The 72,089-nt window shown below is 32.5% G+C and overlaps 2 protein-coding genes across 2 annotated transcripts; both read left to right on the forward strand.

Annotated features, from left to right (window-relative positions):
• Positions 1–10,707: 10,707 nt before the first annotated feature.
• LOC131169145 (probable LRR receptor-like serine/threonine-protein kinase At1g56130) lies at positions 10,708–24,271 on the forward strand. The gene is made up of 20 exons (XM_058129317.1): positions 10,708–10,960; positions 13,676–13,859; positions 14,132–14,203; positions 14,619–14,690; positions 17,204–17,275; positions 17,450–17,521; positions 17,964–18,035; positions 18,126–18,197; positions 19,203–19,274; positions 19,390–19,461; positions 19,780–19,851; positions 20,371–20,442; positions 20,600–20,665; positions 20,939–21,001; positions 21,137–21,181; positions 21,347–21,408; positions 21,627–22,009; positions 22,646–22,841; positions 22,940–23,101; positions 24,225–24,271. The coding sequence occupies exons 1-20, from the start codon at positions 10,837–10,839 to the stop codon at positions 24,269–24,271; spliced, it is 2,052 nt and encodes a 683-aa protein (XP_057985300.1). The 5' UTR covers positions 10,708–10,836.
• An 11-nt stretch (positions 24,272–24,282) lies between these two features.
• On the forward strand, positions 24,283–42,832 carry LOC110644738 (probable LRR receptor-like serine/threonine-protein kinase At1g56140; the record flags this gene model as incomplete). Its single annotated transcript, XM_058129318.1, has 5 exons — positions 24,283–24,345; positions 24,434–24,644; positions 25,177–25,295; positions 42,064–42,170; positions 42,268–42,832. Coding segments are annotated over 4 exons (432 nt in total), but the record flags the coding sequence as incomplete, so codon positions are not given.
• Between the last annotated feature and the right edge of the window lie 29,257 nt (positions 42,833–72,089).

Genomic DNA, 72,089 nt, shown 5'->3' on the forward strand with positions numbered 1-72,089 from the left:
GAACTTCTGTAAGCATAGCCTTCAGCTTCTCAAAACTAGTTTGACATTTATCATTCCAATCAAACTTTGCATTCTTATATAGTAACTTAGTCAGTGGGGCTACTATAAGGGAGAATCCCTTCACAAATCTCCTATAGTATCCTGCTAACCCCAAAAAGCTTTTGACCTCTGTTACATTTCTAGGAGGCTTCCATTCAACTATTGCTTCAATCTTCCTTAGATCTACCCTGATCCCATCTGCTGATATAATGTGTCCAAGGAAGGATATCTCATCCAACCAGAAGTCACACTTGGATAACTTGGCATACAACTGCTTTTCTCACAGTGTTTGTAGTACTATTCTCAGGTGTTCATCATGCTCCTCCCGATTCTTAGAATACACCAAGATATCATCTATAAAGACCACAACAAACTGATCGAAGTAGAGATGAAAAATGCAGTTCATTAGGTCCATAAAAGCTGCTGGTGCATTTGTCAGCCCAAATGGCATCGCTAAAAACTCATAGTATCCATACTAGGTCCTGAAAGCAATCTTAGGAACATCTGTCTCCTTCACTCTCAACTGGTGATAGCCAGATCTGAGATCTATCTTGGAGAATACTCCAGCTCCCCTCAACTGATCAAACAGGCCATCTACCCTAGGTAAAGGGTATTTGTTTTTCACAATCACCTTATTCAGTTGCTGGTAGTCTATACATAGCCGAAGGGTACCGTCCTTCTTCTTCTCAAATAGCACTGGTACTCCCCAGGGTGACACACTAAGGCATACGAAACCCTTGTCTAGTAACTCCTGAACTTTCAACTCTCTCAATTCAGTAGGTGCCATCCTATATGGAGCAATGGAGATTGGTGCAGTACCCAGCATAACCTCTATAGCAAACTCCATTTTTCTATCAGGTGGCAAACCCGGCAACTCTTCCAGAAACACATCCGAAAATCCACATACTGTGGGGATCTCCTGTATGCTTGGGCTAGTCTTTCTGGTGTCGACCACATGTGCTAAGAAAGCCTCACAGCCCTTTCTTATCATTCTTCTGGCTGCTGTAACTGATATAATAGTGGAAAGACAACCCGTTTCTTCACCCACAACTGTAATCTCATCTCCTTTTGCTGTTTATAGTGACATCCTCTTTAGCCGACAATCTACCATCGCTTGATAATGCGATAACCAATCCATTCCCAATATCACATCAAACTCATGAAATGGTAGCTTAATCAAGTCAACTGGAAACTCATAGCCCTGTATCCTTAGAGGACAATCCTTGTAAACCTTTTTCACCATAACACTATGGCCTAAAGGGTTTGTGACTTGTATGTCCTCCTTTAACTCCTCTATCTGTACCCCTCTATCAACTAACAGTGTGATACACACATATGAATGTGTGGAACCCAGATCAATTAATGCACATACTAACAGATCATAGAGAGAAAATGCACCTCTAATGACATCAGCTGGCTTTGGCTCATCTCAAGCTCTCATAGCATAAGCACGAGGTGCTACCCTAGTCTCTTACCTTTGAACTGTCTCTGCAGTCGGCCTCTGTGATGTACCAGCTGTATCAGGCCTTACAGGTCTTCTACCCCTCTGTGCTGCTGGGGTAGACCTCTCCATCTGAGGTGGAGTAGTGGGAACACTAGTATTCCTTTGTGGACAATCCTTCAGGAAGTGATCCATAGACCCACATCTAAAATACCCACCAGTCAATAATATGTACTCTCCTCTGTGGGGTCTACCACAATGTGTGCAAGCTGGTGGTGGGGCTGATCCTTGTGTAGCTGAACCCGGAGAACTACCCACTGATGCACTTGACTGTCCTCCTCCTCTCCTTGGGGAAAATTGGGATATCTGCTTCTTACCTCGACCCTGAGTCTGACCCTGAGACTCCTTGGGCCTCTTACTACCCGAGTCTGCTGAACTGAACTGACTAGAACAACCCTCTTGCATTGCCTATCCTTTCTGGACTGCTCTTCATTTCTGACTCTCTCCACATCAAGGGCTGATGCTACCAACAGAGAGAAATCGGTGAAGTGGTGAGATGTCACTATTAGCCTGATGGTGTCATTCAGTCTGCCCTAAAACCTTTTGCATTTATCAATTTATGTGGGCATCAACTCCAATGTATATCTTCTAAGTCTCACGAATTCCAGCTCATATTCGGAGACTGCAAGCTGCCTCTGTCTCAGTGCTAAGAATTCTCTCCTTCTGGCCTCTAAGTACACATGACTAATGTATTTCTTTCTTAATTCAGCCAGAAAGAACTCCCAGGTGATTTGTGCAGGCTGTACCACTCTAGATACTGTCGCCCACCATCTATAAGCATCCTCCTGTATCAGTGACAGAGCACACTCTAACTGTTGCTCTGGGTTGTAATGCAACTGCTTCAATAGCCTCTCTGTCCTCTCCAGCCAATACTCTACTGCGGCTAGATCATCCTCCTTCTTACCCTTGAAGTCAACTGCCCCATACTTCTGCAGTTTCTCTAGTGGGGATCTGTGTACAGGTTATGGCTGTGGGGACGGTGGTGGCTGTACAGGTGGTAGTGGTGTTGGTGGTGGCTGTGGCTGTGGAGGTAGAGGGTGTTGTGGCTATGGGATGGCTCCGGTGACCTGACGGAGCAGTTGAGCCATCTGTTCCAGGAAGGCCTACTATGCTCTCCCTGCAATACCATGGGATTACTCGGCTCTGCTGCTTCGCTCCCTACTAGGAGCAGGTGCGGGTGCGTGACTCTCTACCTCCTCCTCTATCGGTCCTGGAGGTCTGTGCTCTGAAGGATCAGATGCCATTGATCCTATAAAATAGACAAAGAACAGATCTGCATTAGTGCCACCTCGACTCTATTTGAAGGCCCACGCATGTAATGCAAACTATTTCTTTCTATCTATCTAAGTCTAGGACTGCCTAAACCTCTGCTCTGATACCACTAAATGTGACACCCCTTACCCGTCTACTATATAGCCAAGCAAGGAGTGCCACATTCGGTGCTAGAGCATCCTATCTTGTCTTATCATGTCCATTGTAACTTTTAATATCATTTAAAAACATGTAATCTATGTGTAAATTTTTTTTTTTTTATGTATAACTTATTTCTGTGGAGACCCGGACAGAGCCTCCTCTGTTTTATTAGCATCTGGCGGGTTCTATTAATCACCTATTAACATGTTCATATTCATTTCACACATTTCCAAATCATATTCTATTGTATCATATCATTTACAATATTTATGAGATTTCCGAAAGGTATCATCTATTGCATTCATATAGAAATTCAAAGATAATAAATAACATGTTTTCATTACAATCTCAAAGTTTAATTACAATCCAAAATGAAATACATCATATTTTTATGTACAATGAACAAAAGAACAAAATCCAAACATACATGGGCCCTACCAACAAAATACATAAGACTAAGGTGACTCTGGACGGTGGCAGATCTGGTCAGAGCTCTATCAGGGCACTACTGGTGCTGCTGCTGCGGCTGCTCAGACTAGTCTCCAATACCTTCACGATGGAAAATCAATGCACTAAGCATACGCTTAGTGGTGCATAATTTATAATAACAATAACTAATAATTGAAATAATAATGGCAATTCATAATTTTCCGAGTCTTTTACATTTTCATTGCACTTTGAAAACAATTAAAATTATTGGGATCTTTTCTGTTTACTTATAATATTTTAAGTCTTAATTAATAATTATCAATGCCCAAGAAACCTATAACAGATTATAAAAGGTGGATACACGGGAGTATACTAGTTAGACAGCCATATGTCTATCCAGTATACATCAGTCATGTCAGGCATAAAGCCTGCGAGCAAGCATTTAAGCCAGATATAATATTAGGCACATTGGCCAATGGGCAGGCATAAAGCCTGTAGAACAATCATGCCAGACATATTTTATCTGTTAATGATTATTCCTATGGGCAATACTGCTATCTGTAGTCCCTAATTGGCATACCAATTGATCTAAATTAAATAAATAAGTCTAGGTATACTATGGGCAATTAAACATTATCACTTATTTACTTGAAATGTTCATGTCACTTTACAATGGGAAAATAGGTTCCACATACCCCTTTCATGTGATTTAGTGTTTAATGGCTTGTTAGGGTTGATTTCCTGCCATAAAATAATTTATCTTATTGAATCTTTGTTTAGGTTAAGTTTTTGTGTCATACATTTACCTATCCATTTGATCAGCTTGTAGCCACTGTTTGGCCATACTTCCTTCATAGAAGTTGTTCTCCTATGTCTTATCTTTATTTTCCTTTTTGAATCATGTCAATTTGATTTTTAGAACTCAAGTTATGGTCGGATAACCATAATTGACTCATTTCCAGATTCTGGTTCCTTAACTAAGCAGCTTTTAGACTTAAATTTTACCTAATTAATGGAACATGTTACTGTCATTTTTAGGCAGGGTGATCTTCATAGAAATTGTTGTCCTATGTCTTATGATCATTGAAAAAATTTAAATCACAAATTTTCAAGGTTTTTGGAATTATTTATGGCCAATTAACTGACCTGGGCTCATATACCTTGTGCCAACAGGTGTTCAATTCAGGTCAGTGACTGCAGATCACTTTTTGGGGTTCTTTCATTCATAATTTGAGGTATGTTTCTAAACCGAAGTTGTAGCCCTATTTCTCAGGTTTCTGGAAAGGTATGGCTCATCTCAATTGGATTTTTCTAGTGGGACTTATGACTAAAAGACTGTTTTGAGGTCAAGTGAAGTTTGGTTAGATTCCAGGTTTTGCTGTAGTGATATTTTCTAACTATTTAACCTAGTTCTCTTGATTTCTGAGTTTTGGTCAAAATACCAATTTTTTAGGTCTGTGTCTTGTGGACATTCTGCCACAGGTTTCATTACATTTGAGTTCTTATAGACTAAGTTATGCCCATTTTTCCAAAACTGGTCGGGTGAGTTTATGTCCAGCAGCTTCTGGGTAACTTAATTCTGGGCAGTTTTGTGACCCAACTTGGGCCAGCAATTTGGTTTGATTTTTGGCATTTCTGGGTTCAGTGGTCTTCATGAAAATTGTAGCCCTATCTAATCTTTCCAATGGTATCAAATTCAGGTCATTTGGACCAGTATAGAGGGAGTTATGATTAAATGAATATGTACTATTCATTTAGTCATTTTCTGGGTTTTGTGCAAGGTCATCCGGATTTGGGCAGTGTTTAGGTCAAGTTTTTGACAAAATTTGAGCATGGTGTCTACATAAACAATGAGCTTTTTTTAGTCTAATTTCACCTCCAATTAGCCTCATACCAATTGGAGTCACACATTTTTAGTTGTGGTTCAATAAACACACTAGACTCATTAAGTCCCAACTTGTAGAAAAATGACACTCCCAAAATTCAATCTCCTCCATCTTCCTTACTTCAATTTGCAAACATAACACTTCAATTTGGCAACAAATAGTCTCAACCAAGTCAATCTCAACAATTGCACAACAATCCTAAAATCATGTACACAAACCCTAGTTTCAAAGTTTCAATTACATATATGTCTATGCAAATCAATTCCAACATATAATACCTTGTTAATTCACTTCCCTAACTAAGTTAAAACTATCAAAATCATCAATTTCATGCTTCATTTAGGGCTGTCGAAATTCAAGGGATTCTTTCCTCAAGATTTTCTTTTTAATTTGATGAAATTTATACTTGGCTAAACATGCATTTCATGTTTAATGAAGAGAAAGAGATGGATTAGTGCACTAACCTTACTTGAGTTTTCCAAACTTTAACTTTCTTGCTTCTTAATACTATCAATAGCTTCCTTTATGGAGTGGGCTAAATTTTTAATGAAGAGGATTATGGGTTTTGGGTGAAAGAAGCTTGGGAAATCAAGCTTGAAGCTTGAATAACAATGGTGGGAGAGAGGAGCATGTAGCCGGCCAAAAGAAGGGAGAGAGAAGAAGTGGAGAAGAAGATAGCTTAGGTTGGTGGGGTTTTGTATATATATATATATATATATATTTATTTATTTATTTATTTATTTATTTATTGTACTTTATTTTTTTGTAATGCCATAAGCTTATTTCATTTTCCTTTCTTTCTCTTTTCTCTTCTTCTTCTTTCTAATTCATTTCATAAGTTTTAATTCATATTAATTATTTTAATTCTCTCAACTTTTAAATTTTTGACATTTAGGTCAAAATTCACCTCTGAGGGTGAAATGACCAAAATGCCCATCATGGTACATATCTAGTTATTTTTATTAATTTTGTACCAATTAATAAATTCTCTTAATTTTATTTTATTTTCTCTAAATTTTTTCTATATTTTCTTAATATTTATTTCATCAATAAGCCTCCTCACTATAGTTTAAGTATAGTTCTAGATATTCTGACCGTCCGAACAGGCATTTGTCATCGAAACAGTAGAATGTATGGACTACCTACAGTGAAGGCATTACAAAAAGGCTATGTGTAAGCAATAGTAATTAAGAGAATTGAGATAAATTAATCAAATCATTTGAGAAAATTTTTTTTATAATAAAATTTTACATTGTATCTAATTCATGGTGCAGCTTCTTGGATATATCAATCACTCAGTCAATTACTAATGACATTAAGACGCCCTTTATGAATGTGTGGAAAACTTGGGCAGAAGTGCCCGAAAAAGATGAAGAATGAGTTATTTGGAATTTTTTGGGTAAGATATAAATTATCTAAAATTCCTTGAAATTAATTGTATGATGAATGTATTTAATTTGATTAATTTATATGGTCAAAAGATTGTGAATGATTATTATAAAAGTGTCTTTTCAATAGGTTGTGTTTTTTTGCTGTTAAATGTTTGAAATACAATAGAAATGCCATCAAATCTTAATTGAAAATACCTTAGTTATCTTCTTTTACTCACAGTAATAATGTTTTTGTTGAATTTTTTCCTTCCCATTTTGAAATCAAGGATATTGGCACAAAAAGGATCCTCCACAAAGGCAAAATTAAGATGGTCTATGCAACATTTCTCTCAGTCTTGCTATCACCTTTTGCTTATGCTACTGAGATTTCTACTTCGCATGCTCAGTTCGCCCATGCCAATTATAGATTATTTTCATATGTTTTGTCCTCTAATAATACAACTTTTCATAATAGGAAAATAGATGCTAATTCTAGCAATTCTTATAATATTATCAAAATTCATAAACACTTTTTTATTTATTCTTATTCAAAAGTTTCACAACCATTAGAATTAATCTGTTTTGATGTTTGGGGACTATCACCCATTAAATCTGTTGACGACTTTCATTATTATATTTGATTTTCTTTTTATCATTTCAGTAAGCAATACTGGATTTATTTTTTGAAGAAGAAATCAAATGTTCTCAATATTTTTTCTAAATTTCTTCATATTTTTGAAAAGTATTGTAGTTTCCCAACTAGTTTTCAAGTGGAATGGAAGAAGCCACTGCATTACAATTACCAACCAAAAACTGTGTGTGTATATGCATAGAGTTGACCAAGGGTCGGTTCCTAGCCCTTGGTGGGTTGAATAGGAACCAGCTCTTGAGTAGATAATTCAAATTGGTTCCAGATTGTTTACGGTTCTGAGCCAATTTCGATTTTAGTGTCTGATAGTTATGGTTCCGATTGGGTCCCGGTTCGATTTGGTTTCAGTTTCGATGTGAATTTTAAAATCAACATTAATTGAAAATTTTAAATTCCACAAAATTAAAATAAGAAATGAAATTTCATATTTATTGATAAATAAATTATTTACAAATTTATAATAAATTGAAAAAAATATAACTATAAATTTAATTTATACAAATATTTTAATTGATGAAATAAAATATAAGTAACTTGTTTACATATTAATGGACAATAAAAATTAATTTAATTGTTCAAGTTGAAGAAGTGAAAAAAAAAATGGTCCCACTAATTTTGACTAATGCTGGATGTTCCCCGTGCTTGTGAATTCCTCATCTGTGGTATTCATAACTTGATCTTATTGAAGATTATCAGCTCTTGTCTAATTGTCTAAACAAGTTTGTGCCTTTGACGATTCAAAAACCATACTAGAAAGTTTTTCCATCTAGAATGTCACCACCTGCACCAAATGCTTGTTATACTACTACCATTGAAATTGGAATTGCTAATAATTCTTTTGTCATTTTGGATAAAACTAAAAAATGCAATTAATACTGTTTTCACCTTTTAAGTATGAAAAAGGATAAATCATCGCTATCCCAAATTCAAAGTTAGATGATAAATATAAATTCATTTTAGTTAGATCACTTGTACCTTGCATTCATTTTTGTTTTTGCATCAAATATTGTGAACCACTTTTAAAATGTATTAAGCCCCCTTTATGTGTTGTGATTATTGTTGATGAAGATCTTCCAGCTATAATAGCTAATTGAGTTGTCATTTGAGACTGATACATATCTAAAATATTTTGCTTTACCTTGATGGTTAATTTAGTGCATCTATTTCCTTTTTGATAGCTCCATAAAAATCAATTAATAAATTATAAACTCCACCTAATTTTAACCTTGGGTTGAAAAATGCAGCAACAAGAAATCCTTTAGGTCATTATCTTTAAGATGCTCTTTCAAAACAGAAATAACATTAACACACTCAACTAAAAATACATGGGATGTGGTTTGATAAACATGGGAAAGAGATTATGTTGCATCATTAAAAACTTATAAAACTTCACATATTTTTTGACAAATAACCAAATTATTTGGATCACATGGAAAAGAGGCAAATCTATCTTCAAAAATGAAATTAAAAAATTTATATATGAAAGTGTTTATTTAAATTTATGGGTGGAATTCCACCTTTTGATAAAACACTTCGCAAATTTTCTTGGTTTCATTCCATTTGTTGAACAAAAACGTTCCTATTCTTTGATAACAGTTGCATGTAAGTACAAGTAATCTGACATATATTTTTTAAATCTGACATATATTTTTGGTTTAATATATATGTCAGATTACTTATACTTATATATAAGTGTTATGAATATATATATAGCCCTAAGTTCATTTTGAACACACAATTTGAGAACATGACAAGTACATTTAACATTAAAAAAATCTACTATCAAAAAGAGGTTGACAATTTTTGCTAATGTACTAATTGACGTAATATTAACAATAACATTATCAAAACCAATAAAAAAAAACTAAAAGTTATAGAATGTTCATCTAAATATTTTTTATTAGCCATGCAATATTTTATGCAGTGTGTTAAAAGCTGTAAAATAAAATAATATTTTTTCTACCACAAAATCATCATCAATCCAATGGCACATAATTCCCATATTGGAATTTACTTGCCAATGATCACTCCAAATATCTTAGCATACTCAAACCTGTGTTTCAGTTGTCCCAATATTTTAATTATTTCACTTTTCTATGTACTAAAATGACCAAGTAAGGATCGTTTTCAAAGTATTCCCATGAATTCTTTTATATTGAGGATTCAAAGAATTTTGAATAAATTGTTCAACTTGTAATTTGTCACCAAAAGAAAAATATAGGTGTTCGACACTTACTAATTTTACCATTTATTCTTTGACTTTATAGTTGAAAAATTTGAAAATACCTGATTATCTAGAGCCTATAAATCTTGATATTTGACTCTGCCTCATGTCTCCGGTTACTTCTCCAGGATGTTTATTTTGCAGATGTCGTTGAAAATGTTCCATACCCACCATCAACTTGAAATTTAAAACAAATGATTGCAATAATTGCATTTAACCTTAATTTCATTATCTACTTGAATTTTGGTTAAATGGACCTTAAAAACATTTGATTAAAGCTCGGTTAGACTACATTGGCTATGTGGGAGTTGGTGCTTCATCTTCGTCCTCATCTAAATTAATGTGCTCAGATCCAATACTTCTTAGGTTGGTGAATGATAGTAAGCTATCAAGTAATTAATCTAGCGTGTATGTCTCCATTAGCCTAAACTTGGAGTCAAATGTATCTTAATTACCATATTCTTAAAGTAACCCCGTGCTTTTATTTATCCTCAACTTTCTTGAAGATTGCCTAGAGTTTAACATTTTTTTGAGGTAATATACTGAAATATGACTAATAAAATACAAAATAGGCTAGAATTAAATGGACAAAATGGAATGACAAGGATGTTATGTAAATAGAAAAAATAAATATATATTTGGACAATAAGAAAAACAATTATGGATGTTGAGTATTGGTAAATTGGAATGGGTTATGGATGTTGAATATTGGTAAATTGGAATGGGGAGAATTACATAATTGAGATTGGGAGAATTTGTATAATTGAATAGATGTTAATTTTGAAAGAGATTTTTGCGGTACACACAGGGAAAAACAATTTTTTACATTACTCAAAATGCTCTAAAATATAGAGATTTATGAGCCTTTTTAGTGTGCGCCATGTGGCACCTTATGATTGTTGTATATATACCATCTCCTGATATTTTTCTTGGAAAGAGACTTTTCGACATAGAAAAACAGTATTGATGATTTCTATTTTTCATAACAAATATAGAAAATATAATTGTCATTTTTAGTGTGAATAAACTTATTTAATAAAGCGCCATTTTAATTAATATTTTCTTAAATGACATTATTTTCATCAATTATTTTGATTTGATATTATTTTAATAAATACTTTTTTTTAATATTTTTTTGACAATAAATCCTCTAATCCATAATGAACCCAAAAAAAAATCCCCACCACACAAACGTATACAGCTTCTCTTTTAAACATAAAAACCAAATCCTCCCCTTGTGTATATAAATATCAAATAGAATAGTTCAAAGGGAGTATCCAATATCCAGATCACTGAAAGTTAAAAAGAGGTAGCTAGCAAAGCAGATGGGTTTGAGGGTGAGGCATCATTTATCTTCATCATCTGCTCACTTTTGCCTCTTTGTCATCTTCATTTTCCTTTGCTTTCCTTTCTACGATGCTCAAAATGCTACTACTGATCCATCTGAAGGTACAACTCTCTCTCTCTCTCTCACTCTTTCATTTTCTTCTTATCATGATAGATTCCCATCCAGTAAGAAATGATTTATAAACGAGTGGTCCTGGCTGGTAAGTTCAAGAGAGAGAGAGGTCTCCCTGGTTGTGGTCACATAAGATGAGAATAACTGAATACTCTTTTCGTAATCTTCACATGTTTTTTCATCAGCAGATTGTATAAGTTCACTTATCTCTATATATTATTGAGTATATCTCTTTAATACAACTTTAATTTATGCTAGAATTAGTAGGATTTTTTTTTTCTGTGCGTGTGATTGCTTTTAATGGCTTCAACCCTAATATTAAAAAAGAGGGGAGCAAATTCGCTTCTGTTACTTCATTTGTCTTTATAAATTAAGTTAATATTAAATTTTATTACATTCACAAAAACTCAAGTACTTTTTTTTTGTCAATTTTACATCTTGCTGATATTAAAAATCCTAGTAATTAATATCCTTTATGAGCAAATCCGAATAATAATGATAATAATTATTATTATTATTTAGAATGTCAAAAATTATTTCCTATTGATTTAACATTAAACCATTTAGAGTGTTGGTAAAAAAAAATTTGGAGTGGGACAGAACTGAAATAATTTAGTACTGTTGAAGGCGATAGAGAGTGGAATGTTCAATTATTCTATGTGGGTCCCCTTGGCATCTATTATTTGGTGGGATTAAACTCCGGTCAATAGAAGGATAAGAAAAATCTTAGTTTTGAACGATTGATATTTGACTTTTTTCATCAATTATAATAAATACAGAAGCTTGCAAGTCAATACAATGACAAATATTTGTCTTTAATAATTTTCTTAACAATGAGAAAAATTAAGAGTATAAATCCATTTTAATCTATTTATTGTAGATATTTTTATTTCATGTAATTTTTTTAATATTTTAATCTCTTATTTGAAAATTTAAATTTTAAAAGATTTAAATTTAATTAATTTTTTATTAATTTTCATATTTTAAATGAAAAAAATTACATTTTTTTATTTTCAAAAATTTATTTTAAAATAAATAAAAATAAAAAATAAGTATTTGATAATTTAATTAAATTCTTTTCCTTAAGTGAAAAGAAGCCTACAAGTTTTTAGAAGGACTGGCGATAGAATATAATTATATTCTTGAGCTCTTACATTATATAGCAAATATTTGATCTTATCAAGAAAATAAATTTGCACTCCGCTTGGCATGCTAGAATTCAAAATTTTCATGCATTTGAATTGAATTTCACAAAATAATATTTAGAATAAATACAAAATTGATGATTCATTCATATTTATTTCATTATTATGAAATAAATAATAAATTCATAATTATATTTATTTTACTTAATATAATAATCTTGTATCTGTTTTTTTTTATTAAGATACATAATATACTCATATTTTATATATAATTATCTTTAAAATAATATTTATCACTATACAAATTAAATAGTTTAAAATGGCAAAAGAATATTTATGAATGACGCATCTTTTTCTTATGGCTTATTTTTTAAGGTTAAAAAATGCATCAATGCCCCCATAATTGTTTAAAAAAAAAGTCAGAACATACACAGATAAATAGAGGTGGCCAATGATATCCCTATAACAAAATCCTTTCTATACAATTGCCATATACAATAACCATTATCTTAATAACCATTATCATGTATCTCAAGAAGGAAAGATGAAGAGAGAGTTTATGGTGATTTGGAAATGAGGGCCAAAAAAATGGATTTTGTGATATGGGTAGTTTTGATTGAGTAGTCAGAGTCAACTTTCTAGATATTTTAACTTTCAATTAGATTAAAGTATTTAATAGATAAAACTTTTGATTTTTTTAAATCAATTAATAATAATAATAATAATAATAATAATAATAATAATAATAATAATATACTCCTAGTACATATAAAAGTAGTGTTTTTCCCTCACAAATAAGTGAACCCTCTTTATAATATGGAAATTAGACCTCACATGATTGTGACAGATAATATATATGCATTAGATATATTTAATAATAATAATAATAATAATATACTTTTATTGCACATAAAAATAATGTTCCCTATTAAAAACATAGATCCACTTTATAATATTAAAAAAAGAATTTCACATAATTGTGATAAATGGTGCATGTGCACTAAGTATACTTAATAATCTCTCTACTATTAATATAAAATTACAATTTTTTTTTTTACTTTTTACTGAAAAGTGTGATGATGTTTTAAATTTTTATTTTGATTTATTGATCACCTCAAATATTATGCGTATGTTTATTAAACACATATTTATATAGTAAAAGAGTACTTGTGTGAATTCAAATAACTAAGAACAAATGAAGTTGCAATAATATACTGAAATGACATTTTAATAAGGTTGTTATAAATAAGGACCATTAATTTAAGAGAGGAAAATAACGAAAATTAATAAAAATGAATGAAAAAAATTTAAAAAAATTGTAAGTGACATTAATATTTTTTACTATCTTAATATTTTATGATAAATGTATTAATAATTTAATTTATTCCGTTAAAAATTTACTAATTATAAAAATAAAACTATAAAAATCAAATAAATCATAATAAAAATTGAAAGTACCTTTCAAAGTAAAGTTTAGATATTATTTATGTATTCAATATAATAATAATAATAATAATAATAATAATAATAATAATAATGTTGTTAAATTGTGGTGGACAGTGAGGGCATTGAACTTGCTATTAGGGGGATGGGATGCACAAGCTGTGGCACTGTGGAACATAAGTGGAGAACCTTGCAGTGGATCTGCCATTAATGCTACAGATTTTAAGGACGGAGACAACAATCCAGCGATCAAGTGTGATTGTTCCTACAACAACAATAATACATGCCATATCACCCAATTGTATCCCTTTTATCTTCCTCCTTTCCTTCTCATTCTAAACTAAACTAATTAACTATAATTATATTTATCATACCCATTTGTTTTAATTGATCTATAAGTGTTTAATTACTTGACTAATATTTAATATTGGAAGAACAAGTTATTTAAGTTAAAATATTTAGTATTGGGTATGTAAGTTTTATCATCATCATATTAATTATTCCTCTAGTTTATTATTTATTTGATTGAAGAAAATAACTATTTGTTTGAAACTAACTTTTAATTTTTTTCAGGAGAGTTTATGCTTTGCAAAAAAGGGGAACAATCCCAGAAGTAATTGTGGCTTTGAAATATTTGACTTTGCTGTAAGGAATTTCTCTTACTCCCATTATCATATCAGTACTGAGAGTTTATGTGTTGAGAGTTTATTTCTCTCACAGGGCAATAGCTCTCACTATGTGGGAGCCACTTGCTCTTCAGTCCACGATATAATTTCACTTTGTAAATGTTTTAAAAAGATATCTGTTCTTTTGTTCTAAAGCAAAGTTTATTATCTGATATTACTTTTTCTTTCATTAATTAAGTCAAAGTTTTTACATATGAGTCCCATTATAAACATTGTGTTTTGAGTTCACAATTAATCCGATCTAGCAAGTATTTTCCGATCAATATTACCATATTCTCTTTAAAACATGACTTTATTAGAAATATGACATTCTTTTTTAAGCATGATGAGAATGAACTATTCTTTTTTAATTTTTTTTTTATCAAACTTTGCAGGAATATTGATCAAAATTACTTCACAGGTCCCTTGCCTGCATATATTGGAAATTTATCATCATTGAAGACTTTGTAAGTAAAAAAGCTCTTTTTAGAACGTTTTAAAGTTTGATGTATTGGTCCTTATAAAACGTGAATAACATGTTCATACATCATCTATCTGAAATAACTACACAAATAATTTAAGAACTTTATTTTCAAGATTTCATCACATTTAAATTTTAGTGACATAAGATTGAGAAAGTTCAAGTGGCAGAAAAGAATACCGATTTGAATATTTGTAATAGCATAGGCACAAAACAGGAGTCAAAGGTACCATGGCCTAGTTTTATTTTAGCTAAAAACCTTCACCTTAAAATATGGAAATAAGATCTCTTGTGAACAGTGCTTATTAGAGAGGACTGAGATGGTAACTTTACTCCATGATCAGCTTAGGAATCTTAGAATTATTATTTTTATGAAGAGAATTGGTTATAATTAATCAAAATATGAATTAAAATTAATCAAAGTTTCTAAGTCTCTAGAACAAAAATCACAGTAACGTAAAGTCAAGAAGAACACTGAGAAAACTAAGAGGATGCCTTTTACGTGAATATATTGATAGTTTGTGTACTTGAGGTTTGAGGTATTTATAGGAATTGTGTGTCCTTATTAAGGACTCCTAAATTTGAAGAAATTAAGCCCAATCCTTAATTATTAAAATAGGAATAAAATTGATTCTCTAAGAAATTAAAGTCACACAACTAATGGGGGAATCAAAAATCAAGAAGGCAGTGAGCAAGGAGATGGGGGTTGGAAGGAGACTTTGATCAAGGCATACCAAAATTGACTGCGAATATCTTATACATTTTTACCTCAATTTTGCACGAGCCACCTATGGTTAGAAAGCTTGAGATGTACTTCGGTTCCAAATGCACTTGACCTCACTAAAAAATTCTTAGCGAATCAAAAGTTATCATAGAAACAAGCAAGGTTACTGATACGAAAATATCAACAAAATAAAGCAAAAGCACAAGCACACAAAGCATTATCTTTGCACGGCTTTTTCACCTGACAAATGAAGTTTAAATTTTATGAATTGTAGATGCATCTCAATTTATGGCTTTTGCAATAGCAAAAAGCATCAATGTGAATAGATAATCCATTTTTGCACTTGTTTTAAGCACAAGGTATAATTTCAAGACTCTCTTTTTTTCTCAAAAGCCATGCGGATGATGAAGGAATAAAAAAGGATTTTAACTTTCCCCCTTATTAGGCATTAGAAAATGTTTTGAAAAAAGGGATTTTCAATTTCCCACTATAGAATTGGGAAACTTTTTTTAAAAAAATGTGTTGGAGCACTTAGGGCATAAAGTGTTGGAGCACTCAAGGCATATGAAAGGATGGAGTAGTTAGGACATAGAAAAGGATGGAGCACTCAGGAATGGAGTACTCAACATGTAAAAAGGGATGAAGCACATATAACCCAAAGGGAATGGAGCTCTCAGGGTACTAAAGGAATGGAATTTTGAAAAGTCATTTTCATTTAGATAATGAGAATACAAATGAATGTGAATGATTTTGGTGGTATGAATAATTCTTTTTAAGATGAGAATTCTTCTTTTAAGAAATTTTTTTTTTGGTTTATAAATAATTTAATTGGAAAAGTTTTTGACTTCTTTAAAAGAGTAGGATTTAAACTTTGAGAATGCTTTGGCTCTTGGGCATGCTAATGATGCAATATCTTGTAGGAGATTTTTGAAATTATTGAATGTGTCTTGAAGATCTTTGTCTTGTCTTTGGCTATTCATGCCCCTAATTTTATTTTGATGTCTGCCATGAAATCAGAACAGCAACTGGATTTAAGGAGAATCCTCCATTTTGGTTAGATGCATCAGCAGCAGTAGGTGAAGTAATTCCAGCAGCAAGTGCTGCTGGCTGGTCTGATTGCGTTGATAGCAACTCCAATAGCCTCATCAATAGTGTTGTAAGGGCTACCCAAGAGCTTTAGCTAAGAGATATTAAAGCCATTTTCAAGGCTGTGAAGTCTTGAGTTCAAGTCTCCGTTGAAGTCATTTGTATAAAAAACAGTGTTATAGGACATTAACGTTAAGATTCTTAGTTAATAAAAACAAAAACAGCAACAACTTTTTGAGGTCTGGTTTGATACTGGCCTTAAGGATATCCTACCCCTCAAGGTTCAAAGTACTATCCTGTTGGATTCAATAGACCTTTTGATTGATGTGCACTCAATACAACAAGGACACAGGAACAACAAAACAATTATTTGAATATTCATCAAAACACTTTTTTTGCCTATTGTGGCTGTATATGCATATCATATGAGTTGTGTCAATGCCTCTAATATAGATACTCTCATCTTTTTAAAGAGATAAGAGAGTGAATTATCTTTAAGAAAAGCTATTGCATATTTGAAATTGTCACATAAACAAGGTAAATTGAAATTGACATATATATATATATATATGTTAAAATTACTTTTGAATTTCTGGTTTTTAGAGCCACTCTTAGCTTCAAATATAATTGCTGTTAATAATTATATTCTTTATTAATATTTGATTGTTTTTTTTTTTTTAAATGATAAGGTCCATCGCTCATAATGCATTTTCTGGGGGCATTCCAAAGGAAATTGGAAATCTTAAGGAGCTAACCTCATTGTAAGAATGACAATTTTTTTCGCAATTAAAACTCAATCACTTGAAGAAGAAATCATCTTCAATATTTCTTTTTTACAAGCCAAATTAGTAGATATTTCATATTGCTTATCTTATTTTATGGTACACAAATGAAATTAGCTTACGATTATGAAATAAAATGCAAACTAAAAACAGGTCAATAGGAGAAAATAACTTCAGTGGAACACTCCCTCCAGAAATAGGCAATCTTGTCAAACTCGAGGAACTGTAAGTTATAATTCCCTATTCTTAGGTAGATTCAGTCTACCACATTTTTTCATAAATTAAGTCATCAATTAAATCATTTAATGATAACAATAATCATATATAAATATGTGATTTAATTTTCATTTATTCTTTCCGTTTATATTATTATGGATAATGTAAAGTGATTTGAATGGTTTAGTGTATAGAATGTGGTGGGCTAAATCTATCTAAGAATCTCTTTTCTTTTTAATTAACTGATATATCTTGTGGATCCACAAATAATTAAAATCCTCTTTCTATATTTTATTTATTTAGGTCTGATAAGAACTTCAGCACATAGTGCACTTCTTTTTTATGCACTTGATGCATTTAAGTAAGAATTTCTCTTTAATATGATCTTATGTCAGATGTGCATATTAAAAACTTATATAATATGAGGTTGAGAACTTGGATAATTTTGCAGTTATATTAACAGCTGTGGAGTGGGTGGTGAAATTCCCTCAACATTTGCCAATCTTAAAAGCATGAGAGTCTTGTAAGGCGAAGTGGAATATTCTATATTTGTTTGTTTGTTCCTCTTGCAATTGAAGGTTACATTACTATGATTTGGGCCATATATTTTCAGGTGGGCATCAGACTCTGCGTTCTCAGGCAAGATACCTGAATTCATAGGGAATTGGACAAAGCTTCAACAATTGTAAGCTATTTAAATGACTTATGATTTTCATGTTCAAATCATATAGGCTTTGATTAGTCAAGATCAAATTGTTTTATTATTTCTTTGTCATAATTAAAGCTTAATAATGAAAAAAAGTGTAAATTACATATAATATTTAGCGATATTTAATTAGCTTAACATAAAATTTCCTAAATTTTAATTTAATGAATGAAGAACTCCTCATGATCCATTAATTCAATTTCTTGGTTGCTTTACCATACGAGGCATCATTTATAAACGAAATAAAAAAATTAAGATGGCTTCTATACCCCTAAATCAAAACTTACACATACCCCTCTCTCACCTCTTTGCCTCTCACCTCTCTTTCCCTTTGTTTTTCTCCTCACGACTTAATCTCGTCTTTCAGTTCCCCACCTCCCTCGTCGGCTGTAACTCCTTTCTCGTTCAACTCACTGGCTCATCCTCCTCTCTTTGTTTCTTTCCCATCTCATCTCATTTTATTCAACTACACAACAAAGGAAGATGCAGCGATTGTGAAACTTTTGCCATAGACTATGGCAACGGTTTACGGTCGCTGCCATAACCTTTTATGTGGTAATGCGTATAATTATTTGATTTGAAATTGATCCCTTTACATTGATTCAATCAATTTAAACATTTAAATGAAAATTAAATTAATAAAATTTCTATATAGTGATCTGATGTATAATTGGAATAAACCATCAACTCTAAAATTACTTGACATAAATTTGTCTGACCTAATCCATTCAATAAGATAAAATTATAATAAACTTTTTTCTTATAAGCAATAAAATTTATTAAAGGAGGACCTAGAAAACCTAAAAATTATAACCACATTGGCATGTAAAATTATAACTGACATTTGAAAGTAGAAAAAATTGTTAAAATTAAAAGGATTAAATATAATAGCAAAAAACACATAAAAGCTTGGTTTTTTTTTTACCCATTAAGCCTAAACAAAGACAATATTATGCATAATGATTTACCAACAATTTCCTGCAGGAGATTTCAGGGGAATTCTTTTAAAGGTCCCATACCATCCAGCTTTTCTAATTTGACATCTTTGGATTCCTTGTGAGTAGCAACTCTTGATTTTAGAAAATCTCTCTCTCAAACTCATACCATTACATATTCCATTAGTTACAAAAATAGAAGTTGTTAAGGGTTATGTGTTCATGCCACTATGCAAGCGAATTAGTGATATGCACAATGTGAGTTCAACTCTTGATTTTATCAAGAATTTGAAGAGTTTGTCTGAATTGTAAGTTAATGCATACTCCTCTATTTGTCTTCTTTTTTTTTTTTTTTTTTTTAACTTAATGGGGAGGTTATGGATTCAAGTTATGGAAAGAGCTCCTTTGCAAAGTAGGATAAGATTGCATACATCAACTCTCTCTAGAACCCACAAGTATGGGATAGTTAGTGCACTGAAATTCTTGCAATTAACTCTTAACTCAATATGTCATGTAGTTTTAAAAACGACTCCAGCACCAATGAATTAAAGTCCATTGGTGCATTTAAATACTATATTATTACCATAATAACATTTTTCTTAGTAACTACATTTTTTTTCCCACAGGTATCTAAGGAATGCATTGATCAGTGACACTATTCCATCTGACATTGGAGAATATACAAGATTACAAAGGCTGTAAGTTATAGCCATAATAAAGAACCTTAACTTGCAAAATCTTTACTGAAATTTAGTTATATATCTAAGATTTATTTTGATGATTGATATTTCAAATCAAGGTAGAGTAAATGTTTTTTCAAAGAAAAATTATAAACTACTAACAATTCAAATATATATCTCATCATTTCAAAGACTTGTTTCAATTTTTTTTATAAGCATAATTTTTATTAATATATAATGAGAAAAAACTTAACATGGGATCATCTAGCTAGACCTAGATCAATCGAATTACCCATACAAATCTCACTTAAGACGAATCATGTTAAGTGAAAAAACATGGTAGGAAATACATCAAAACATGGCCAAAGGAAAAGGAAGATAAGCCAAGTAGACAAGCATCTAGTGAAAAGATAAGGACAGCAAGTTACAAGCCAAAAAGCAACCAGCCTGATGCAGAACCTGTTATAAATATGCAATGAAATCAAGTTATAAATCTCATTTCATTTGTTTGACTTCTTTTTGTCTAAATGCTTGCAGGGATTTAAGTTTCAACAACTTAACGGGCCCAATTCCAAGTTCTTTGTTCAATATGAGTTCTCTTGAATCCTTGTAAATACTGTGTGCTATTTTCCTGTCTAACGCTCTTGTATACACTTGGCTTTGTTTTGATTTTTCTTATATTTTGTTCCATTAATTGCATAAACTTGGCTTTTTTTTTTTTTTTTCTTATATTTTTTTTCCATTAATTGCATAAATTAATGGTCAGGTTTCTTGGAAACAATAGCCTATCTGGAAACCTTCCTAATCAGAAAAGTAATACTCTTCAGACTATGTAAGTCCTCATACTAAGCTTAGGAAGTTTTTATATCTTTAACATACTCCTATATGAAATTCATTAATAAATATATATTCATTTTATCGTGTATTTAAATTTATTTAGCAATAATGCACTCAGAATTCAAACTCTATGATTGTGTTTATAAATGCTCTGCTAATATGTCAAAGAACCACTCAAGTTAAGCTTGAACCTACAATGGAGGCCAATGATAGATTTAATAATTTATTACAAGCCTTCTCACCATTGCTAATAAATTTTTTCATGCAGAGATTTATCTTACAATTATCTTTCAGGAAGTTTTCCTTTATGGGTATCCTCCAATCTACAATTGTATGTGTCCCTAATCATGCAATCATCTCAATTTTTTTGGGATTATCTATATAATTGCTTGAAGCCTTATCACTGATCACCAAATTGTCATGTTTCGTCATCTTTGCATCTTAACCATTGCATGAAACTATGAAGGAATTTAGTGGCCAACAATTTCACATTTGACAGCTCAAACATAAGGTGGATTCCCCTTCATTAGATAATTAGTTAATTATTCAATCTATAATTAATATTGTAAATTAAGAAAAAGCAAAGCTATTACAGTGTTACGTTTAGAATTGAATATATTTACTTTTACATTTTCCAATTTTAATAAATAATAGTATTAAATTTCTTATAATGCAGTGTTTTACCACAACTGAACTGTCTGCAGAGAAATTTTCCTTGCAATAGAGATCTTCCACGCTGTAAGTTATTTCATAAAAGACCTAATGATTAAAAAAAAAAATCTAACATTTTTGCATGCATTTTTAATTGTGACCAAAACTTTTAATTTTTATCTATTTTTTCCATTTTTTTATATTAGTTTATAATGTTATCATTTTGATGCTCAAACTTTAGCAATGGTTTCAACTATATAAAAATGGAACTAGTAAAAAGATCATATCACTATTAACTGTTACAGATGCAAATTTCGCAATCAAGTGTGGTGGTCCAGAGAGGAAAACTAGTGACGGAATAGTGTTTGAAGCTGAAAAGTCATCTCTAGGTGCAGCATCCTTCAATGTGACTAGCAGTGAAAAATGGGCAGTCAGTAACGTGGGTTTGTTTGCTGATAGAAATAGTCCAGCTTACGTTGAAAATACATTGGCACAAGTGACTAGCACCAATGCTCCAGAGCTTTATCAAACTTCAAGGATATCTCCAAGTTCACTTAGGTACTATGGCCTTGGTCTTGAGAATGGAAATTACACCATTAGCTTGTTCTTTGCAGAAACTGCATTCGACGATCGAAGCTCACAAACTTGGGAGAGTCGGGGAAGACGCATTTTCGACATCTATATCCAAGTAAAACTTGTTCTCAATTAAAAGAATCCAAACATTTTTTAAATTATATTACTCGAGAAAATTTTTGTTGCAAGTTAGGACTTGTGATTGTGGTTTTGCACGTTAGCACTTAAGTGATAAAATGCCTAACTGCCTCTAAAAATGCTGACATGGTGTTAATTTCCTTTTTTTTTTTTTTTTGTCTAAATTGGCAGTGTTCAATAGCTCCATGTCAGCATTTTTTTAGACATCGTTAAACATTTTATCATTGAAATGCTAGTGATCCAATATTATAAGTTCTGACTTGTAACACAAAAAATTCTTCAAGCCCTCAATAACAAAAGCTCTAAACCACAATATAGCTAAATGTACTTTACCCTTAAAGGTTTTAGGAATTTTATTTTAATTTCAAAGAGCACATAGTAGTAGAAAATATTATTTTCGGCTAGTTGCCACATAAATTCCATCAATTTAAATTTTGATAATTTGATCAAATTACTAATTTACCTTTAAATTTGCTAAAATTAGAAGTATAGAACATAATTATAAAAACGCAAAAAAAAAAAAAATATATTTTTACCTTTATGCCTAAGTAAATTAGAAAGTTTGCAAATTTATAAATGCAGAATCTCATTCATTGTGCTTCTTGGTTTCAAGGGAAGTCTCCGATTGAAGGACTTTGACATATCAAAGGAAGCAGGGGGGGTTAGGAAGGCATTTGTAAGCAAATTTAATGCTACTGTATCAGAAAACTATCTTGAAATTCACCTATTTTGGGCTGGAAAGGGAACTTGCTGCACCCCTGTACAAGGGTATTATGGACCAATCATTTCAGCACTCAGTGTTGTTCCAGGTAAAGCATGATTTGATCATATATGTTTATTTTTTGAACCAAGATTTTTGTAGATGTTTAATGTGTTTTCTTTTTTCCTATGTAAAATTTCTATGCAGATTTTATGCCTACTGTTAGTGGGATACCGCCACATACTCGTAAAGAGAAGGAAAAAACAGGGTTGATTGTTGGTGTTACTCTCTCTGCTGCAATTGTAGGCTTTATTTTGTTGTTTGCGTTTCTTTACTTCAACGGAAAAACGAGGAAAGATGACGAGGATGGTAAGTTTTTATTTTATATTCTAAGTGCAAATAACTTACGAATTGCTTGGCTATTTACATCCTAATTTAAATAGAAAAATTGATTGGATTTTTTTTTGTCTATACTTGATTTACCATAAATCTAAAAGATAAGATGTATGGTGAAACTCATTTATTAAATATATGAATCTCACATATTTTATGTTTTAAATCATAATAAAATGAATTTAGATAAAAATTTCTCACAATCATTATGCAAGATGGCCATGAGTCTAGCTTCTTAGCTCTTATTTAGTGATCGCTTAGTAAGAAGTTAAAAAAGCTTATAATTTTTTTTTTTCATTGCTTCACATTTAGTAATATTTTTATTGTGATTCACTCTTTTTTTATTTTTTTTTTATTTTTTTTTAATTACAAAGGAGGGCAAAGTTAAAAGGAAACAATACAACTATATATTCTACAAGGCAAATTAATTATACTATAAGTATCATATCTTTTCTGTGTGAATTTCAATTTTTAAATGATTAAAGTAGTGATTAGGGTATTTACTTTTTAATTTTTGAAAAAGCATAAATAAAAACAACTTATTCAAGCATTTAAAATTATTTTTTTAGAAAAATTAAAAAGCAAAAAATAACTTTTAAAAAAAATATTTTTTTAAGGAAGCAATAATTCAAATGACTCAACCTATCACTGTTACCATTACTATTACACTATCACAATGAATAGATTAATGTAGTAAATTTTTTTAAAATATTACATATTTATTGTCAAACATTTTTTCAAATTACTGTTTTTATTTTATAGGAAAAATAAAAAGCAAATGAAAAATTATTTTTTAAGGAGAAAATCAAAAAGAAAAAGTTGAACCAAAAGTGATGAATTTTACTTGAAAATAGTTTAAGTTAAAAAGGGGATTTTTTTATTCAAGTACTAAGTAGGAAAAATACAAAATTCAAGAGGTATTTTACTGTTTTATTAAAAAAGTCTTTAATGTGAATTTAAATAAAAGTTTCGAGGACCCAATGAACAAAGCATGCAAACTTTAAGTCTCAAATGGTTTATTCCTTAGAGTAATATTATTCATATTTATGAATAATGATTGATAAGTAATTAAGTTATCATAATGCTCATAAATGTGCAGTGTTTGTTGGGATTGATTATAAACCCAACACATTTAGCTATCTTTGAATTGAGAAACGACCACAGAAGACTTTAGCCCTTCAAATAAGTTAGGAGAGGGAGGATTTGGACCTGTGTATAAGGTAATCTTGCATTGTCATCTTTACAAAATTTTCCTAACTGGTGATCTCATAATCCTAATTTATGTTACTAAATTGTGGTTTTTTATAGGGTACACTTTTTGATGGAAGAGAAGTGGCGGTGAAGCAACTTTCAGTAGAATCAAGCCAAGGAAATAGTCAATTTATAACTGAGATAGCTACCATATCTGCTGTTCGACATCGCAATCTTGTCAAATTATATGGATGTTGCATTGAAGGAAATAGACGCCTGTTGGTCTATGAATATCTTCAGAACAAAAGCCTTGACAAGGCACTCTTTGGTATTAAGTCTATTATTTTCAACTTCTGCATTGATTTTTATTATGGTTATAAAACTTCAATTTATCTCAATTTGCTCATTGGATTTTAATTTTATTGCAAATAAGGTACTTTTAACTCATTCATATGAGAAATTCATTAGAAATTTTACATGTCGTTCAATTTATAGTTGGCCAATAAGATTATTGTTGAAATCATATTAAATTTAAGTATGAATATCTTAAGAAAAAAACAAAGAAAGTTATCAAAGCATAAAGTTACCCATACTTGTGGGTTTGGAGAGAGTTGATGTATGTACTCTTACCCCTATTTTGGAGAGTCTTTTTTCATGACTCACACTTATGACCTTTAGATTCTAAAAGGAGTATTAATAAAATTAAGGTATGAATACCTTAATTACAACAAAATTAAAATTTAGTAACCATATTATAGATGATAAGCTGAAGTTTTGCAATCATGATGAAAATCATTCGAATTTTTTTTTTTTTAACATTTACTAACAACAAAAGCTATCTTTTACATATATTTGTGCAGCAAAAAATAGCTTTCAGCTTGATTGGCCAACCCGCTTCAATATATGCATTGGAACTGCAAAAGGATTAGCTTATCTTCATGAAGAGTCAAGGCCAAGGATTGTACATAGAGATGTGAAGGCAAGTAATATTTTGATTGATGCAGAACTTTGCCCCAAAATATCTGATTTTGGACTGGCAAAGCTATATGATGATAAGAAAACCCATATCAGCACTCGGCACCATGTAACCTCTTTCACCCTTTCTCTCTAAGTGTTTTTATTTAGTTGCCTATTTTCAAATATTTATGTTATGATTTCTATATGCATGTAGAGTTGTGTTTCAAAAGTTTAGTTTTACTTGTGGAAAATAGTTGTTGGATTCATTATAATTTTTTAATAAGTTTGGGATGAGTAAATATTTGGAGCATTTTGGATTCAAATTTAGAATGCATATCTCTGGATTGCTAAAACCAAGAATAATAATAAATAAGTTTTAATTTCAAACTAGTTGGAGTCAGCTATATAAATAATTTTTGTTATTTAATCTTATTTGAAATCAATTCCACATTGATATCCAGGAATTATAAATCTTGTCTTACTACTTCCTTTTACATCATTTTTGGTCTCCCAATTTCCCTTCTCGCTTCTTCTACTACTTTCTCATAGCTTTGAACTTTGACATCGATGCTCTATATTGGACATGGCTAAACCATCTTAATCAATTTTTTCTTATTTTATCCCTAATTTGTGTTTTATGGACCATCTGGTAGATGTGGTCATTCCTAATCTTATCCATTCGTGTTACTAGATATCTATTTGAACATTTGCATTTCTAGCACACTCATCTTGTAGGTACATTGTAACTTAGATAAACAACATTCACTTCTATACAACATAGCTAGCCTAATCATGATTCTATAGGACTTACCTTCCACTTTGTTAAGGATCCTGGGGTTGTGTAGCATATATACCCTTCAAAATCCTCCATTTCATCCATATTTTTTTGATCTTATGTGTTACATTATCATCTATTACTCCGTTCACCAATCAAACCTCCCTTCCATTTCATTTATGAGAGTTTAACTTGTAATGCATATATTCTGTCTTACTTATACATAGCCTAAAGCTTGTATTCTCAAAGAGTCTTTCACCATAACTCCAACATTTAATAACTTATATAAATAACATACACCATGGGACATCATCTTAAATACGACTAAGTAGCTCATCCATAACTAAGGTAAACAACTATAGACTGATGCATGCCAAATGCACCAATTAAATAAAGTATTCTACTAGACTAACTAGTAGCAAAAGTCAATCCCACAGAGAATGATTGACTAATTAGCAAATTGAACTCAAGTATTCGTACACACTAACAATAAAAAAAACAAGGAGTTTTGAATTTTATTAATTCTAAAGAAACAAAACTAATCAAATTAAACTAAAAGCTAAAAGTATCAAGAATGCAACTAACACAATATGATAATGGCTCAGTAGAAAGATATGTATCCACCATGAAAATTAAGTATCAATCATTGACACTACTGCAATAATTAATTCACTTAAACAAATTGGTTGTAGAAACCAAACAAGCGTTAATTTCCCTATTTCTCCTTACTTATTAGATTAATCAAAGCAAACGTTTAATTAACTCCTAACCATTGAACAACCTTAGTCAAGCGCAAGATTTAGCTCAATGGCAGCTTTAGCATACTAGAGAAACATCACCAATTCTAGATTACAATTATACAACAAGTGGCATAAACATTTACCCTAGACTATGAATCTCTAAGCAATATGATGAATTCACACAATATCACTTTTGGTACTGATGTAAAGTTAATTAAGCAATTATAGACTTAATCAACTATATTAGCATTAGACATACATGAATAATTAAGTAGTAGGCCTCCGAAATAATTAAACATGCCATCTTTTCATGAATCACAAGAGAAGCATAGATATTCAAGTGAAAAAAAAACTAATTTAATTAATAGCTCAAAATAGTCTCATGACAATTATTCCATGGTTTCAACAATCCTTTTACTGAACAAAAAACTACTCACTCATGGTAACAAAAGAAAACACAATAAAAAATATCAAAGAAGAACATGCTGACCTTTTTGATTGGAATTCAAATAACTTGAATCTGATGTTGATGATGATACCACACACTCCAAAGGGATGTAGAAGTGCTCCACAGGCCAAAGAAGAAGAAGAATAAATCACACCAGTAACTAGATCAAGCAATTGACACTTTGGAATGCATAAAGAGGATAGTTTGCCACTCTTGAGTATAAGAGAATTTAAAAGCATCAAATATTTATTTTGGACCATTTTTATAGAGGAAAATAGTTAACAAAGACTCCAGATCTGATTTGGAAGTCCTTGTTGCATTCTAACTTAAAACTCTCTCAAGAACCTAGTTAAAGTAGGAAAACAATTTAAAAATAACTTTCCTTGTATAGATCTACCACTTGCATGACCTTGGGAACCTACACAACTTTATTTTATTTATTTTGGACTTTCAATAAAGCAATTAAAACCTCTAATTAATTCTCTAACTCTTGGTCTTACATAACTCAACATAAAGAGCCCAAACACACTTAACATAAAGAGCCCAAACACACTTAACATGTAACCCTTAATGTAATCTGACCTGATTGATCTCATTTTTCATATATGACTTCAAATTATCTCAATTAAGGTCCTTCTAAGCCCATAAGGTCATATTCATACTCTAAATAGTGAATCACATACAAGCTCCATTAAGGCTAAACATGACTAGATGTTCGAATCTGTTCGTTTTCACCATTAGCCTCCAAATACCATGAATAAGACACTCTTAAGCTAATTTTGTCATTGGCTAAGTCCTCATCAAAATCACAGCTCCTGTTGCCTTAAAATGCTTGATGTGTGTTTTGCTCTGTTTGCGCTCAATTCATCTCTTTATGCTTTATAACCTCTTACATGCTCTTGTAAACACCTAATAATATAAAAATAAGCAATAAAAGCTAATTAAACAAGAAATAAACTCAAAACACTAAGTATTCAATGATAAAGATATAAGATTTTAGGCAACTATCAAATTCTCCTACACTTAGCTTTTGGTCATCCTAGATCAAAACTAACTAAAATATAAAACAATGACTCAATCTATACTTTCCAAGATTATCAAAGATAAGCATATCATAAGCATGAACATAACCAAGCTCTCTAAGAATCATAGATATCATGAAAAAAAATCTCTTCACATACATTAGAACTTTACTTAAGATAGCAATCTCATTAAAAAGCTAAACATACCAACATGGAGGATCCTTAAATAGGCATAAGAATCACTCCATCTCTTATGTTTTTGGGGTGAAGTGTTTTCTCTCAAAATTCAATCCATGAACATAACTTACCATAAGCTTGCTTGTTCATCTCATCTCCATTAATTAGATCATATGCATAAAATAAATCAGAAGGTCTTTATCAGGGTTGTAGTGGGGCTAGGGTAAAGTGTGGAATAAAGGATAAACAATTTTAAAAATCGAAGAAATTAGTGGAGCATTCAAAACTCATGAATTCACAATATAAAACATGTACCAACCAGAATTCATCACATTACAAAACAGGCTCTTTTCTAGCTTCAACTCTCTTGTTCACACCTTTTCAACAGCAATAATTATAATAATTGATGCCCTCTCATTATAGGAATGTCAGTATAGGAATGAATGCAAATTCACCCTTTCTTCTTTTTTATTTTTTTGAATTTTTTGCTTTTCATTCCTTACTTTTCACTTTACTTTTTCAGTCACAAGAACATCCAAATGTATACTTTCATACTCATATCCCCAATTCACTACCATTTTTACATACATTCTAACCAAAACCTATTAAAAAAGTTTTAAATGCTCTACTAATCCTATGGTAGGGTAGAAACACTTATTTTACAGGCTAAGGCTTATAATGTGGCTTAATTACAAAGAATAGGAATAATGTAGGCTCAAAATTAGCTCACTAGAGGGACAACTTTCAGTTGTCGATAGGTTGACTGTTTAAGCTTAAGTGGTTACACCTAATTTGCCTTCAACACTTAAATACATACATATATCCATATAATGTCAAAAAGATTTAAAGTAAGTTCTAGAGATATATAATCAAGGAATGAATATGCACACAACAAAAGAAATAGATTGATATTGAAGTTTCAATTATAAGCTTAAAAGCTCACAAAAGGTATTGATCTTCCATATTAGCATATTCAACATTTCAATTAAATTACCACATAAAGAAAGCTTAAGTTGTAATTCAACTCATTCAATTTACCTATGCTCTCATCAAGCTAAATCAATGCATACTCATAATATACCTAATCTCATTAATCTTGGAAAGCACCTAAACACACATAAAAGGCATAACATGTAGACAAAAAAAAAAAAAAAAAAAAAAGCGAAAAGACACTAACATACATATAAACCCATGGAAAAGACACTAATCCCTCCCCCACACTTAAAACTTGCATTGTCCTCTATGTAAGGGTAAGGAAATAGAAACAAAAATAAAAGTAGAAAGGATAAAAGCAAATATGATTATTAAAGATCCTTGGGTTGCCTCCCAAGTAGCGCATTTGTTTAAAGTCATTTGCTTAACTTCATACCTTTCTTCATTCTCCATACTTGGGGCCCTCTAAGTCCATCTTTTCAACATTATGCTCTTAAAAGCGCTCATAGTATGGCTTCAACCTATGCCCCTTCACCTTGAACACTTCGTTTGTTGCTACACTTTGAATTTCAACTCCACCATGATAAGAAAAACATTAGTAACAACAAAAGGATCAACCCACCTATAATGCAACTTAGAAAAAGTTTAAGTTTCGAGTGGAATAAGAGTACTTTCTAACCAACCACAAACTTCTTCTTTCTAACTATGTTGTCATAGAATGCTTTAGTCTTCTCTTTGTAGATTCTAGATTCTCATATGCATTATTCTTAATTTTTTTCCAACTATTGCAATTGCAACTTCCTATGTATTCCATCATTATCAATGTTCATGTTGCATTACTTAATAGCCCAAAATGCCTTGTGCTCAATTTCCACAGGGAGATGATAGGGCTTATCATACACCAATCGATAAGAAGACATACCAATTGGAGTCTTGTATACGGTCCTATATGCCCACAGTGCATCATCCAACCTCAAACTCTAATCTTTCCTTGAAGGATTAACTGTCTTCTCTAGAATGGGCCTAATCTCTCGATTTGAAACTTTAGATTGTCCACTTGTTTGCGGACGGTAGGCAGTAGAAACTTTTATGGGTCACATGATATTTTTTTAAAAGAGCCTCAATAATTCTATTGCAAAAGTGTGTTCCTCTGTCACTTATGAGAGCTCTTGGAATTCTATGTCTACTTTACAAAATCTATAACAACTTTAGCATCATCAGTTTGAGTGGCTTTAGCTTCCACCAATTTAGAAACATAATCCACAGCTAAAATAATATGAACATCACTAAAAGAAGAAGAGAATAGTCCCATGAAATCAATGCCCCACACAATAAAAATTTCACAAGCAAGTATAAGTGACAAGGGCATTTGATCATTATGAGAAAGATTACCTATTCTTTGGCATTATGCACAAGTCTTACAAAAAAGGCATGCATTTCTAAAAATGGATGGCCAACATTCAAGTACCTTATGTGCAGTTCTCTTAGGTCCAAACTATCCTCCAACCTCATAAGAATGGCAAAAGGAAAGAATGGAATGAAATTCAATTTAGGGAACACACCCGCTTACTACTTGATCTGCATAATGCCTCCATAGGTATGGCTCATCCCATACGTAATACTTAGCATCACTCTTTATCTTATCCCTTTGAGCTTTAGTCAATTCTTATAGCAGAGTCTTGGTCACAAAATAGTTTACCAAATTAGCATACTAAGGTGCGTCACCACTAAGTGAAAATAATTGTTTATCAGGGAAGAACTCATGTAAGGGTAAGGCATATTTCTCTTGTGGCAAATGACTAAGATGGATGGCCACTAAGTTTTCAACCCTTCTTTTATCTTTGGTCTCCAAGTTAAACTCTTGTAGCAATAGTTTCCATCTAATCAACCTTAGCTTTGCTTTCTTTTTCTTCAATGGGTACCTAAGAGTTGCATTGTTAGAATACACAATCACTTTAGTACCTAGTAAGTAAGAATGAAATTTTTCTAAAGCAAAGATAATAGCAAACAGTTCTTTTTCCATTGTGGAGTAGTTGCATTGGGCATCATCCAAGGTCTTCAAAGCATAGTATATTACATGAGGTGCATTACCCACTCTTTGTCCCAAAATAGCCCCCTTAGCATGATTCCTAGATCTCACATAATTTCAAAGGGCAAGTACTTCCTAGATCATAGGAGCCGAAGTTAAGAGTTCCTTCAATTTGTTGAATGCAACCTTGCACGCCTCATGAAAGCTAAATTCCACATCTTTTGTGAGCGAGTTGCATAAAGGTAAATCAATCTTGTAGAAGTACTTGATAAGTTTTCGATAAAAACCTACATGACCAAGAAAAGAATGCACTTCAATAGTGGGGGTAAGGTAAAGATGCAATGGTATAAATCTTAGCTTTATCAACTTCTATACCCCTAGATGAAACAACATGCCCTAACACAATATCTTGATCTACCATTAAATGACACTTTTCAAAGTTCAAGACAAGGTTAGCATCAACACATCTCTTAAGCACAAGTTTAAGGTTGTGCAAGCATGCATCGAATGAGTCACCATAAATAGTAAAATCATCCATAAATACTTCAATGATGCACTTAACAAAATTAGAAAAGATACACCTTTGAAAGGTTGCTAGAGCATTACAAAGACCAAAAGGCATACGGCGATTAGCAAAAGTACTATAAGGACAAGTAAAAGTCATTGTCTCTTGGTCTTCAAGTGCTATGACAATTTGATTATAACCAGAATAACCATCAGGAAAGCAATAAAAAGTATGACCATCTAACCTTTCACACATTTGGTCCATGAATTACAGTGGAAAGTGATCCTTCCTAGTAGCAACATTAAGCTTGCGATAGTCAATGCACACTTTCCACACATTTTGAAGTCTAGTGGGGACAAACTCATTATCTTTATTCTTCACAACTGTGATGCCAGTCTTCTTAGGCACAGCATGGATTGGACTCACCCACTTAGAATAAAAAATTAGGTAAATCACTTTGGCATCAAGTAGTTTCAAAATCTCCTTCTTCACAACCATGATCATGGGCAGATTTAGCCTACTTTGGCCCTCTCTAAATGGTTTTGCACTTTCTTCGAGTAGGATATAGTGCATGCATGTGGAGGAGTATTGACAGGTGTTAAAAATTCTTTTAACTGAAGTGAAACAAAATAACACATTTGAAGTATTAACAATTTCTGTAAAAATTTTGACAGAGTGCCATCTATATTTTGAATAAAACAGTTCTTTAAAAACCTATAAAAAGCACTTCAAATATATAATTCCTCAATCCCAAACTCCAATAACAATTCAACACAATAATTTTCTCAACATTATCAACTCAGTTCAACAATCAATTTTCCATTGTTCCCAAAAGATGAGATAAAAGAAATATGTCACAATATTTTTACAAGCTAAAATAATTTACAATTTTAGTTTACAACTGCTCAAGACCAAGTACAATATATACATACAGTGCACATATATTACAACAAAAACTAAACAATATGGTATATTCATTATACCCGGCAAAATCTCAAAATGTGGTATAAGCAGCCTACTCCGCTGCTCTGTTCGTCTGTCTACCTGCGACAGCAATGAAAAAGCTATCGCTGAGTAAAATTTACTCAGTGGTGCACAATAACAATTTAAAATGCGGTATGTAAAACTTTTATTGACAATTTACAATCTAAATAATTCACAATTTTTCAAAAGCTCATATAACACAAATTTAATTAAACAATTTAATAACACAGTGTTACCAATCAATAATACAACTTAGGTCATGACACAAATTTTTCGAACATGCCGTGTTGTACACCACGACAAGGCACACTCACCCCACTAATCAAAATCAATGAGGGAGGTGGCTAGCTAGCTAATGAGAACTCATCCATACTCACCTCAGACTGGCAAGTCAAAGAGGAAGGAATATAGTTATACTCACCCCATAAATGGAGGAGGAACATAGTAATTGTCATGCCAAGTGTGAATCAAAATAATTCCAAATCACAATATTTAAATATTTTATACAAACTACAAATCATATTTTATCTCAAAATTTTCATTTGCAAAGTAGGCAACACAATAATTTCCGAATAAAATTCACAAAGCCAAAACAATAAAAAATTATTCATAACTCAATTCTCCAAATAAATTTTCTAGTAAAAGCAGTGAATATAAAAAGTATTGTGCACAGACCTCTGATAAATGCCTCTTGGCTCTGACTCGGTGTTCCTTGTGCTTCTCAATATCCTTTTCAACTGAAACACACAATTTAAAGTGTTTTAGTACTCAATGAATTTGTTTCTAACAATAAAATTCAATATTTAAATTTTCTTGGTACTATTCCCTTCAATTCATTTCATTAGTCAACCTATAATGTTGACCCTTGATGCACTCTAAGTGAGTCAATTCTAATGTTACCAATATGTCACATTTTATAGCCCTTTAGTGTTAGTATATGTTACCAATTTCATTTTCCAAGTGTATTGCATTTTATTGCAATTTACCAGATTTCGGTGTACTATTTTGACCTAGCTGGACGACTTAGTTCCGTCTGTTTTCGGGTTCCGGTCCAAACTACAAACTTGTAGGTCTATGTCTTATTGCACCCGGGGCAAAATTTCAGGTCATTTTGAGTTGTATAGACCAAGATATGGTCAATTTACCAATGCTGGACAGAATGCACTAAAATGGTAGGCTTAGGTCATTTTTAGGTCACTTTTGGTTCGGTCAGTTTTGGTACCTGAATATGTGCAAGCTATTTGGCTTCGTTCTGGCCATTTCTGGGCTTTGGTGTCTTCATAAGAATTGTAGATCTATGTCTAAACTATTCGTGGTAAAAATTTCAGGTTATTTGGACTCGTTTTGAGTAAGTTATGGTCAAAACACTAACTGCTGCCCAAATGGTCAATTTTCAGGCTTTCAAGGCACTAATTCGGATTTGGTCATTTTTCAAGTTACTTTCTGGACAGAATTTAGGTAGGCTTTCTTCATGAAAGTTGGCACATTTTGTGCCTAGTTTCACCTCCAATTGGCCTCATACCAATCGGAGTCACACACTTAGGGTTATAGGTCCACTTGCACACTACCTTCTACATGCTTTCCAAACACCAAACCAACACACATTCACCAACTACCTCCTCACTTCTCCATACCATTATGCATTTGGCACTAACCAAAACCATTCAATTCTCTACATTATAGGTCAACTTGGATAGAATATAACCACTTCCAAAATACACCAAATGCAGTCACAATTCACAAGTTCAATCCCAACAATATATACACATAAATACTTCTAATTATCACACAAACTTCCATCATCAAATTACATACCTATCACTACTATTCCACATACATATATGCTGTCATTCTTTTGTACAATATTTCAACAACATTTCATGAATTTGAACCTTACCAATTTCCATTTTGAGGCTACCCAAAAATTACATATACACATCAACTTCCATTTTTATTTTTTAAGCTTACAAATCAAACTTTTTACATGAAAATCAACTCCAATATATTTAAACACTTAATTTAACATCTCAACAACCATTTACATGCAAAGACAAGCTGTACACGATGAAGTTCCATGGCTACCAAAATGCTCCATCACCAACAATTCATCAAACCTTAAAAATTCTTCAATAATTCAACTACCCACAATCTTAGTTATACTTTTAATAAAACAAGAATTGAAAATAACCACTTACCTCTTTTGGACTTCTTCAAAACTCCACCCAAACTTATCTTTCTTGCTCCCTTATTGCTGCCCAAGGTGTGTAGGCAAAGATTAATGAAGGAAGTTCAAGAATTTAGCTTGAAATGAAGGTGATTTCAAGCTTGCATGGGTGGTTTCCATGGAGGAAAGTTTGGACACCATTTTCGGCCATGGGAGAGCTTGGTGAGGATGATGAAGTGAGTGAAAGATTCTGCCCTTATTTTGCTCCTTATTTAAGGTAAGCTTCTTAGATATGATAATAGGTAGTGTCTCATCCTCACTCAAATATAATACTTTAAGTGATCAGACAAGGGCTTCAACTCAAGCTTAGGTGCCTGCACGATAGAAGGAAAAAGTTTTGTGTGAAAAAGGTAATTTAAGAGTTATAGCTACATACCTTAATGGAGGCGAATGGTGCAACTCCATAATAGTCTCATACATGTTCTTACTCATAGCAGACTCCACCTTTGAGTTAGTAAAGTCTTCTTGTTTCATATCATGGCAGAATGCCACCTTGAATATATCCTTATCACCTAACTCAAAAATCCCATCAACACAATCATCAATCACATCTAAATGACAAATAGAATGCACATCACTATGATATCGCATGGCATTAAAAATATTAAACCTATAAATCTCACCATCAAATTCCACAGTGAGTGAACCATCATGCATATTTATTTTTGCCTTAGATGCTTTCAGAAAAGGTCTAACTAAAAAAATTGGCCATGAACTGGAAGAATGATCATCCTCCATGTCAAGAACATAAAAATCAGCAAGAAAGACCAATTCATTCACTTGCACTAAAACATCCTCATTCACACCATCAGGATATGCATTTGACCTATCAGCCAATTATATAATAACACCAGTATTTTGTAATGATCCCAAGTTCAATGAAGCATATATAGATTTAGGCATGACATTTATAGATGCACCTAAGTTTAACATAGCTCTTTCGAATTTAGTGTTACCAATCTTGTAAGGAATGAAAAACATACTTGGATCTTTGCACTTTGGGGGAAGTTTCTTTTGTATGATAGTTGAAACCTTCTCCCCCACACTTACCTTCTCATTGCCTCTCAACTTCCTCTTGGAAGTGCACAATTCTTTTAGAAATTTGGCATACCTAGGCACTTGCTTGATAGCATCCAAGAGAGGAATGTTTACTCTCACCTTTCTAAACATATCAAGAATCTCCTTCTCCTCTTATTTCTTGGAATTTGTAAATCTAATAGGGAAGGAGGGTGGAACTTTAAAAACAGAATTAGGAGCAGGAGGTGTTACCTTAGATATGTAGATGATGCACTCACCTTTTTTGATGGTTTAAGCTCCTTTTCAACTTCATTGGCTTTCTATTTTTCTATGGTTCTTTTTGGTGGTTCTTCCAACTCTTTACCACTCGTCAACACAATTACACTAGCATTTTCTTTGGGATTGACAAGAGTTTAGGAAGGAAGCTTGCCTAACCCTTAAGCTTCTAATCTACTCACTCAAGAAGCTAGATGGCTTATTTGATTTTTCATGTTTTGAATACTAGTCATTGTCTCTTTTTGGAATTGTAAAGAACTAGATGCAATAGTTTTGACCATATCCTCGAGTGAGATACCTTAGCTCTAAGATGGCATAGTTGGTTGCCTTTGGTGGTATTGTAGTTGTACTTGTTAAAAAGCTAGAGGACCATTAGGAAAGTTGCTTTTTAGAGCTTAACCACCATAGCTCAAATTGGGGTGATCTCTTCATCCTAGATTGTATGTGTTATAGTAAGGATCATATCTCCTTTGTGGTTATTCAAGAAATCCACCCATAGCACTAACTTGCTCACTTGGCTCATCTTGCAATGTTAGACACATGCTAGTTGGGAACATGCTAGTTGCATGCCCTTTTAGTGAGCAAATTCCACACTTTTTGACTTGTTGCACATTACCTATAACCAATTGGTTCACAAGAGAGGTAAGATTGGCTATTTGATTTTCTAAAGAATAATGGCTTACCTCACTAACTCTCTTTTGTGGTGCTTCATGCCTAGTGCTAAATTATTGAGAATTGGCAGCCATATAAAGTTCCTAGGAGCTTTAGGTGTCATATCAACCAATGCACCACCACTTGCAGTATCAATCATGCTTCTATCAGTTGGGAAAAGTCTTTGATAGAAGTATTGGATGAGTAACTAATCACTAATTTGATGATGGAGGCAATTAGCACACAATTTCTTAAACCTCTCCCAATACTCATGCAAGGTTTCTTCATTATATCGCATGATGCCTCAAATTTCCATCCTTATATTGGCAACTTTAGAGGCTGGAAAGTATTTCTCTAAGAAAAGCCTCTTTTTGTCATTCCATGAGTTAATGGATCTTAATGGCAAATAATAGAGCCAATCCTTAGCTGAATCAGCTAGAGAGAAAGGAAAAGCTCTAAGTTTAATTTGCTCTTCAGTGATCCCTGTTGGTTTCATGGTCGAGCACACCACTTGGAACTCCTTTAAGTGCTTATGAGGGTCTTCACTTGCAAGACCATGAAAAGAAGGCAAAAGATGTATTAATCTAGAGTTCAATTCAAAAGGTATTGCTAAAGCAGGATAATCAACACATAATGGTTATTGGTTTATGTTAGGAGTAGACAACTCCTAGGATTAGCATTTTGATTCACTGCCATTGCTATTGTTTTAGATTCTTGCTCGGAAGATTAAATGAAAGGATTTTCAAAAGGGATGTTTTGAGATGAGCTTGTAGATTCTGATTAATATTTCAAAAAATCCTTAATGCATTGAAGCCTTATGTCGATATCTCCACCACACATACAACCTGAAAGAGAACACTAAAAGAAAACTTTAAACACACTTGAATTCAGATTTACTGATCAATGCAAAATCACTCCCTACCAATGGCACCAAGATTTGATCCGTGCCGAATGCACCAATTAAAGAAGGTATTCTACTAGACTAACTTGTAACAAGAGTAAGTAAAGGTCAACCCCAAAGAGAATGATTGACCAATTATTAAAGTGAACTCAAGTATTTTCACACACTAACAATAAAGAAAGCAGGGGGTTTTGAATTTTATTAATTCTAAAGAAACAAAACTAATTAAATTAAACTAAAAGCTAAAAGTATCAAGAATGCGACTAACACTATATGATAACGGCTCAGTAGAAAGATATGTATCCACCATGGAAGTTAAGTATCAATCATTGAAACTACTGTAATAATTAATTCACTTAAACAAATTGATTGTATAAACCAAACAAGTGTTAATTTCCCTATTTCTCCTTACTTATTAGATTAATCAAAGCAAGCATCTAATTAATCCATAACCAATTGAACAACCTTAGTCAAGCGCAAGATTTAACTCAATAGCAGCTTTAGCGTACTAGAGAAACATCACTAATTCTGGATAACAATTACACAACATGTGGCATAATCATTGAACCTAGACTATGAATCTTTAAGCAATATGATGAATTCACACAATATCACCTTTGCTATTGATGCAAAGTTAATTAAGCAATTACAGACTTAATCAACTATACTAGGATTAGACATACATGAATAATTAAGTAGTAGGCCTCTTAAATAATTAAACATACCATTTTTTCATGAATCATAAGAGAAACATAGATATTCAAGTGAAGAAAAATACTGATTTAATTAATAGCTCAAAATAGTCTCATGACAATTATTCCATAGTTTCAACAATCCCCCATACTGAATAAGAAAACTATTCACTCATAGTAACAAAAGAAAACACAACCAAAATAACATAGAAGAACGTACTGCCCTTTTTGAATGGAAATTGAACAACCTGAATCTGATGTTGATGGTAACGCCACACACTCCAAAGGGATGTAGAAGTACTCCACAACCCAAAGAAGAAGAAGAAATCACACTAGCAGCTAGATCAAGCATTCGATACCTTTGAATGTACAAAGAGGGAATTTTGCCACTCTGAGTATAAGAGAATTAAAAAGCTCCAGATTTGTATTTTGGATCTTTTTCATAGAAAAAAATAGGTTAACTAAGACTTCAGATCTAATTTGGAAGTCCTAGTTGCATTCTAACTTAAAATTCTCTCAAGAATCCTAGTTAAAGTAGGAAAACAAGTTAAAAATAGCTCTCCTTGTACAGATCTACTATTTGCATGACCTTGGGGAACTACACACCTTTATTTTATTTATTTTGGGCCTTAAATAAAGTAATTAAACCTACTAATTAAAGCCCAAACTCATGGTCCCACATAAAACATAAAAAGCCCAAACACACTCAACATGTGACCCTTAATGTAATCTGGCCCAGTTTTATATCACTTCAAAATATGTCAATTAAGGTCCATCTAAGCCTATAAGGTTAGATTCAAACTCTAAATAGTGGATCACATAGAAGCACCATTAAGGCTGCCCAAGGAAACTCATTATGACTTAATGTCCGAATCTATTCATTTTTCACTATTAGCCTATAAATACCATGAATAAGACATCCCTAAACTCGTTTTATCATTAGCTAAATCCTTATCAAAATCGCAGCTCCTTTTGCCTTAAAATGCTTGATGTGTCTTTTGCTTTTTTTTATGCTCAATTCACCTCCTTATGCGTCATAAGCTGTTACATGCTATTGTAAATACCTAATAACATAAAAATAAGCAATAACAAGCTAATTGAACAAGAAACAAACTCAAAACACTAAGTATTCAATGATAAAGGTATGACATCCTAGGCAACTATCAAAAATCCAAAACTGACCCCTGATGTAAACTTACTGTTATATGTAAGGAACTTGTCCATATCCCATCCCATTGTTCTTGCACTTGTGATTGTCCCCTCATACATGTCAATAATGATATTTATAAATTTGAGATGAAATATTTGTTCTTTAGCATCTACCAAAGAATTTCCCTTAATCTTATGCTTTTTCTAATTCAATAAATATAATTTGGAGATTCTTCTTCCTTTCCTAATAAATTTCAAGTAATTTTCCTAATAGAAAGATAGGCTCTATTGTACATCTACTAGGCATAAAGCCAAACTAATTCTCTGATACTTTAATAGTGTCTCTAAGTCTACGTTTAATTGCTTTCCCATAGTTCCATGTGACTCTCTAATTTAATATCACTCTAATTTGGATAACTTTTGGATGTCTCCTTTGTTCTTAAGATAGGAACCAAAGTGCTCTTCCTCCATTCATTTGGCATCTTTTCATATTTTGTTATTGCTATTGAATTGTTTTGTTAGCCAAGCTACTCCAACCTACCTTAGGCACTTCCATACTTTTATAGGTATACAATCTAGGTTGCAAGCTCTCCCTATATTTGTATTCTTCCTGGCCTCTTTAATTTCAATAAACTTGATTCTATGAGTGTATTAGGGTCCTTATGTATTAAAGGAATTGTAAGGTTTGTAATTTCATACTCATGGCTCGCAATGAATAGTTAATCAAAGTAGCATCTTCATCTCTTTTTGATCTCACTATTTCTTAACAAAACTTGTTAATTATCATCTTTAATACATTTGACCTAAATTAGATCTTTGCCTCTCTTTTCCTTTAGTCATGCTAGCTTCTACACCCTCTTATGTCCCTAACTTTTAATACAAATTGGCTGGAGATTTACATAAGCCTTACACTATTCTTTCTAACTTATATTTCCTAAACTGTCAGTAACATTTTATTTCATTCTTTTTTATCTTAATAGCCTATTTAACCTCCTCACTCTACCTCTAAGACTTTTGTAGGAGTAGTCCTTTACCTTTAAATACACTTTAATATAACCATTGTTACTTTCTTAATGCATCTACTTTCTTAGGTTCCACCATCGAGTTATAGGTTGCATAAATCTTTTTTCCTTCTTCACTCTGCTTTTTATCTTCACTTCTAAAACCTCAAGCTTATTTTGAGTAGTTAGAGTCTCACCAAAGATAATTTTGCTATTTTTACATAGAGTTTTATCCCTTCTTTTATTAAAGAAGAAGTCTATTTTGCTATGGCTTTCTCCACACTAAAAGGTAATCAAGTATAATTCCCTTTTTTTCTTTTTTTTGAAAATGGTGTTTGCCAAAACCATATCATAAGAGAAAGTAAATTGAAAAATGGTCTTCACTTCATCATTCCTACTCCCATATTCGAACCCTCCATGTTGCTATTGCCCACATGTCCATTCAAATATCCCCCTCAAAAAAATTTTGTAATCGTTGGGAATCCTTTAGATCAATGCATCTACATCTTCCTAGAACTTGCTTTTAGCTTTATCATCTAAACTTATTTGAGGTGCATATGCATTGATAGTGATAATAGTCTCCTTTTCAAATGTTAATTTCAAGGAGATGATCTTATCACCAATTCTCTTCACTTCCATAATCGTCAATCTCTCTCGCTTTTTCCCTTGTCTTTCTCAAAAACAAGCTATGTCAACCCTCTTCCTCTTCATAGTATTCACAATCACTATTGATTTTTTAGTCAATGATCCTATATTTCAACTACTAAAATGAACCTTACTCTTTTGGACTAGCTTTTTTGCACGTACTGATCCACCAAGATGCAAAAACCTTATCTATTTTACACTATATTTGAATCCCGATCAGATGGATAGCCATTACTAAGAAAAGATGTCATAAGGAGGTAACACTCCAATATAAGAACATTATGCTCACACAACTCTATCATTATAAGGATGGATAGCCATTACTCAAATAGGATATCATTACTTGAATATCGTTACTTGACTTCAATATATATATATATATTGTCGGGCAAGGGGGTTTGGCAGCTTAATTTCTAATCATTAGTTATTGTGGGTTAATTGTAAACTATTTATGATATCGATAAAACTGTTATGCACATTAAAATAAATAATTGAATAAGACATATATATGTATCCAATAGATTAAAGGATTTTTGAGATAAATATTTGTGAACAACCATATTTTCCTTAACTTCAGAGGGTATTTGGCACCTGAGTATGCAATGCGTGGACATTTGACAGAGAAGGCTGATGTCTTTAGTTTTGGAGTTGTTGCTTTAGAGATTCTGAGTGGAAGGCCAAACTCTGATAATAGCTTAGCCAAGGAACAAATTTATCTTCTTGAACGGGTAAGGATAGAAAAAAATTAAAATTAAATTTTATTTTCTTCTCTCTTACTTATCTAGCTTTATATTTTTCTAATAAAGTTTCCACTTATGCTTGTAGGCATGGAGTTTGCATGCAAATAACCAAAGTTTGGCACTAGTGGATCCAAACTTAACTGATTTGGATGAAAATGAAGCTCTTAAGGTCATAGGGGTTGCTCTCTTGTGTACTCAAGGCTCACCAATGATGAGACCAACAATGTCACGTGTTGTGGGCATGCTTGCTGGAGATATCGAAGTGAATGCTATAGTATCAAAGCCAAGCTATTTGACTGATTGGGATTTTAAGGATATAACCTCTAGCTTTTCAAATCAAGATTCTACTAAATCCATTGAAGCTGAAAGTAGCAAAAACAGCAATAATAATACAGGGGTTGATACAATGGATACTCCATTAAATCTCACTGCGCCTAGCCTCACTGATCTCATTGGGGAAGGAAGGTGATAATTGGTATATATGCTATTTCTAAAATTTGCATCTTCTTGTTGTTGAATAAAATTCCTCTCTTCCATTTCTTGTATATATGTTACAATTTTGAGAGTGAATAACTGAATATGATTTTTGTATATGTAGTCTAATATGGAAAGTTCATGTTTGCTTCAATTTAAACTTTTAAGTTAGAATATATCTTATATATATTTCGATTTTTTTTTAATAAAAAGACTATTAAAATGTCAATCTTTGATCTCTTATATGACAAAATAAATTTTGTTATTGCATTACTACTCTCTCTCCTTTGGCTATTAGGGCCAGGGTTTATTAATCATGAGCTTAGGCTTAAGCGATTTCATATGGCCTGAAAGCCTCATGTACCTATATAAGTTTAATCCTCTCATCTATATAGGTTTAACTTTTATTTGTGGATTAGATATGGAAGCTATTCGGTTGCTCATTAATTGGCCTGATAAGTCCACTTATAATTAGGATATATACGCTTAAAATTTTACATAATATTTATTGTAAATGTTGCTTTAATTAATATATAGTGATAATGGCATAAGTGACAATCTTTAAAAAAAAATGTCAATATAAGTTTGTGACAACATTTATTTGACTTGTAATAACATTTGTTGAATGATATTATAGACTTGAGACTTTTTGGGTTATAGTGAAATCTTGTATATTAAATCTACTAATGTATTTTGTTTAAAATATATACTAATTATTGAAAACCAAATTTTGTTAACTAATAAGAAAAACTTTTGATGGTTTAAAGATATATACTATTTATTTAAAAACAAATTTTAATCACTAACAAAAAAACCTTTTGATGGTTGAAAAACTTGTGTATGTTATCAATCAAAAGCAATGTATAGAGAAAATTACACTGCAAGAAATAAAAACATTTGCTACCACTTTTAAAATTGGGTGATTTTTGGTCTGTAATTTGTGTTACGGATGAATTATTGACCAAAAATATTTATCAACAAATTGGTGCGTAGGAACCTACCAAATTTATTTGGTCCATAATTTTACCAACCACTAATTTTGCAGATAATCTTTGATTTGTTGGTCAATAATTTAGTGGCAGGTCATGGACATCTTGTGAAGTTGCTACAAATTACTGACCAAAATTATGTAGCCGGTAATTACCAACCATAATTTTCATCTGCAATTTTTGTCTCATTTTTTATTAAATTTTACCAAGGAAAGTAGTTGGTTGTTTTTTTTAACAAGTACAAAATAATATTACCGACTATTAAATTAGTAGCAATTTTTTATTTATATAAATTTATGCATAAAAAATTTAATATAGATAAATATAATTACTAGATTACCAACCAAATTGAATAGTAGTTATTTTTTAATTTTAAATAATTATATAATTGAAATTTAAGTTTGAAATTAGTGGTTAAATATAATAATAATAATAATAATAATAATAATAATAATAATAATAATAATAATAATAAAAGATTGTGGTTTATAATTAGATTCAAATGGAATGAGTTGAAGTTGTGGTTCATAATTAGATTCAAAGATCCAGCAGGGATAATTTGAAAGAATGTGCATTCAAGTTTTGGTCAAATCTACAAAAACAATTTAAACTCACAAATTTCAGAAGTTAAATTAATTGATTGGTTGAATAAACCATTTTGTAGGTCAAGTTTTAGACTACAAATTTCATTTAATTTTTTAATTTTATTTATCTATATCAATTCAGAACTCAAATCATTTAAAGTTTAGCGACAGGAGGTTATGTCACACCTAATCTCTTATAAGGCATGACATGTTTCCGTAGCGTACCTAATGAATTACCGAACTACAACTACTGATAATCCATTAATTATACTACAAGAGATTTTAAACAAATTATAGCTTTTGATCTTATCAATTCTTTTGCGGAAAACTGCATGAGAATAGTTAAAATTTAATGTAAACATTCATTGAAAATAATGATAGACTAAATATTATAAAAGTTACATTTCCATAAGCTTCAAAATAAAATACAAATAGTTACAAACTCAAAATACCTTAGTAATGCAGTGCTTTTTAATACAAACTGCTCAATGTCTGTACATCCATACATATAGGTACAAAATACATCCACAGGAATCACAAGGGTATACTTAACATAAATACCCACAATCAATACTAAAATGCTGCTTCTAAGTCTCTCACTCGGCAGCCTTCTCCTTTCCCTTACCTGCCACAGCATAAAGAAGCTATCGTTGAGTATATCACTCAGTGGTGTACAACTAATAACTTTAAAACTTAAAGTAAAACACAACTTGTAAAAGCATAATAAATCACATTTTTCTTAAACTTCACAATAGTTCTAAGTCCAGAAGGACCATTTATTGGAATAACATTTCAAATGAGAAATCACACTTCATGAATCACAATTCACAAAGCATTAGTGTTGCCAACATCAACATACAGTTTAGGCCATAACACAAAATTTCACGATTAGTGCCGTGTTGTATACCATAACAAAGCAATCTCAACCTCACTAACCATTATTAACGAGGGAAGGGCTAGCTAGCTAATGAGTATTCATGTAGTCTCACCCCACTAACCGTTATTAATGGGAGACATAATCAATATCCATTATCAACCCCAAGTAGCCGTTACTATTGGGGAGTTCCGAAAGGGACTGTCATGCTAACTCCAAACTTCTGTGACATTTTTGGGTGGCTTCTAATTAAAAATGGCTTCTACTTTACTAGGATCCACTTGGATACCCTCTGAAGATACAATATGCCCCAAAAATGTAATCTCCTTCAGCCAAAACTCACATTTCGACAGTTTGGCATACAACTGTTTCTTCCTCAAAGTCTACAACACTATCCTCAAGTGCTTGTCATATTCCTATGCATTCTTTGAGTACACCATAATATCATCAATGAACACCACTATAAATTGATCCAAATATGGCCTAAAGATAGTGTTCATCAGGCCCATAAAAGTAGTTGGAGCATTAGTCAACCCGAATGGCATCACCAAGAACTCATAATGGCCATACTGAGTCCTGAAGGCAGTTTTAGGAATATTGTGCTCCTGCACCCTCAACTGATAGTAGCCCAATCTCAAATCAATTTTGGAGAATACAGTTGCATCCTTTAACTGATCAAATAGATCATCAATTTGTGGCAGAGGATATCTATTCTTTATGATCACCTTATTCAATTGTATGTAGTCTATGCATAGACAGAGAGTAACATCCTTCTTCTTCACAAATAATACTAGTGCTCCCCAAGGTGACAGGCTAGGGTGAATGAAACCCTTATCTAGCAACTCCTGCAATTACACTTTCAACTCTTTCAACTTAGAAGGTGCCATCTTATAAGGAGTGATGGAGATTGGCTCCACACCAGGCATAGTCTCAATTTCATACTGCACCTCTCTTTCTAGAAGCAATCCCGGCAACTCTTCCGGAAAGACATTCAAAAAATCCCGTACTGTAGGAATATCCTTAAGATCTGGACTCCCCACTTGGGTGTCTATCACATGAGCTAGATAAGCTTCACATCCCTTTCTAATTATCTTTCTAGCAAGTGCAGCTGATGATGTTAGATGGCAATAACTGTCTCTCCCCGTGTATCACTACGTCTACATACTCGGGAAAACCAAAAGTGACTGTCTTCAGTCTATGGTTGATTATGGCATGATGCCTGGCTAATCAATCCATGCCCAAGATGATACCATAATCTTGGAAGGGCATTTCAATTAAGTCTAACAGGAATGCATGTCCTTGGATCACCAAAGGACAATCTTTATACAATTTGTTCACCCTAACCTCTTGTCCTAAAAGACTAGTCATTAACACATCATAATCCAATTTCACACAAGGAATAGCAGCAGAGCATGCAATACTGGCACTAGCATAAGAATGTGTAAAACCAGGGTCAAACAACATATATAAATCTCTACCAAAGATGGAGAAAGTACCAGCCACAACATCTGATGCCTCAGTTTCCTCCCTCTGGCGCATGGTGTACACCCTAGCTGTTGCACCACTCTGCTCTGGTTGGCACACTGTGCCCTGGCTGCCAAAAGTGTTACCTCTACCCTGCCTCTGCCTCTATTAGCTGTCTGTTGTCCTCAGGAAGTAGAGCCTTGAACAGATCCCTCAGTGGTAGTAAGCAACCTAGATTTGCGGGCACTAGTGTAATCTCTAGCAAAATGCCCACTTCCACCACAGTTGTAACAGGCTTCTATGGCCTTATAACATACTCCTCCATGAGTACTGTCACAGGTTTCACAAGCAAGAAAATCTAATTAATCAAGAACTGGAATTAAAAGAGAACATAATATTCATAGCAAATGGGGTTTCACATTAACCATGACTCCAGCTAGAATTGGGATTTTGTAACAGAGAGATTCTAGTGCATGGTAACATATGATTATAGGTTCATTTAAGGTATTCCTTGTTACTGATTGGGTGGCCATGGCACCCTATGCTAGGTGTCAACCATGGTCTATGAGATACCTAAAATGATTTAGAGAAATCATTTATGGTAAAAAAGAGTTCTGATAATATTAAGAGTTAATATCATATCTCATTGCCAGTTAGTGATGAGCCTAGTAAGTCACACATATACACAAATTAATCACTAAGAAGAATGTGATTTAATTGATTAATTAAAGAGTTTAATTGATTAATTAAATAGGTTTGGTTTGCAATGAGATTGCAAAGTCACTAGCATGGCTTGAAACCAAATCTAGGTTATTGGATGTATAGTATAAGTTAAATTTATATTTAAAGTGTTTAAATATGAATTTAATTGTGAGAAATTAATTAATGGAGATTAATTAATTAATTTATATTTGATGTAAATTGATTTGAAGAGGAGAAATAATTATTTTGGGTTGAGAACTTAAAATTAAAACATAAGGGTAATTTGGTCATTTCACATGGTAACATGTGGCATGAGATGGTGACACATGACACCATATAAGTTTGCCATTTGTCTTCTTATCATGCAAGGTGATCAAAGTCAAGATTAAGTCTAGCTTTAACACTTGGCTTAATGTGATTAAATCAATTAAAAATAAGATGCAATGTGGTGATGACATGTGGCAAAGGGTTTAAGTGATTATTTGACCTAATTATAAAAGGAAAAAAGAAAAGAAAAAAATAAAATAACTATTTTGTCTCTCAAAGGTGGCGGCACCTCTCTCCCTCTCCCTCTTCTTGCTTTTCTTCATCAATTTAAAGTGAATCACTCCATTCCCTTTGAATTAAAATTGCTAGAAATTGTTTCTAGTGTCCTATACACACATATAACCTCTCTAAAAGTAAAACCCCAAATTATAAATGGTTGGCAAGGCTTGAGAAGCAAAGTTGGGGGCTGCCCATTGGTGATCTTGGTGTGAACACGCTAGGGGGACAATACTTGGGGTCCTAGGAGCTTCCGAAAGGTGTCAATTGCATCCATAGTGCATCAAAGAGGTTGTGCCCAAATTCCTCTATCAAACTAGGGTTTGATTGAATTAATTTATTAATTCATAATCTTTAATGGTAAATGTAGATCCTAATACATATTAAAAGTGTTTTAATATGCAATTGAGTATTGAAATTAATTAGGCACATAAGAGATGTGGCATGATGCATGAAACCCTAGAAGAAAAATTTTTGAAATTCAATGCTCCAATGCACCAATTTCCATGCTTCTGTCCCTGCAATTGGTATCAAAGCCACTATATTTGCCATTTAGATTGTATATGAGATTTAATTGTGTGAATTGATCAAATTTTGAATGATCTAAAGCTGTTTGGATGCATCAAGAGGTGGCGGCATGAAATTGATTCACACCCTAAGGGTGTGTTTCCCCTATGCGCATGGTTTATGGGTTAATGATGCAATTGTTGTATATTTTAAGGCTCATAAATAGTGCCATACCTAATTAAATTGTTTAATTAGGAATTTTAATCACACAATTAATTTTTGAAAATTGTTTTCAAGGTATTAAATTTGGAAAGAGTTTCTAAATTTAAGTTTATTTGAATGAGATTCAAATCTGAATTTTTTTGTTGAATATGTGATATTCAATTTAACTTTTTAGTATGCATATTTTATTTAATTATTAAATTTTAATATGCATGATGGATGATCATGGACAATAAAAGAGCAATGTGATTAGATTTATTTCTTTTATTTTTCTTTAGGTTATAAAATAATTAATTTTATTTTAGTGGCATGTATTATAAGTGTTGTAATAATTTGGGTTGTAATTTCATTTATTTGAGGACTTTAAAGTCCATATTCTTGTAAATTCACCTTGGTATGCCAAGGATTATAATGGATCAAGGAGGTCAAGAGCATTGGTGGGACTAGTGGGAGGAAATCAAGATCAAGTGTTGATTATGTACTCCTTCAGCAACTCTTGTAAAATGAATGAATGAATGAATGAATGAAATACACCTAGAAATGCCCTGATTCAATTCTTGGTGGCTCAGAATTGAATCCCTTAGAAAGTCCATGATCATACCATATTAATTGTTTATCCATGTATGCATGAGATGCATGGGAATGTATGCAAGTATATGATATATGCATGCTAATTGGATAATGTGCAAAGTGAGACCATAATAGTAATTAAGGATTGCAAAGCTGGAGAAAATGGAGATTTTATCCTCATTGGGTTCTGAACCTACTCCAACTTATGAATCCTACCTTCAAGGCAAAATGACTAGATCACCTTTTGTTGGACAAGGGCTAAGAGCTGAAAATATTTTGAAATTGATACATAGTGATGTATGTGGTCCATTTAAGGAAATGACTAGAGGCCGTTTTCATTACTTTATTACCTTTACTGATGATAAATCAAGCTTTGGGTATTTGTATTTGATGAAATACAAACATGAATCCTTTGAAAAGTTTAAAGAATTTAAATGTGAAGTAGAAATCAAACAGGAAAAAGTATTAAAACTCTTCGATCGTATCGTAGAAGTGAATACTTAAGTACTGAATTGATAAATACTTGAAAGAGCATGGCATTGTCTCCCAACTAACTCCTCCAGGAATGCCACAATTGAATGGTGTATCTGAAAGGAGAAATCGTACCATATTAGATATGGTACGCAGTATGATGAGCTATACTGATATGCCAATCTCCTTTTGGGGATTTGCATTAGAATCAGCTTTGCATATTCTGAATAGGATTCCATCAAAATTAGTTTCTTTCACACATTATGAGATATGGCATCGAAGAAAACCGAGTCTTAAGCATGTTAAGATCTGGGGTTGTCCAGCTTACATTAAAAAGCTGAACACTGATAAATTGGAAATCAGATCAGAAAAAGGTCGATTTGTTAGATATCCAAAAGAAAGTTTTGGATATTATTTTTATTTGCCTACATCACAAAAGGTTGTGGTAAACATAGATGCCATATTTCTTGAACAACAGTTTATTCAAGAAGGAGGCAAAGGAAGGCAAATAGAGTTAGAATTGGAGAATTCTGACCAACTAATAGATCAAATAGATATAGATCCTTCTAGTCAACCTGCACCTAGTAATGAAACAACTACAGTAATTCCTCACAGATTGACCAAGATATCTCACCCACCAATGAGATATGGTTTTCTTCATGAAGATGAACAAGAGTTGTTTACTCATGAAGAAGTAGATCATGGAGATGATCCTCTTACCTATGAAGAAGCTATATTAGATATACACTCTTCAAAATGGATTGAAGCTATGAAATCTGAAATTAATTCCATACATAAGAATCAAGTTTGGGACCTTATTGACCCACCTGAAGGTATTGTACCTATAGGGAATAAATGGGTTTTCAAGAAAAAAATTGGTTTTGATAGAAAGGTAGAGACCTATAAAGCAAGGCTAGTAGCGAAAGGGTTTCGCCAAAGGTAAGGAATCGACTATGAGGAGACTTTCTCGCCTGTTGTCATATTTAAATCAATTAGGATTCTATTAGCAATAGTTGCATACTATGATTATGAGATTTGGCATATGGATGTCAAAACAACTTTTCTCAATGGATATATTGATGAAAACATTTTCATGGAACAACTTAAGAGTTTTGAATCCCAAGATAGTTTCAAGGTGTGCAAGCTAAAGCAATCCATTTATGAGTTGAAACAAGCTTCAAGGAGTTGAAACATCCATTTTGATGAAGCTATTAAGTCATTTGGTTTTATCAAAAATATGGATGGGCCATGTGTATATAAGAAGGTTAGTGATAGTGTTATCACTTTCCTTGTCTTATATGTGGATGATATTCTGTTGATAGGTAATGACATAGGTATGTTGACAACTGTAAAATTATGGTTGTCAAATACATTCTCCATGAAAGACTTAGGGAAGGCAACCTATATTCTTGGAATTCACATCTATAGAGATAGAGCGAAAAGAATAATTGGTTTGTCCCAAAGTCTATACTTGGAAAAGGTGTTAAAGAGGTTTAACATGTTTAATTCCAAGAGAGGATTGTCACTAGTAAGACACCAGAAGAAAAAGATAAAATGGCCAGGATTCCATATGCTTTGGCTATTGGAAGTTTAACGTATGCAATGTTGTGTACTAGGCTGGATATCGTACATGCTGTTAGTTTGACTAGCAGGTTTCAATCCAATCCAGGTTTGGAACATTGGATAGCTGCCAAGAATATCCTTAAATACTTGAGAAGAACTAAGGATTTATTCTTGATTTATGGAGGTGGTGACTTGCAATTGGATGGTTATACTGATTCTGATTTTCAATCAGATATCGATGATAGAAAGTCTACCTCTGGGTTTGTGGTCATTTGTAATGGAGGTGCAGTCAGTTGGAAGAGTTCCAAATAGAGTATGATTGCTGATTCCACTACAGAGGCCGAGTATATTGCTGCATCAAATGCTGCAAAAGTGGCTGTTTGGATAAAGAAGTTCGTGATAGAACTTGCAGTAATTCCTTCCATTGAGTCAGTAGTTCCTCTCTACTATGACAATAATGGAGCAGTCATACAAGCCAAGGAACCCTGATCTCACCAGAAATCCAAACATATAGAAAGGCGCTACTACATTATCAGAGAGATAGTTGGGCGAGGCGATATAGCCATGCAGAAAATAGAATTAGCTGAAAATCTAGCTGATCCATTCACAAAGCCTATGTCACAAACTCAGTTAGACCGACATCTTGAGAAGATGGGTCTAAGATATTGTAATGAATGGCTCTAGTGCTAGTGGGAGATTGTTAGTAGTATGCCCTAGAGCATATCATTTAGTATGTATCTTGTGCATATTTTATTAATAAAAGGCAATTTCACTTTTTCATTTACATAATGTATTTATGTGTAATAGAAAAGGTCCATTGATATTTTATTAGAAATTCTATTCTTAAGTTGTTAAGAATATGAGTGATAGTATTTCTAGTACAAAGTATCATAAATTGGTTCACAATCGATGATACTTCACACAGGACATGACTTATCCAAAAAGATTATAATCATGTTCGTTTCCAAGGTATTTATATGAGATATAAATAAGATGGAGTGGTGAGTCTCATGCCACATAACAAACATGATAGGCACTTATACATGATAAGTAGGCCAAACCTGTGATGCATATGACAAGCACATGGAGTTTACTCTTGTTAATGCATTGTCATATATCATATTAGTGCATATAATCATTAGACATGAGATAACACAGTTATCTTGTATATAGGTGGTTTAAGTTTGATACTACTTTCATTCTTATATTGTGTATGGGTATATGGGCATGTGTTGGCTCCTACTAGTTATATATGGAGATAGGTGTTGATCAAGATGGAATCTGTTACCCTAGGTGTTGATCAAGATGTAATATGTTACCCTAAGTAAATAGGGATAAAATCCTATGTTCATTTAATTGTTCTTGATGTTTCAAGTTCCTAGCCAGGATAAACAGATTTCGTTAGAAAAGAGTTTCTAACAAGAAAATCTAATTAATCAATAACTGGAATTAAAAGAGAACATAATGTTCATAGCAAATGGGGTTTGACATTAACCATGACTCTAGCCCAAATTGGGATTTTGTAACAGAGAGATTCTAGTGCACGGTAACATATGATTATGGGTTTATTTAAGGTATTCCTTGTTACTGATTGGGTAGCCATGGCACGCTATACTAGGTGTCAACCATGGTCTATGAGATGCCTAAAATGATTTAGTGAAATCATTTATGATAAAAAAGAGTTCTAATGATATTAAGAGTTAATATCATATCTCATTGCCAATTAGTGATAAGCCTAGTAAGTCACACACATACACATGTTAATCACTAAGAAGAATGTGATTTAATTGATTAATTAAATAGGTTTGGTTTGCAATGAGATTGCAAAGTCCCTAGCATAGCTTAAAACCAAATCTAGGTTATTGGATGTATAGTATAAGTTAAATTTATATTTAAAGTGTTTAAATATAAATTTAATTGTGAGAAATTAATTAATAGAGATTAATTAATTAATTTATATTTGATATAAATTGATTAGAAGGGGAGAAATAATTATTTTGGATTAAGAACTCAAAATTAAAATATAAGGGTAATTTGGTCATTTCACATGGTGACATGTGACACCATGAGATGGCAACACATGGCACCATATAAGTTTGCCATTTGTCTTCCTATCATGTAAGGTGATCAAAGTCAAGATTAAGTCTAGCTTTGACACTTGGCTTAATGTGATTAAATCAATTAAAAATAAGATGCAATGTGGTGATGACATGTGGCAAGGGTTTAAGTAATTATTTGACCTAATTATGAAAGGGAAAAAGAAAAGAAAAAAAAATAAAACAACTATTTTGTCTCTCAAAGGTGGAGGCACATCTCTCCCTCTCCCTCTTCTTGCTTTTCTTCATTAATTCAAAGTGAATCACTCCATTCCCTTTGAATTAAAATTGCTAGAAATTGTTTCTAGCGTCCTATACACACATATAACCGCTCTAAAAGCAAAACCTCAAATTATAAATGGTTGGCAAGGCTTGAGAAGCAAAGTTGGGGGCTGCCCATTGGTGATCTTGGTGTGGACTGTTAGTAATATGCCCTAGAGCATATCATTTAGTATGTATATTGTACATGTTTTATTAATAAAATGCATTTTCACTTTACCGTTTACATAATATATTTATGTGTAATAGAAAAGGTCCACTGATATTTTGTTAGAAATTCTATTCTTAAGTTGTTAAGAATATGAGTGACAGTATTTCTAGCACAAAGTATCATAAATTGGTTCACAATCGAGGATACTTCACAATAAGGACATGAATTATCCAGAAAGATTATAATCATATTTGTTCCCAAGTTATTTACATGAGATGTAAATAAGATGGAATAGTGAGTCTCATGCCATATAACAAACATGATAGGTACTTATGCATGATAAGTAAGCCGAACTAGTGACATTTATGACAAGCACATTGAGTTTACTCTTGTCAATGCATTGTCATAAATCATATTAGTGCAAATAATCTTTAGACCTGAGATAGCATAATTATCTTGTATAAAGGAGGTTTGAGTTTGATACTGCTTTCATACTTGTACTGTGTATGGGTATATGGGCATGTGTTGGCTCCTACTAGTTATATATGGAGGTAGGTGTTGATCAAGATAGAATCGGTTACCCTAAGTAAATAGGGATAAAATTCTATGTTCATTTAATTATTCTTGATGTTTCAAGTTCCTGGCTAGGACAGATAGATTTAATCAGAAAAGAGTTTCTGATGAGAAAATCTTTTTAATCAAGAACTGGAATTAAAAGAGAACATAATATTCATAGCAAATGGAGTTTGACATAAACCATGACTCTAGCTCGAATTGGGATTTTATAACAGAAAGATTCTAGTGCATGGTTAAATATGATTATAGGTTCATTTAAGGTAAACCTTATTATTGATTGGGTGGCTATGGCATGGTATTTAACCATACTCTATGAGGTGCATAAAATGATTTAGAAAAATCATTTATGGTAAGAAAGAGTTCTGATGATATTAAGAGTTGATATCATATCTCATTGCCAATTAGTGATGAACCTAGTGAGTCACACACATACACAAGTAATCACTAAGTTAAATATGATTTAATTAATTAATTAAATAGTTTAATTGATTAATTAAATATGTTTAGTTTGCAATTAGATTGCAAAGTCCCTAGCATGGCTTGAAACCAAATCTAGGTTATTGGATGTATAATATAAGTTAAATTTATATTTAAAGTGTTTAAATATGAATTTAATTATGAGAAATTAATTAATAGAGATTAATTAATTAATTTATATTTGATATAAATTGATTAGAAGAAGAGAAATAATTATTTTGGGTTGAGAACTCAAAATTAAGACACCGGGTATTTTGGTCATTTTATAGGGTGACATGTGGTACCATGAGATGGTGACACATGCACTACACATAAGCTTGCCAATTGTCTTTAATCATGTAAGATGATCAAAGTTAAGATAAAATCTAAGTTTGACACTTGGCACAATGTGATTGGGTCAATTAAACTAAGAGCCAATCAGAAGGTGACATGTGGCAAGGGTTTTAAGTGGTGACCTAGCTATATAATGTGTTGTTATGAAAGAGTAAAATAATGAGCTGCTGTTGTTTCATTTGTGCTGCCACCCTTGGAGTGCTCTTCCTCTCTTCTTCTTCATCTCTCATTAATTCAAAGAGAATAGCTAACATTCTCTTAAATTAAAAATACTAGAAATCATTTCTAGTGTCTTTTATGCATCTATAACATCTCTAAAGGCAAAACTTGATTTTCTAATTAATTAGAAAGGCTTGAGAAGCTGTTCAAGGGGCTGCCATTGGTGATCTATGTGTGAACAAGCTAGTGGGATAACATCTAGTGTCCTAGGCACATCCCAAAGGTGCCAAACACAACTGCAGTGCATCAAAATGTTAGTACACTTGTTCTTAATCTAATCTAGGGTTCTAATGAATTAATCTATTAATTCTAAAATCTTAAATGGAAAATGTAGATCCAAAAACATATTAAAAGTGTGTTAATATGCTATTTAACATTGAAATCAAATAGATAAAAATGAATCTTACATGATGCATGAGACCCTAGAAGAAAAATTTTTGAATTCAATGATCTAAACTTATGTTTTTCATGCTTCCACTCCTTCAATTGGTATCAGAGCCATTATATTTACCATTTAGATTGTTGATTATATGATTTAATTGTGTGATATGATCATGAGATGATTAATTCGTTACTGGTTACAAGGTCAAGGTGGCGGCATGGAGATGAACTCTATTGGTGCGCATGGTTTGGTGCATCCAACCATGCGCATGGCTTTGGGCTTGTTTGTGGGCTTGGTTTCAAAGGCCCATAATTAGGCCCATGACTAATTAAAGTGTTTAATTAGGAGTTTTAATCACATAATTAAATTTTGATTCAAATCTGAATTTTTAAATTTGTTTGAACGTGATTCAGATCTAAATTTTTAAATTTATTTGAATGTGATTCAAATATGATTTTTTAAATTTGTTTGAATGTGATTCAAATCTGAATTTTTAAATTTATTTGAATCATATTCAAATCTGGATTTTTAAGTTGAATATGAGATATTCAATTTAATTTAAGTATATATGTTTTATTTAATTGTTAAATAGTGATATGCATGATGGATGATCATGGACTATAAAAGGCCAATGTGATTAGATTTATTTCTTTTATGTTTCTTTGGGTTGTAAATTAATTAATTTATTTTAATTTATTTTGGGCATGTATTATAAAGGTTGTAATATTTTTTTATTATAATTTTATTTATTTAGTTCTTGTAAATTCACCTTGGTACACCAAGGATTACTATGTAATTGGATTGCAAGAAGGTCAAGGAGGTCAAGAGCATCGGTGGGACCAGTGGGAGGAATTCAAGATCAAGTGTTGATTATGTACTCTTTCAGCAACTCTTGTAATATGAATAAATGAAATGCACCTAGGAATGCCCTAATTCAATTCTTGGTGGCTCAGAATTGAATCCCTTAGAAAGTCCATGATCATACCATATTTATTGTTTATCCATGAATGCATAAGATGTATGGGGATGTCTGCAAGTATATGATATATGCATGGTAATTGGATAATATGCAAAGTGAGACATAATAGTAATTAGGACGACCACAAAATCTTCCAAACAAATGATTAAGTTAAAAATGGTATAATTAAAGTAATTATAACATAGACCCTCCATTGAGGCAATTATTTTAAGAAATTTTAAATACTTGCATATGATACAATTAATTCAAGAGATTTTCTTAAAGAATAATTGTTAAACATGAGATGTTGTAAATATGTAAATGGTTTGGTGGCCAATATTGGATGTACCTGAGGACATTAAAATTATTTGCATAATTACTGGCTCAATGGGATCAACTTAACTAATGCAAGATAAGTCAATAATGGATGTACCTGAGATTTTGAGCATTAGGGGCTAGGTAAAGGATTGAACCTCACATGAGATGTGATGGGCAAGGAGTTGCTCACTTATAAATTATTGTAATTCCAATAATGGATGTACCTGAGGATGATCAATAGGATTATAAGAATTCAACCACCCACTAGAAATCCATCCAACTAGGATTTTCATTTTCTACTTTGGAAGTGTAGGATACACTAAGTTAGTGGGGATACCAATTTGATTAAAAGACTATAATCATTTTGGTTAATTACATGAGACATTTACTAATTAATTTGATTATTTTCTGCAGTTAATTTTCTAATAATAATGAGCACACCACAACCACCACCATCCGATATCCTTGCAAGCATACTTAATCGAAATAGGTTGACAGGACCTAATCTCTCTTATTGGTTAAGAATTTGAAACTTGTCCTGAACCTTGAACATATAGGATATGTTCTAGACTCAAATGTTCCTGGTCCCTTACCTCCAGAGACCCCTCAAGAGGAACATAAAACTTTGGATAAGTGGAAGGAGCATGACATGAGAGCCAAGTGTTACATGCTTGCTTCTATGAGTAATGAGTTACAGAAGCAGCACGAGAACATGCAGTGTGTGAGTGAGATCCTCCTTCACCTATAAGAGTTATATGGTGAGCACAGCAGGAATGCTAGGTATGAGATATCTAGACAGCTGTTCTGCATGAGGATGTCTGAGGGACAGAATGTTGGAGATCATGTCCATAAGATGATTCGGTTGATTGAGCAGTTGGAACATCTTGACTTTAACATGGATTTCCAATTGCAAACTGATTTGATCCTTCAGTCCCTTCCTGAGTCTTTTAGGAATTTTGTGACAAAATTCCATATGACTAAATAGGAATGCACCTTAGCTGGTTTACTCAACATGCTGGTTATTGCCCAAAAGAATATGCCCAGCAATAAGGAAAAGAGGTAGCTTTGATTGCATCTTCCTCTGCTGGAAAGTCCAACAAGAAGAAGGGCAATAAGAAAAAGAAACCTCAGATTCCTGGTCCTTCCAAGAAAATAGCTAAACAGAAAGGGAAGACTAAAGCTGATGGAGGCAAAGAAAAGTGTTTCCACTGCCAGCAGGATGGGCACTAGAAAAAGAACTGCCCAGAGTATCTTGCTTCTCTAAAGGACAAGAAGGATACACCTTTCGAAAGTATGTCTATATCTTGTTATTTAGATTCTGATGATACTCATAGTTCATCTACAGCTTGGGTTTTAGATACTAGTGCTAATTCTCACATTTCTTATGATATGCAGGAACTAGCAAATAGTAGCAGCTTGCGTTCTCGAGATGTTAGACTTCCGATTGGCGATGGCTCAACTGTTGAAGCTTTAGCCATAGGATCTAAATCTTTTTACATGTCTGGACATGTTTTGTGTTTGAATAATATCTTATATGTACCTGATGCTTTTAAGAACATCATTTTGATATCTAGTTTGACTAGAGATGGTTATGAATTTCAGTTCACAGATGATGTTTGCAATATTTATTTTGAAAATAAATATGTTGGTTCGGGTTATATGAATGATGGTCTTTATTATTTGGATAATAATGACAAACACAAATTGAATGCAAGTGATCTAAATGAATGCAATGCCATGATGAAAATCAACTCAAGTTCAAAATATATTTGACACTTAAGGTTAGGTCATGTTGCAGAAGATAGGATTACAAAACTGGAGAAAATTTAGGTTCTATCCTCATTGGGTTCTGAACCTACTCCAACCAGTGAATCCTGCCTTCAGGGCAAAATGACTAGATCACCCTTTGTTGGACAAGGGCTAAGAGCTGAAAATATTTTGGAGCTAATACATGTATGTGGTCCATTTAAAGAAATGGCTAGAGGCGGTTTTCATTATTTTATTACCTTTACTGATGATAAATCAAGGTTTGGGTATTTGTATTTGATGAAATACAAACATGAATCCTTTGAAAAGTCCAAAGAATTTAAATCTGAAGTAGAAAATCAAATAGGAAAAAGTATTAAAGCTATTCGATCAGATTGTGGAGGTGAATACTTGAGTACTAAATTTGATGAATATTTGAGAAAGCATAGCATTGTTTCCCAGCTGACTCCTCCAGGAATACCACAGCTGAATGGTGTATCTGAAAGGAGAAATCGTACTCTATTAGATATGGTACGTAATATGATGAGCTATACTTATATGCCAATCTCTTTTTAGGGATTTGCATTAGAATCAGCTTTGTATATTCTGAATAGAATTCCATCAAAATCAGTATCTTCCACACCTTATGAGATATGGCATGGAAGAAAACCAAGTCTTATGCATGTTAAGATTTGGGGTTGTCCAGCTTATATCAAAAGCTGAACACTGATAAATTGGAAACCAGGTCAGAAAAGGGTCGATTTGTTGGATATCCAAAAGATAGTTTTGGATATTATTTTTATTTACCTACATCACAAAAGGTTGTGGTAAGTAGATATGCCACATTTCTTGAACAATAGTTTGTTCAAGAAGGAGGCAAAGGAAGGCAAATAGAGTTAGAATTGGAGAATTCTGACCAACCAACAGATCAGATGAATATGGATCCATCTAGTCAACCTACACCTGTTAATGAAACATCTACAGCTATTCCTCGTAGATCAACCAGGGTATCTCACCCACTAGTGAGATATGGTTTCCTTCATGAAGAAGAATAAAAGTTATCTACTCATAAAGAAGTAGATCATGGAGATGATCCACTTACCTATGAAGAAGCTATATCAAATATAGACTTTTCAAAATGGATTGATGCTATGAAATCCAAGATTGATTCCATAGATAAGAATCAAGTTTGGAATCTTGTTGACCCACCTGAAGGTATTGTACCTATAGGAAACAAATGGGTTTTCAAGAAGAAAATTGGTTCTGATGGAAAGGTAGAGACCTTTAAAGCAAGGCTAGTAGTGAAAGGGTTTCGCCAAAGGCAAGGAATCAACTATGAGGAGACTTTCTAGCCTATTACCATGCTTAAATCAATTAGGATTCTATTAGCAATAGCAACATGCTATGATTATGAGATTTGGCAAATAGATTTCAAAACAGCTTTTCTCAATGGATATATTGAAGAAAACATTTTCATGAAACAACCTAGGGATTTTGAATCCCAAGATGGTTCCAAGGTATGCAAACTAAAGCGATCCATTTATGGGTTGAAACAAACTTTGAGGAGCTGGAACATCCGTTTTGATGAAGCTATTGAGTCATTTGGTTTTATAAAAAATGAGAATGAGCTATGTGTATATAAGAAGGTTAGTGATAGTGCTATCACTTTCCTTGTCTTATATGTGGATGATATTTCGTTGATGGGTAATGACACAAGTATGTTGACAACTGTAAAGGTATGGTTATCAAATACATTCTCCATGAAAGACTTAGGGGAGGCAACCTATATTCTTGGGATTCGCTTCTATAGAGATAGAGCAAAAAGAATAATTGGTTTATCCCAAAGTCTATACTTTGAAAAAGTATTAAAGAGGTTTAACATGTTTGATTCCAAGAGAGGATTAACCAGTGAGACATGGTATCCACCTTTCTAAAGAGATGTCTCCAAAGAGACCTGAATAAAAAGATAAAATAGCTAGGATTCCATATGTTTTGGCTATTGGAAGTTTGATGTATGCAATGTTGTGTACTAGGCCGGATATTGCATATATTGTTAGTTTGACTAGCAGGTATCAATCCAATCCAGGTTTGGAACACTAGATACCTGTCAAGAATATCCTTAAGTACTTGAGAAGAACTAAGGATTTATTCTTGATTTATAGAGGTGTGACTTACAATTGGATAGTTATACTGATTCTAATTTCCAATTAGATATCAATAATAGAAAGTCTACCTCTAGGTTTGTGTTCATTTGTAATGGAAGTGCAGTTAGTTGGAAGAGTTCCAAACATAGTACGACTACTGATTCCACTACAGAGACCAAGTATATTGCTGCATCAGATACTGCAAAAGAAGTTGTTTGGATATAAGGAACCCTGGTCTCACTATAAATCCAAACACATAGAAAAGCGCTATGATATTATCAGAGAGATAGTTGGGAAAGGCGATATAGCCATGCAGAAAATAGTATCAGCTGAAAAATCTAGCTGATCCATTCACTAAACCTTTGTCACAAGCTCAGTTAGACCAATATCTTGAGAAGATGGGTCTAAGGTATTATAATGAATGGCTCTAGTGTTAGTGGGAGATTGTTAGTAGTATGCCCTAGAGCATATCATTTAGTATGCATCTTGTACATGTTTTATTAATAAAAGGCATTTTCACTTTTCCGTTTACATAATATATTTATGTGTAATAGAAAAGGTCCATTGATATTTTGTTAAAAATTCTATTCTTAAGTTGTTAAGAATATGAGTGACAGTATTTCTAGCACAAAGTATCATAAATTGGTTCATAATCGAGGATATTTCAAAATAAGGATATGACTTATCTAGAAAGATTGTAATCATGTTTGTTCTCAAGTTATTTACATGAGATGTAAATAAGATGGAATGGTGAGTCTCATGCCATATAACAAACATGATAAGCACTAATGCATAATAAGTAGGCCGAACAAGTGACATTTATGATAAGCACATGGAGTTTACTCTTGTCAATGCATTGTCATAAATCATATCAGTGCATATAATCTTTAGACCTGAGATAGCACAGTTATCTTGTATATAGGTGGTTTGAGTTTGATACTGCTTTCATACTTATACTGTGTATGGGTATATGGGCATGTGTTGGCTCCTACTAGTTATATATGGAGGTAGGTGTTGATCAAGATGGAATCGATTACCCTAAGTAAATAGGGATAAAATCCTATGTTCATTTAATTGTTCTTGATGTTTCAAGTTCCTGGCCAAGACAAATAGATTTAATCATAAAAAAGTTTTTGATGAGAAAATCTTTTTAATCAAGAACTGGAATTAAAAGAGAACATAATATTAATAGCAAATGGAGTTTGACATAAACCATGACTCTAGCTCAAATTAAGATTTTGTAACAGAGAGATTCTAGTGCTTGGTTAAATATGATTATAGGTTCATTTAAGGTAAACCTTATTACTGATTGGGTGGCTATGGCATGGTATGCTAGGTGTTTACCATACTCTATGAGATGCATAAAATGATTTAGAGAAATCATTTATGGTAAGAAATAGTTCTGATGATATTAAGAGTTGATATCATATCTCATTGCCAATTAGTGATGAGCCTAGTGAGTCACACACATATATAAGTAATCACCAAGTTAAATATGATTTAATTAATTAATTAAATAGTTTAATTGATTAATTAAAAATGTTTGGTTTGCAATTAGATTGCAAAGTCCCTAGCATGGCTTGAAACCAAATCTAAGTTATTGGATGTCTAGTATAAGTTAAATTTATATTTAAAGTGTTTAAATATAAATTTAATTATGAGAAATTAATTAATAGAGATTAATTAATTAATTTATATCTGATATAAATTGATTAGAAGAAGAGAAATAATTATTTTGGGTTGAGAACTCAAAATTAAGACACAGTGGTATTTTTGTCATTTCACAGGGTGACGTGTGGTACCATGAGATGGTGACACATGGCACTATACATAAGCTTGCCAAATGTCTTTTAATCATGTAAGATGATCAAAGTCAAGATTAAATCTAAGTTTGACACTTGGTACAATGTAATTGGGTCAATTAAACTAAGAGCCAATCAGAAGGTGACATGTGGCAAGGGTTTCAAGTGGTGACCTAGCTATATAATGTGTTGTTATGAAAGAGTAAAATAATGAGCTGCTGTTGTTTCATTTGTGTCGCCACCCTTGGAGTGCTCTTCCTCTCTTCTTCTTCATCTCTCATCAATTCAAAGAGAATAGCTAACATTCTCTTGAATTAAAAATACTAGAAATCGTTTCTAGTGTCCTGTATGCATCTATAATATCTCTAAAGGAAAAACCTAATTGTCTAATTAATTGGAAAGGCTTGAGAAGCTGTTTAAGGGGCTGCCATTGGTGATCTATGTGTGGACAAGCTAGAGGGACAACATCTGGTGTCCTAGGCGGATCCCAAAGGTACCAAACATAACTGCAGTGCATCAAAAGGTTAGTGCACTTGTTCTTGATCTAATCTAGGATTCCAATGAATTAATCTGTTAATTTTAAAATCTTAAATGAAAAATGTAGATCCAAAAACATATTAAAAGTGTTTTAATATGCTATTTAACATTGAAATCAAATAGATAAAAATGAATCTTGCATGACGCATGAGACCCTAGAAGAAAAATTTTTGAATTCAATGTTCTAAACTTATGTTTTTCATGCTTCCACTCTTTCATGGACAAACTAGAGGGACGACACATGGAGTCCTAGGAGCTTCCTAAAGGTGTCAATTGCATCCATAGTGCATTAAAGAGGTTAGTGCCCAAATTCCTCTGTCAAACTAAGGTTTGATTGAATTAATTTGTTAATTCATAATCTTTAATGGCAAATGTAGATCTTAATACATATTAAAAATGTTTTAATATGTAATTGAGTATTGAAATTAATTAGGCACATAAGAGATGTGGCATGATGGATAAAACCCTAGAAGAAAAAATTTTTGAAAATCAATGCTCCAATGCACCAATTTCCATGCTTTCGCTCCTTCAAGCGATCCTTAGTGAAAAAGCTAGAGTGCATATCAAGATCAAATGGTCTTTGATACCTAAAAAAGGTAGCAACTGCCATTTTGTTTGTCCTATGAACAATTTCTTATATTCCTAAATAGAGACTGTGGGATGAAGGTGAAAGGCCATTTCAACCCAATTCATTTCAACCCAATTCTCCTTGCAATCATTGTTGAGAACTGCTAATCACTTAGTATGGATCATCAAAGTAGAGCAAATGAAGAATTGCTGGGTTTGATCTGAAACTTCTAATATTTAATTTCTCTCCTCGTTCCTTCTCTTTGATTTTTCGAATCTTCCTTCTTCCCCTCTATCACTTCACTAATGCTATAAGAATAACCAAATCTCACTCCTTTCATTTTTTTCATTAGCCCTCACTCTCTCTCTCACATAATCTTCTTTATTAAGTAAAATGCCTCCCCAAATCTCATAGTATCCGCATATATTTGAGCCAAATCTCATCATATCTATACATATCTTTAAGAGATATCACAAAAATAGGGACGCAAAATGAAAGAACCCTCTGAATCTGGAGTAAGCTTGAAAGAGCAACAAAGCGTATGGCCAAAGAATGCAGCAAGAGAAGCAAAACATAAGCTAACAAATGGCGTCTTTTTGGAAAGGAGCATGGGCAAAAGCATCAAGCAAACACAGGAAAAAATGTTAAGTAGTAAGCACAGATGAGATAAAGGAATTTCCATAAAGAAAGACAGAAAACCCAAGTCCTATAAAAACAATAATCACATGCAAGAAAGGACAAAGTTGAAATTGAAGCATATCAAAATCAATTCCAATTCCAATGTTCATTCAAAACTCAGTTTTGTTATATTTATATATAATTTCAGTCTGACATCATGAACCTGAGCACATAATGCACTATTTTTTAAAGCACTCGATGCATTTAATTAAGAACTTCTCTTTAATATGATCTTATGAAAAATGTGCATAATGAGACCTTATATCATAAGAGGTTGAGAATTTAGGTAATTTTGCAGTTATATTAGTAGCTTGGGTAGCAGAATGGGTGGTAAAATTCCCTGAACACTTGCCAATCTTCAAAGTATGAGAGACTTGTAAGGAAAAAGGGAAAATCCTATATTTGATTTGCTTGTTCGTCATGTAATTGAAGATTACATTACTATGAATTGGGCTATAAATTTTCAGGAAGGCAAGAAACAATCCTTTCTCAGGCAATATACCTGAATCCATAGGGAATTAGACAAAGCTAACATCATTGTATACTATTTAAATAACTTATGATTTCCATGTTCAAATCATGTAGGTTTTTATTAGGCAAGATCAATTTTTTTTTTTTAAATTAAAGCTTAAAGCTTGAGAAAAAAAAGTGTAATTGCATATAATATTTAGCAACATTTTATTTCAAAATATTCATTTTTCAAAAATGAGTTAAATGGTCTAAACTTTTACAATTTAGTGTCTAAATTTTGTCTTTGAGCAATATGTTACTTATTAAATGAAATAAATTTCAATCCTTAAAAAATTTAATTTACTTAAAATGTTAGGGACTAACATATAATGAAAGAATTAAAAAACTATTTATCAAAGACTATTTAAATCACATTTATATTTTGGTTGAAAAAGAGTACAAATAGAGAATAAATAAGAATAGTACTTCAGATTTTTTCTACTTTTATATATTAATAACAATAATATAAAATAATTATTTTATTAAACTTTGTGTTATTTTTGTTAAACAAAAGGCTTATTAGTTAAAAAAAATAAATTCTATATGTTTTTATAATTTTGTCATTTCCTTTTATTTTTAATAATTTTATCTTCATTTAAAATTTTTTAATTGGTGATTTTGATAGATGTGTTAAATGAGCCAAGTTGAGTCCCACTAGTTTAAATTTGGGTATTTTGATTTTGATTCTTTTGAATTTTGGATCATTCATAATTTATCTTTTTGGGGCAGTTAAGTCGAGTCAGTTACAAATCAATTCAGGTTGCTCATTGGATCATTTCACATAAAAATTATAAATTAAATTTAGGTCATTTTGTGAAAAAACAAACTTCAGGGGAATTCTTTGGAAGGTCCCATACCATCCAGCTTTTCTAACTTGATATTTGTGGAATCCTTGTGAGTACCAACTTTTAGAAGCTCTCTCTCAAACTCATACCATTACATACTCCATTAGTTACATAAATAGAAGTTATTATTATTATTACCATAATAACATTCTTTTATTATAATTACCATAATAAACTTGAGGCGGCGTAGCTCTCTGGATACGAGTCTTGTACTAAGCTCATATTGTATTATTACCATAATGACATTCTTTTATATAATTACTATTTCCCCCCCCCCACAGGAATCTAAGGAATGCATTGATAAGTGACACTATCCCATCTAGCATTGGACAATATACAAGATTAAAAAGGTTGTAAGTTGTAGTCATAAAGAACCTCAAATTGCAAAGTTGATATTGAAATTTAGTTATATATCTTAAGATTTATTTGATGAATTTTCATTTCAAATGAAATACAAGCAATTCAAATATCTTATAATTTCAAATCCTAGTCTCATTTCATTTGTTTGACTTTTTTTTGTCTAAATGCTTGCAAGGATCTAAGTTTCAACAACCTAGCAAACTCAATTCCAAGTTCCTTGTTCAATATGAGTTCTCTCAACTTCTTGTAAATACTGTGTCCCATTTTCATCTCTAATGCTCTTGTATACACTTGGCTTTATTTATTTATTTTTTACTATTAATTGCATTAATTAATGGTCAGATTTCTTGGAAACAATATCCTATCTGAAAGACTTCCTAGTCGAAAAAGTACTACTCTTTAGACTACGTAAGTCCTCATACCAAGGATTTTTTTTTTATTTTTTTATTTTTTGACACTAAGTGTTTGTTATAAATAAACTACTTAATCTATTCAAACTTGCAGGTGAGCACTTAATGATAGTTTTTATATTTTTAACGCACTTTTATCAAGTACACACACACACACACACACACACACACACACACACACACACACACATATATATATATATATATATATATATATATATATATATATTAAGTGAAAAAAACCTGAAAAGGCAAAACATCGAACCCAAGTCTAGTAACCATGACCAATAAGGAAACAAAGCAGCAAAGGTGAATAAAACAGAAAAACAAAGCAAGAACTAAAAAAAAAAAAAAAAGAGATTCTCAACCAAAAACATGTAACTCTTGAACAGCCTCGCATGACAAAGATATGAAGCAAACCCAAAAACTAGCAGAGAAACAAAGTCAGCAGTAAGGAGGAACAATAACATAAAGGGGGGTTGCTGACAGCACACCTACCCAAAGGGCAACAGATTCACAATAGCCAAGCTACAAAGTCCCTACTTCAATGAATGCCTTGTTTTGCCAGCGTGTCAACTACAAAGTTAGATTCATGCAGAGAATAAAAAAATGAAACAGAGGGCAACATATCTATTTTGCCGCAAATGGAATTAGAAATAGAACTAAAATGCCAAGGAACAAGACTTGCATTTTTCACCTACGAAACTGTAATTTTTGAGTCGGATTTAACAAAAATTCCCAAAGAAGAGGCCCGAACATCCACCTTCTGAGACAAAATTGACAGAGCTTTCTCAATTGTTAAGAATTCAGTGGCATTTGATTCTCCATTGCCAGCTAGGCAAGAAAACATGAAAAAAAAGTCGCCCGATGAGTTACGTAGAGCACCTCCCACCGCATATGGCCCAAACTTTCCAACTGAAGACCCATCTATATTCCATTTCAAAAAAATAATGGGCAGGTGGGGACCAAAATACTTTTGCCCCTGACTTAGAATGATTATTCCAAAGTTTAATGGATGAAGGTGAAATAATAAATCCTAACCCGTACACGGGAAACCCCAGTCTAAAGCCTTCAACCGAACAGAAACATGGTAAAGAATAGAGGTGAAAACATCAAGCACAATGGAATCTTTATCTTCAAACACCTTCTCATTCCTAGCAATCTAAATTGACCATAAAACTGCAAAAAAGAGAATGGTCCATACCTTTGATTAATTTACCCAAAACCATTGATCTCTATTATAACAAAAGAGAGGAAACTGATTTAGGAAGGCAAAAACTTAAGCCCCACCATTGCAAAAACAAACTCCAAACTGACCATGCAAATCTGCATGAGAGAAAAAGATAAGAAGGAGTTTCGGCCTCATCATTACACCTTGAACAGAGATTTTGTGAAGGAGGGATTATACCGAATTAACACAACCAATCTTTGGAACAGACCTTCTCATTGCAAGCCAACCATGCCAAGATTTCCACTTTCGGTGCAACTAGACCTAGCCAAACATTTGGAAAGCTAACTGACAAATCACTTGAGGAGCTAAGAAGGCAATTGTACCTTAATTTCACTGAGAAGACACCATTTGTCACAGGTTGCCAAATCAGCTTATCCTCTCTTGTAGAGCACGGCTACACATGACTGATAAGATTAAGAAGTTGAGCCAATAGTTGAAGCTCCTAGTCAAAATAAATTTTTGTGCCATTCAGAGTTCCAGTTCCAATTACCACCTCTCCATAAACCCATATCATTGACAGCTGCTCCTTGATTCAAAGAGAGATTAAACAAACTACTAAAGGGGAATTTAAGACGTGGGACCCATTTATTAGGCACAACCATTCCCAATACTGAACCGAACCTGGTCAAGAGCATAGAAGTTAGAAGCAGTGGGCTTAACTAAGTTTTGAATATTTCTCCATAGCAGTGAGATAGCATTACCGGTATCCAAAGGAATACCACATTTGGACTGAAAATTATATCTTGACTGTAGAATTTGAACCCATAGAAAGTTATGAAGTGTGTGAAATGCCACAACCACTTGAACAATAAAGCTTGGTTATGAAGCAATATATCTTTGATGCCAAGCCCTCCATTAACTTTTGGTTGAAGCAGCGTATTCCAATTTACAAGATGGAGTTTATGTGAAGTCACATCCCCATACCATAAAAAAGGTTGCATAAGCTTCTCATTCTTCGGGCAACCTTCGTAGGGATTTTAAAGATGGAAGGATAACAGATGAGCATACTGGATAGGCATTATTTAATCAAAGTAAGGCTTCCAACCATAGGGAGCACTTTGCCTTTCCAAAAAGAAAGCTTTTCCTCTATCTTGTGAACAATAGGCAGCCAAGTGTGTTACTTTCTTACATAACTCTCTTTAATTGTTTAAAATAGATGCTCTGCTAATTTGTCAAAGAACCAGACAATTTGAGCTTAAACCTACATGTGAGCCCAATGATAGATTTAATAATTCATTACAAACCTACTCACCCTTGCTAATAAATTTTTCTACACAGAGATTTATTGTGCAATTAGTGAAACCCACTGCGCTTCACGCGGATATTAGAACTGATATTTATTTATTTTTTATTGAATTTGAATCAGAATATTCTAATATGCATTGTAGTTTTTATAAAAAAAAGTTGACCTCCTTAACTTTTTGTTGCATAACAGTAGAAAAGAGCAGCTTCCTTTGAAGTTTTTAAAAAACCACAGTTGAAGTGATATTAAACTAACTATTGGTTATTAATAATCTTGAAGTGTAAACTTAAATTTGGCAATAACTATTGTTAGTCAGATGATGAAGAGAAAGTTCATGCATTGTTGAAAAAATAAGCGGAAAAATAGTAAAAATATATAAGGAAAATGATATTGGCATTTTAATCTAAATTGTTGTCTTGATCCAATCATATTATATATTTTTAATGTAATTGAATTTTTGTGCTAAATTTTTTGTTTTGGGACTGATCAAATATCTATTCTTTTTGAGATTAATAAACTCCCACGTCCTACAAATCCTCACCCTTATTATCATCCAATCATTTCTAGTAGTATTGACCTAATCAAGAAAAGAATACTCCACATTGATAAAAATATGCTAATGCAAGTAGCAAAATGAATAGAACCCAACATCACCCATGCTCAACTTTATATAGTATGAACATAAATAGGAAAATAAGCAAATGATAATATAATTTAATCAAATCAGATGACCAAAAATCAAAAGATGGAAGCATAGAAATTTCATTAATCATCAAACTAAACATCAAAAACATGGTATTTCACTGCATATATATTTTTAATTCACTATATAGATTAGAATATTGCTGTAAAACATGAAAAGGTGCAAATAAAAATGACAATCTCATTGATAGTCATTTAGTCGACACAAAGATAGACAATGCTTCTGTAAGAAGAAATCAAAGGAAAAATGCTTTCAGACAAAAAAATATAATTCAATCATGGTTCACTAAGCACAACCATGTTATCAAACACTATAGGGATACATGAAAGAGAGATGAATAACAAAGTTTAATAGCATAGTGCTTATATTATTTATAGCTTTCACAATATTATGCTCCTTTATTGATCGTAACATTTTAAAAATAAATAGAGCTAATGATACAGTTTTATGAGAGTATAAGAGCATTAACTATAGGAAGCAATGCTGTCTTGATACCAAACATAAAAAACTCTAAATAATTTTTTAAAATTTCAGAGAGATGGTCTTCAGAAAACACCAATATATATAAGTGATGAGGACATCATAGTGGATCGAGAGGCACCTCAATTCAAGGGAGCCATTACAAGATCAAGGGCTAAGGCAATCCAAGCCATGGTGTTGGAGCATTCGACCATGGAGGTCCCAATTCAAGGGAAAAGCTTAATTATCATGCAAGTTCACCTCCAAGAAGCTTCAAGAGCATCTGAGGGCATTGGAAACCATTTTGGAGATTGCCAAGTGGGTTGCCACGTGGCAGCCACATAGGTGCTGACATGGCGGACGAAGGGTGATGTGGCAGCCACATGGGATGGTGATTTGGCAAGGGGAGGCACTTAGGCAGATGCTTACCAACCACTTCCAGCACATACTTTACCCATTTGGCAAGAGAGGGGTGGAGGACAACATTATCCAACTTTTGGGCAAATAAAGAAAAAACACTTTAACCACTTCTGGGCAAACCACCTGATGGAGAATTGATGTGATTAATGTCAGACTACAGAACTTCTTTTTGTGGATTATTAATTTGAACATTTAGGGTATGTAACTAAGTATTAACCAGACCATGCAGAGACCATTAGGCTTTGTTGTGCTTTGGCTGAATGGGGTATTTGTCCCCCATCTTCTTCTTTCTTTGTTCCCGACTTAGAATTCAGATTTTAGAGAGAACAAGAACACCATTGCTAGTGCTTGTAAGCTTTGGCCAAACTCATTTTGGTGAGGTATTTTATGTTCTTTGCTAAGTTTCACCAAGTGTCATACCTTACCCCTCTGTAAGGCATAACATGATCCCGTAGTATACATAATGAATTTGTAATACCCTTATTTGTATAGCCTGGTATATTTCACTGTTCTGGTGACCAGTGTCGGTCCGGATAATTAAGGGGATTAGAACCACACTTAAGACAACTAGAGAAGCCATAAACACAAAAAATTAGTAATGTTCAATTAGTTAAGTATAAATAAGAAAAACAGAACATAAGAAGTTAAACGAGCCGAGAGTCACAACGATGGGTGACCTTCTCGGGAACGACTGCGAAGTCGATTTAAACTCAAATTTTGAACCGTAAAATATGACACCGTGGTCCTTAAGACCATTATGAATACAGTGGAAAAGAGAAAATCATGAAAAAAAACTATTAAGCCAGTCAAATAATTAGGTCAGGGAGCCGGAAGAAATATTCAATTATTTGCAAACCGGGTTGAACCGGCGAGGGGCAATCTGGTCAATTAACCCCAAGAGTTGACTCCTGACCTAACTGTCAAATAAAATCAGAGAAAAGAAAACTTCGGAGTCGGGAATTAAATTAAAGAACTAATAGATAAATGAAAAAAAAAAAAGAAAAGAAAAGGAAAGGCTAATTACATTACTTTATGACATCAAAATGATGTCACAATTGATTTTTAATTTACTTACCAAAGTTGACTAAGTTAAATATCTATTGAGTAAGACAGAAATAAAACAAAGAAAAAAAAATTACCCTCATCTTCTCTCCCAACCGAAGCCTGCCAAAACCCTCCCTTGCTTCCCCATGAATGACCTCCATTGAAGCTTGCACTCAAGCTTACATTTCTTCATTTAAACCTTGATAGCTTCCATAAAAACCTTATTAGAGCTTGTTTTAGTTACTTTTGAAAGAAGAAAGAAGAACAAAAGATAGAGATTTGAAGTTCTAAGAAATGTTAGTATGCTAACTTTCAATTTCCTACTTTAAATGCCTGTTTAGTTACTTAAATGAACTTAGAAACTAATGAAATGAAATAAAAACATGTGTGGAGGACCAAACTGAATTTTGGCCAGCAGGTGTATGGGAGTATATTTGTATGGTTTGATGGATTTG

Source organism: Hevea brasiliensis, chromosome 11, assembly GCF_030052815.1.
Source record: "Hevea brasiliensis isolate MT/VB/25A 57/8 chromosome 11, ASM3005281v1, whole genome shotgun sequence".
In the NCBI taxonomy this organism is placed as follows: domain Eukaryota; kingdom Viridiplantae; phylum Streptophyta; class Magnoliopsida; order Malpighiales; family Euphorbiaceae; genus Hevea; species Hevea brasiliensis.

What these genes read in the sequence shown, in the direction of transcription:
- LOC131169145 (XM_058129317.1), top strand. Translation starts at nt 10,837, where the DNA reads ATGGGTTTGAGGGTGAGGCATCATTTATCTTCATCATCTGCTCACTTT. An exon ending in TTGACATCTTTGGATTCCTT is followed by an intron (nt 19,275 to 19,389) that starts GTGAGTAGCAAC and finishes GCCACTATGCAA; the next exon opens with GCGAATTAGTGATATGCACA. An exon ending in TTGAAGAGTTTGTCTGAATT is followed by an intron (nt 19,462 to 19,779) that starts GTAAGTTAATGC and finishes TTTTTCCCACAG; the next exon opens with GTATCTAAGGAATGCATTGA.